Source organism: Lepidochelys olivacea (assembly GCF_965140295.1).
Source record: "Lepidochelys olivacea isolate rLepOli2 genome assembly, chromosome: 3".
Taxonomy (NCBI): domain Eukaryota; kingdom Metazoa; phylum Chordata; order Testudines; family Cheloniidae; genus Lepidochelys; species Lepidochelys olivacea.
Window position 1 is genome coordinate 177,950,862 of NC_140413.1, and position 71,728 is coordinate 178,022,589.

The window sequence follows — 71,728 nt, forward strand, 5'->3', positions numbered from 1 at the left end:
TGCCCATGTTAGTGCCTGTGTAGCCCCCCAATGGCAAGGTCTCATGTACAGTCTCCTGCCAGCAAACTGAAGCCGCCCCTAGATCCAGAACAAGAATCGCAGTTCCTGTGCACGGCCTGAATGGAGGATAGACCATGGGCATGGGGACGGCCAACACTCACATCCAGGTAGATCATCAACGTACTCCACTGTCCCAGGAGCAGGAAGGTCTCTGGTTCTTGCTCTCTTCGGTGGCTGGAGCTGCTTAGTTGGGGGTGCGGGGGGGCAGAGATGGGAACAGGCCAGAGGATTAATCCACTGTCAGGGAGAGAGTCCCACCCTGTGGGAGATGATGTTGCCCCTCTATGGGGAAGTCCTTCCTTGCAGATTCTGTGATTTGGTTCCTGAACTCTGCCAGGAAGCCCAGCTCCCATCCCGAGCAGCTTGGCTGTTCCCTACCTTGCTCGGCACCAGACCCTCTGCAGAGAGCTGCTCTGGGCCAGGAGTGCAGAGCCAGCTGACATCCTGGTAGGTGTAGCCCCAGATTCTATAACCCTGACCCATGGTCTCCCTCCCATGACAGGCTCTGAAGAAGGCCTGCCCAGAGACGTGGATGCCATGTTAAAGAGCCTGCTGACAGCAACCCCCAGCACAGACAAACTCCCGCACATCTTGGAGGTGAGCAGAATGGGCAGGGGCAACAGGAATTTTACCTTAGCCCTGCGGAGACCTGGAAATAAGAGACTGGATGATCCACATTTCCATTGTGTCCTGCTACCTGAGAGTCATTGGGCCACCCGTGGTCAGGGCAGTCAGTTCAGAGCAGTGTTGGGGCCCTTCCTCCTTCAGGGACAGAGGGAAGGCGCTGGTGCTCGACAACAGGGCTCTGCCTGGTTCTGTTGAGCACTAACTCCAAGACCCCAGGCAGGCTTGCGGAGTGAGAGCATCAGAGCCCTGTGAGGTCCAGGAGAAGGTCCTCTAAGAAGAGCACTGGCTCCTTCCGAGGAAGCTGCTGAGATTGGTCTTCACAACATCCTCTGGCAAGGAGTTCCACAGGTTGACTGTGCGTTTGTTTAAAAAAATACTTCCTTTTTTTAGTTTTAAACCTGCTGTCTATTAATTTAATTTGGTGAGCCCATATCAGTGTACAACAGAAATGGTTTCTCAAAGTCATGTTCAATAACATGATTGAATCCTTTTACAAACTCAGTGTAAAAGTTTTTTAGAACAATAGTGGATTGGATTTGCCCTTGCAGCATGGTTCCTGTATGTCTCATGTGATCTTGCCAAGAGCTAATGAAAACAGCTACTTTATCCATAGAAGCTTTGGCATGTGTCTGGAACCCAATTAATATCAAGACAATGTAGATATTAGTGTTGTCCATAGTATAGGAATCTTGGCATTTAGCCTTAAAAGCAATATGGTAGTGTGCCTCGGTTTCCCTTCTCCTACAGCATAACAGGTCGGGAATGTCTTTTCTCCTGTGAAAAGTTTCAAGACTGTTTACAAGTATCAGGGGGTAGCCATGTTAGTCTGTATCCACAAAAACAACAAGGAGTCCGGTGACACCTGAAAGACTAACAGATATATTTGCGCATAAGTTTTCATGGGTAAAAAACACAGATATTTTGTGGGTGAAACATCTGCATCACAAGCTTTTTTAACATAAAATATGTTCTTCTCTATCACTCTTAACATGTTCAAGGGTTTTCTCCAAAGATTAGGCACATTGTACACTTTTACAGTTTTTGGTAATAGCAAAAAAATAGCTAAAACAAATCACCATTAGCAATAACAAGAAATCCATTGGAAGTGTCCATCTACAATCATTTTTGTCATGCCACACCTTTAGCTCAGTACCATTGGGGTTTGGGCCTTGTAGGGTTACCCTGTGGCTTCCCTTTGCAAAATTCAGTTCTCACTTTCCTCCTTGTCCTGAAGTAAAAGAAAAAGGTTCTCCAGATCCCAAAGGACCAAGCCCCAGACCCAGGTCAATAGACAAGTCAGTTCTTACCCACAAATCACGCTGGTGCCAATCCTTTAGGGGCAAAGAGGAACAAGAAGCACCTTACTTCTAAAAGAGCCAAGGAGGAGAGGGACACGGTCCATGAAGAGAGCCTGCTCCAGGGTTCCTGGGGGAAGAGAGGAAGCGCAGGGAGCAGGACCCATTGCTCAGGGGGGGAATGCTGGATATGGGGCCAGCAGGGGGGTTCATCCAGCTCATGTCACAGCACCAGCCCCAGTGCGTGTGCCGGCTGCAGTGTCTGCAGGTGCACAGGTCCATGTACCTGTGACAGTGGAATGGTGTTCCCGGGCCTGGCTCACAATGGTTAGAGGGTGGAGCTTGCGGCAGGGCCTGTGAGCAAAATTGCAGCTGGGGTTTCTGTTCCCAGCAATGACAGTTGTGTGTCTCAGAGAAAGATCCTCGAACCCCTGTCTCCAGGGGACGTACCCGTGTCTCCAAAACCAGTCAAGTGGCAGAGCGCATACTGGTTTATGCCGTAGCCAACAGGTTTTCTGGCCAGCCTTGAACTCTCCAATTCCCTGATGAATGTTCTTCTGACCCTTAATGGCTTTTATATTTTTGCTCTAGCCGTTATTAACACACTCAGCCCATTCCGCCTGGTCTCCTCCCAGCAAGCTGAAGCTGCCCCTGGCTCTGGAGCAGGAATCGCATGTCCAGAGAGCATCCCTTGCATGGTGTCTTGACTGTGGGCATGAGAAAGAACAACACCCATCTGCAGGTTGAACATCAACCTCCACCTCTGTCCCAGCAGCAGGATGGCCTCTGCTCCCTTCTCCCTCAGACAGCTGGAGCTACTGAGAGGTGTGGTTGGCAGAGCATGAGAACAGCCTATGAGGTTAAGAAATGGTGGGGAGAGGCTCTTCCCTCAATGGGACATTACGTTGTCCCTCCGTGGGCAGTCCTTTCTTTCCACAGGCTGGGATTTGGGTCCTGGATTCTGTCCAGAAGCCCAGCTTCCATTCCCAGCAGCTTGGCTGTTCCCTACCCTGCTGTGCACCAGGCCCTCTGCAGAGAGCTGTTCTGGGCAAGGATTGCAGAGCCAGCTGTCATCTGGCAGGTGTAGCCCCAGGTTCCATAACCCTGACCCATGGTCTCTCTCCGCTGGCAGGCTCAGAGCAAGGCCTGCCCGTAGAACATGGATGATGAGCTCTAGATCCTGCTGACAGCAACCCCCAGCACAGACAAATTCCAGCACATCTTGGGGGTGAGCAGAATGGGAAGGGCCAGCACGGGTTTTACCTTGGCCCTGGGGACTCCAAGAAAGAAGAGACTGGAAAATCCATGTTTCTTCTCTTGGATCCTTCCGAGTATGCATTTGTGATGTAAACTCAGTGGGTGACCTTGGGGTTAACTCACTTCCCCCTTCTGGCATCATTCTTCTCCACTATCAAATCTACCCTGGGGAAGAAGGACATAAGCCCCGACAATCACCTTCACCTGTTGGTGTCTGGCCCTGGGACCCTAAACCAACTGGACTATCTGCCCTATCACCTAAACTGCCCTGTCTTTTCCTCCTAGGGCCTTGTCCTAAGTGCTCAGCCTAGTCCCTTCCTGGCTTGTCCCTGACCTTTCAAGGACTCTCCAAGCTCCTCCCACACCTGCTCCCCTTGGGGGTCTCTCTCCTGGCTGAGCACAGGCTGCCCTTCTATCTCTCAGCAGGCCTGGTTCCTAGTCACATGCTGCTGCTTGTCACCTGATCCCCACACTTATTCCCTTCCCTCTGGGGAGCTGCATAACCTTTGCTAGGTGCAGTTGAGCTCCAACCCCTTTCCTGGCCATCTCACCATGGGACAGGTTGAAACCGGAAACCTCTGGGCTAACAGTAGCTGTTTGCTCTCAAAGGTGCTGAAGACACAATGGAAGAGGAAATCCTTTGGTCTGGATTTAAATTATTCCAACTGAAAGTGAATGAGAGAAAATAGGTCCAGAGTTATCTTCCTAGCAGCAGAAAATGTAAAGATTGATAGATGTTCAGGTCAGAAAGGACCATTATGTGTATCTAGTCACGCCTCCTGTATAACTCGGGCCCTAAAATGTTACCAAGTTGTTCCTTCAGCCAACCATAACATGGGACTGAGCCAGAGCACATCTTTTGGAAGGACATTCACATGCATTAGAGCAGGAGTTCTCAAACTGGGGGACGAGCCCCCTCAGGGGATCGTGAGGTTATTATATGGGGGGTCATGAGCTGTCAGCCTCCACCCCCAATCCTGCTTTGCCTCCAGCATTTATAATGGTGTTACATATATAAAAAAGTGTTTTTAATTTATAAGGAGGGGTGACACTCAGTGGCTTTCTCTGTGAAAGTGGTCACCAGTGCTAAAGTTTGAGAACCACTGCATTAGAGCCAGCTGGCTAACAGAAAATCTTTCTTCGGCAGTGACGTGGGGTTAAGGGACATGGAGGAAAAGACGTGGAGGCTGTGATTAAAGTTAGAGGAGAGAGGCCAGGATAAGAGGGGTGAGGTCTCAGGACTGGCTATCAGAAGACCTGCCGTTTTCTATTCCTGGCTTTGGGACCATGAGCGAGTCTCTTCAACGCTGGGTGCCTCGGTTTCCCCACTATCAAATAGACCTAATCACGGTTTTGTTTGTTCTCCCCATTTTACAGGGTGTGAAACCGAGACACAGTTGGGACCTGTCTACACTACAGCTCTCTAGAGCATTTCTAATCTGCTGACCCCCACATGTTGTTCAGAGCCTATGGATAACACAGCTACTAACGGTATGTTTGTTCTGTTCTTATCCCCTATGTCCCAGCAGGACGGCCTTTTCTCACTGTGCTGTGGGGAGCAGGTCCTGGGTACTAAGGGTCTGAAGAAGCTCTCAAGGACTAATTTTTAAAAGTAATTTTTATCAATGAATTGGGAGAAAACCTACAATCCCTGCTGATAAGATTGGTGGGTGACAAAATACTGGCAGAGTGGTAACTACTGATGAGGAAAGGGCAGTGATACAGAGCCATCTGGCTCGTTTGGCAAGATGGGCCCATTCAAAGAAAGCAAGTTTGACCAGAGCCAAATTCAAGGTCCTACACCTAGCAACAAGGCATGCCGGCCACACCTCCAGAAAGGGCAAGTGTATCCAGGAAAGCAGTGACTCTGAAAAGGATTTAGGGGCCATAGTGGAGAAGCCACTCAAAACGAGCTCCCAGCATGATGCTGTGGTGACCAGGGCTCAAGCCATCCTTAAACGTAGAAGCAGAGCCATGAGGAGGCTAGGGAGGTGACACAGCATTAGTGAGACTGCTATTGGAATACTACCTCCAGTTTTGGTGTCCTCATATGAAAAAGATGTTGAGAAATTGGAGCTGGGGCAGCAAAGAGTCACCAAATGTTCTGCAGGCTGGAGATAAATGCCTTCTAGGGAGCGATTGAAAGAGCTCAACCTGTTCAGTGAAGTCACCTTTCAATCTGCTTTTCATCAACTAAAGTGTTGAAATAGCTTAATGGAGAGAAAATACTGGGGATTAAAAGGCTTGTTAATCTAGCAGAGAAAGGCATAACAAGACCCAATGGCTGGAAGGTGAAAAGAGACCAATTCATATTACAAACAAGGCACAAATATTCAACAGTGAGGATGGTTCATCACAGGAACAAGCTACCAAGGAAGTGGTGGATTCTCCATCTCTTGATGTCATTTAATGAAGACTAGATGTCTTTCTGGGATGTGCTTCCCAAACGGTAGCAACTGTGGTATACAGGAGGCCTGTGATATGCAGGGGTCAGATGAGATGCTCTAATGGTCTCTTCTGGCCATCAAGTCGACTCATTTCTGAAAAACTGAGTGTAGCATTGGGAGTAGCCTCTGATGTTTTGCTGTCTAGCCGGCTTGCTTCCTAGAAAAAACACTCCTTGAGTGGGCTGATCCACAGGGAGTAGCTCAAACCTCCAAAGTGTCTGGCCAGCGGTAGGTCATTAGCACTGCAGGGGAGGGGTGGGTAGGCTGACGGGATAGCAAGTGTGAAAAAGGGGACAGGGAGTGGGGTGTGAGAGGAGCCTATATAAGAAAAACCCCCAGATAGCAAGACTGTCTCTATAAAATCGGGACATCTGGTCACCCCAGGGGTGGGTGTGGCAGTGACATCACAAAGGCCTTTTGCAGGACATCAGCCTATTGGTCAAAGGTAGTGGGGAGGTGGTGACCTCACAGAGAGATGCTGACATCAGCCAGGCAGGACAGGGGCGCAGGGCCAGGGAAACCTCGCAGACCCCTGTAGCTTTGCTTCAGCAACTCTCCCTCTCGACGTCCCTCTGTCAGGACTGAGAGAATATTAGGGTTTACGTATGTGAGCACGAGGAGGAACCTCTTTCGAGTTTTCTCCTTTCCTTTTCCTGATTTTACTAGAAAACAGACATCCCTGTTTGAAAGGTAAGAGCCTCTGAGAGGTTTGGAACTTGTTCAGTCTGATCCATTTGGTGCCAGGTGAATTCTAGGCCTGGAAAACGCTAGCTTAAGGTGGCAGAATTTTATTCCCCACCTAGGATTTTGTCCCTTAGAATCACTGGGGACATTAGGGTTTGTCCTTTTGTTTTATCTTTTCCTCCATCCCTCCCTCCTTTCTCTTCTTCTCTTACTTCTTTTGTCCTTTCCCTTTTCCCCTCCCACCACCAGGAGGGGTGTGGGGAGGGAATCACTGGGGGTGCTCTGCAGCTCCCATTGTGGAAGGTCCACCCAAAAATGTGGGGCTGAAATAGTACTCCACCGGTGACCTGGGCCATCCTTTGGGCTCTCTGGTGAGAACCCTCAGCCCCCCGCCCCTCAATGTCAACCCTGATTGCCTGAGCGGGGGGTTACTGACAGGGAGGAGACTCGGGTCCTTGTTGTTCTCTTTTAAGACCAAGTAAATAAGTCATAACCAGTCATATGTTTGACGAATTTTGCTGCTTCTCTGCATTCATTGTCTCTGAGCAGTTCATGATTCTCTCTAACATTCCAGTTCTCCTGAAACACTTGCTGAATAATTACTATGAACTGTTGTTGGTCTGGAGCTCATCTGAGAGCACTTTATTCAGGTCGTTCAACGTATGAAACTCAAGATCCAATGGTTATTTGAAAGTCCGGGCTCTTGGGTCCTATTCCCAACTCTGCCACTGACTGGCTGTGTGACCTCAGACAAGTCAGTTCTCCTTTCTCAGCCTTAGCTTCTCCCTCTTTCAAGTAGGCATAACGATCAGCTCCTACCTACCTCACAGTGGGTGGAGGATGGGGATCCATTGGAGAGTGTCACTGGGAGCAGTGCACAATATGGGGTGCCTTTAACGTTTACTCAGATCAGATTGGTTTCAGAGTAACAGCCGTGTTAGTCTGTATTCGCAAAAAGAAAAAGGAGTACTTGTGGCACCTTAGAGACTAACCAATTTATTTGAGCATGAGCTTTCGTGAGCTACAGCTCACTTCATCGGATGCATACCGTGGAAACTGCAGCAGACTTTATATACATACAGAGAATATGAAACAATACCTCCTCCCACCCCACTGTCCTGCTGGTAATAGCTTATCTAAAGTGATCATCAGATTGGGCCATTTCCAGCACAAATCCAGGTTTTCTCACCCTCCACCCCCCCACACAAATTCACTCTCCTGATGGTGATAGACCATCCAAAGTGACAACTCTCTACACAATGTGCATGATAATCAAGTTGGGCCATTTCCTGCACAAATCCAGGTTCTCTCACCCCCTCACCCCACTCCCAAAAACCACACACACAAACTCACTATCCTGCTGGTAATAGCTCATCCAAAGTGACTACTCTCCCTACAATGTGCATGATAATCAAGGATGGTTAGTGAGAGGCTGTCTTGACCCCATACTCACGCCTGCTCCCCACTCGGTTCCAGGATGGCCGGGCTCCTGAGGATGTTCAGGAAGAAGGCTCTGCAAGTGGCCCCAAAGCCTAAGGGAAGCAGCTGCCATCTTCCCCAGGAGCACAGCGGCCCCTCCGTCCCCACTGGCAGGGAAGGCGCTCCCGGCCAGGCTAGGAGGTGGAAGTGCCCAGCCTTCTGGCAGAAGAAACCCGCTCCCAGCACAGGCGCCGAGGTTGGAGAGGCAGCAGCCAGGCTGAAATGGAGCTGGCCCAGGATGCGGCTGGGCAGGCAGGATCCAGCCCAGGAATAGAGCCTTGCAGGGTGGCTCTGGGTCTTGTTGTGTGGGAAGCACCAGCCCCAGGAGCCCAGCCCTGATTCCCAGCAGGAGGCACCCCCCTGCCCGGTCACTGAGGACCTTCCAGCCTCCCCAGGGCAGGAGGTGGAGGGTCCCTGTCCCAGCACCAGCAGCTCGGCCCACTCCCCATGGGACATAAGCAGCGCCTGGGTTTCGGGCTGCAGTGAGGCCAAGGGGCGCCGCTGCTTTGTTCCAGGTGAGGAGCCAGGCTGGGCTCAGGGAAGGGTGAGGAGGGGGCTGTGAACACCTTAGGCCCAGGCACTCGACCAGTGCTAAGGGGGCAGGTCCCCAGCCCAGGTGTCTGGCCTGAGCCACGTGAACCTCTGACACTAGATGCTGCCACTTTGGTCCTTGGTGCTGTAGCTGGCGGTGGGGCGGGGAGGGGAACATGCCAAAGCTGTGTCCTAAGAACATAAGTCCGTGATGAGGTAATGCTTGTCATTAGCTAGCCTTGCTAAAGAGATTGGTTGGAGCTGCTCTGGGGACAAGCTGGCTCCCTCCTGCTCATGGAGGTGAATTCATCTCCCTTCCCAGTAGCACCTGTTCTCACTCTCATTCCCCATCAGGCTCCTTCCGCCAGGCCAGTGAATGGCCATCAGATGGGAATGAGGCCTGGGCCCCACCCCAATCTCCTGACTCTAATGCAGCTGCTTACCTTGTCCCCCATCAGCTGCTGGGCTTCCACCAGGACGGAGCAGGTGAGGAGTAGCCCAGCCTGGCTGACACGCAACAGGGGGTAGTGTATGGCCAGCACTGCCGTCTGGAGGAAGGATCTTCTCTGCCCCGCCGAAAAGAACTTTCTGAAGACCTAAAACCAACAAGACGTGAGGCATTAGCAGATTGCCCAGAGCGACGCTCCAAATTCTGGGGCTAGAACGGTATCTCTGTCTACTGGTCCTAGGAGGCAGCCACTGCGGGGACCCAGCCACCCCCACTCCCTGACCTGTGTCATGCCCTGGCAGAGTGTCCTTACCTCCCACACCCTGGCTGTGTTCCTGTAGCCCAGGAGCCTGCTGTCCCGGTGCCAGTCCCAACACCACAAGGCTTCAGCCTCATGGATGGTCAGCCCTGGGAAACAGACACACACAAACACACACTTGTCATTCTGGTTGCAGTGCTTGTGTCCTTCCAATCCCGTTGATGGCTGCACAGTGGGCAGAGTCCTCGCTGCGTGCCTGGCCCAACAGAATTGCAAGGGCTGCTGTAGAACAGAGAAAGAGATCGACAGAGACTCAGCCTCCAGCCGGGGTTAGTCTGTGAGAAATTGGTTGGGGTCCCACTCTCCCTCTATCGGGTGCCATTTCCCAGCTGGGTTCCGAACCTCTCCAGTGCAGCAGCAGCCGGTAGAGCCGGTACACTCCCTCCCTGGCCTGCCGGCTGAGGTCCTTGGCTGTTCACTGATGGACAGAGCCAGCTGTGCCACACAGTGACCCATCCTGGGGAATTCTGCTGAGTTCTTATGGAAGGGAGAGGGAGAGGGGACTCCATCAGCATTTTCCTGTCAGCTCCCAGTCCCCACCTGGCCAGGACTCTCCGTCCCGGTAGCCCCTCTACAGGAGATGCTAGAGAATAGGAGCTTGAGCTAGACCCTTAATTTCCTCTGCCCCCAAAAGGAGCCTGGAGCACAGGGATGTGGGCAGGGGCCTCCATGAGGACTTACTTCCCCAGCTGCTCCAGGATGACAAAAAGGCATGAACCTGCAGCATGGTCCCCTTAAAAGCCCAGAGTCACCACTTAACCAGGACAAGAAGAACTTGACTCAAGCCAAGCTCATTGTCTGCTCTGACTCTGTCTCCCCAAGAGGAACACTCCTAACCCCCAGCTCCTGCAGCAGCACATCCTTCAGCCCGTTTGAGCCAGCCCACCAACGCCTGGAGTCAGGAAGCTGGGCTGAGAGGTCACTTACGTCAAACTCAGGGAGGGTGATGGTGGATCTGAGCAGGGCGGTGCTGCTCCTAATGGCCCTGGCTCTCTCTTGTGACACCCTGGACATGATCCAATAGTTAATGTGCGAGGGGGAGAGGAGGCAGCTCAGGATCAATGGGCAGGTGCATGTGTTGTGCTAATGAGACCCTCCCCATCCCCAGGGGGCTGAGACATTGTCCACAGGGTGGAACATCTGATTCACTGATCGCAGAGCTTTAGAAGGGGATTGTTGCCCCAGGACAATGCCTATATCCTGCAGGTCACGACTTCTCATTGTCTCTCTAGATTGGGACAACGTCCAATGTTGGGGCTAGTCCCATACTCCCTGAACTCCTGATTCCTGAACAGCTCACCAAGGAGGAGACAGACCCCTCACCCCTCCTTGGCTCTCAAGTCCTTGGTTGGGTGAAGGGATTGAGTGTGAGCACAATCCGCCCAGGAATCTCAGGGCCCGGAGAGAAGGGCTGATTCTCTGGGATCCTCCTGTTTCTCTTGGAAGGAGCCAGTGACTCTTCTCTGAGGACCATCTTCTGAATCTCACAGGAGGTGTTCAGACTCTCACTCCCTAAGCCAGTCCCCAGGCAAAGCTCTGGCTTGAACTCCCAGCTACTTCCTCTGTCCTTCAAGGAGGAAGGGCCTGACACTGCATTACACTAACTGCCCTGACCAAGGACGCCCCACTGAGGGCCCAGCTAGGAGGACAGACTTGAAAATGGATCTAACAGTTCAGGCAAAATTGCCCCACCCCTCTTATCGGGCTCACCTCCAAGATGTAGTGGAGCCTGTTGGTGTCTGAGGCCTCTGCCAGCAGGTTCCCCAGCAAGGCATCCAGGAGGTCTGGCAGATCCCTATGCAGTTCCTGCAAAGCAAGGGAGAGCCATAGGTCAGAGTTAGGGAAACTGGGGCTACACCTGCCTGTAGATGGGAAGAGGGGTCTCTGGGAAGCACTTGTGAGACCCCCAAACACATATCCTGGACTCACTCATTCACATTCCACTGCAGGCAATTAGCAAGGATTCATGGCAGGATGACAGCTGGCTTTTCAATCCATGACTTAACATGATCTACCTGGACTTGGGTGGTGTCTTTCTATGTGTCCAGGGTGAAGCTGGCATGCAGGGCAGCTCGAAGGAGGTGGCTCTCCCCCTCTGGCTCCAGGGCAGGTGTCATGGTGGTAATACCATGGCTGGTATTAGACTGTGCAGTGTGGGGGTGGGACTGGCACCAACAGGGACGTGAAAATGCAGGGAAATAGGCAGAGGCTGGCGAGAATGAAAACTGAGGCACCGTGCCAGGGAATGACAAGTGCAAGGTTTCCCAGACAGACAGTGGCAGGGCAGGAATAGCGCCTGTTCCCTGGACCCCGCTGCCACTCCTATCTGTTCCTGGGAGTGAGCCTCTCCCCAAAGCCATTGCAATGTTACTGGAGAGAAAAGAACAGCCCAACCCAGAGAGAGTGAACCTTCCCACCACCTCTCGGTACCCGAGGTTGCCCACAGCAATCAGGGAGTTAGCGAGGATGGCGCCAGGCGGAGAGTTATCAGGCAGCTCCTCAATAAGCTCCTGTGAGACCCAAACGAGACAAAGGAGCTTGAGAGATTCGGGCCTCATTGACACTTCCCAGTGAGGCGATTACACAGCCAGCGCCCCACACAGCCAGCAGGATCCCGCCACCTGCCTCAAGCTCCTCTGATTCCTGCCCACTAGTGGCCAATCTCAGAATTTCATCTTTCTCTTCTCCCCAGTCTTCGGTCCCAGTAATCCCTGGCCTAAACTGCCCCTCCAGCATCAGCCATCCCACATCCATTGGCCCGGGAAGACCCTTGCCCCTCCCATGTCTCTGTCCTCCCTCACCACAATCCTCTCCAGCACAGCCACCTTGCAGCAGTGTGGCTCCAATGTGTCCTGCCCTCTCTGCTGTGCAGCGAGACACGGGGGTGGATGGCATGCAGGAACATGAGCTGCTGGTTCTCGTCCTGCACCCACCAGGAGTGGGGTTACAGGAGAGACAGCCAGTTAGCCAGGGACCTCCCTGCCCCACCTACACTGGTTGCAGCACTCAGGACTGAATGGGGGATAGTGGGGACCCGCCCATTGTCCAAATTACCCACGACTCATACTCAGGCAGGGTCTAGATCTGGGACAGTGCCTGTTGGGGGAGGAGACCCCAGCTGGTGTGTGACAAATACCCCTATCTTGGGCGTCCCAGATCAAGGAGGAGAAAGGCCTCCATTAGGGCTGGTGGATCATCAGAGACAAGACCCTCTGCAGGTGGTCAGGGTGCTGGGAAAGGGTGGGAGAATCTCGGTTCCAGCACAGCTGGGGAACGTTTGTACCTTTTCTCAGCCCTGGAGCTGCTCTCGAATGTTCCTGAGAGCAGCCTCCTCTGTGGCAACATTCACCCATTCCTCCTCCTCGGAGTCCTTGGGGTTCCCTGCACCAGGGAGAGAAGGGGACAGGATGATACCTGCTGCCACTTGGGAGAAGGACAGGGGCATGGTGGGGCAATGTGCCCCCTTCGCACCTCCAGGACGCAGGGCAGATCGCTCCCCACATCCCCCGCTCTCAGTGATACCTTCAGCCCCCAATTAATTCAGGAGTCCATAGCAAAGAGAACCTCCCACAAACTGTCCTGGACTCCCTGGGAAGTGTCTGCCCCCCCTCCCTGCACCCACCCTGCCAACCAGAGCACCAAGGACCAAAGTGGCAGCATCTAGTGTCAGAGGTTCACGTGGCTCAGGCCAGACACCTGGGCTGGGGAGTCACCCCCATAGCACTGCTTGAGAGCCTGGGCTCAGGGTGGTCACAGCCCCCTCCTCACCCCTCCCTGAGCCCAGCCTGGCTCCTCACCTGGAACAAAGCAGTGGCGCCCGTTGGCCTCACTACTACCCAAATCCCAGGCACTGCTGCTGTCCCATGGGGAGCGGGCCAAGCTGCTGGTGCTGGGACAGGGATCCTCCACCTCCTGCCCCGGGGAGACTGGATGGTCCTCAGTGACTGGGCAGGGCGATGCCTCCTGCTGGGAATCAGGGCTGGGCTCCTGGGGCCGGTGCTTCCCACACAACAAGCCCCAGAGCCACCCTGCCTGGCTCCTGTCCTGGGCTGGGTCCTGCCTGCCCAGCTGCATCCTGGGCCAGCTCCATTTCAGCCTGGCCGGTGCCTCTCCCACATCAACGCCTGCGCCGGGAGTGGGTTTCCTCTGCCAGAAGTCTGGGCACTTCCACCTCCTGGCCTGGCCAAGAGCTCCTTCCCCACCAGCAGGGACAGAGGGGACGCCCTGCTCCTGGGGAAGATGGCAGCTGCTTCCCTCAGGCTCTGGGGCCACCTGCAGAGCCTTGTTCCTGAACATCCTCAGGAGCCCGGCTATCCTGGAACCGAGCGGGGAGCAAGCGTGAGTCTGGGGTCAAGGCAGCCTCTCACCAAACAGCCTTTTTCATCCTTCCCCATCCCTACCCCAGCCAGAGCAGCTCCTCCTCCCCTCACAGGGGTGCAGGGAGTGCATTCTCCACACACTGGAAGGAGTTTATTGCATGATCTGCTCCTAACGTTTCCCCTCATCATCCCTGGTGCTGCAACACCCGGGGAGGCACTGGAGTCAGTTACAAAGACCATCGGACAAGCAGCTCCCTCCTGCCATCCCTGGCTACCTCACAGGCTAGAAAACAGAACACTACCCAGGAGTCTGGACTTCTCCGGGGAAACCATTCCCCACATCAAAGTCCCTAGGCATAGGAAGCCCAGGGCCCCCACATTTCTCATTGATTTCTGTCAAGGTTCCTTCCCCACTCTGAACCCTAGGGTATAGATGTGGGGACCTGCATGAAAACCTCCTAAGCTTACTTTTACCAGCTTAGGTTAAAACTTCCCCAAGGTACAAACTATTTTACCCTTTGCCCTAGGACTTCCACTGCCAGCAACAAACTTTATCTTGGTTCCTGAAAAAACGGAGTTTGGACACGTCTTTCCCCCCAAAATCCTCCCAACCCTTGCACCCCACTTCCTGGGGAAGGTTTGGTAAAAATCCTCACCAATTTGCATAGGTGACCACAGACCCAAATCCTTGGATCTTAGAACAATGAAAAAGCATTCCATTTTCTTACAAGAAGACCTTTAATAGAAGTAAAGGAATCACCTCTGTAAAATCAGGATGGTAAATACCTGACAGGGTAATTAGATTCAAACCTAGAGAATCCCTCTTGGCAAAACCTTAAGTTATAAAAAAGACACACAACAGGAATAGTCATTCTATTCAGCACAGTTCTTTTCTCAGCCATTTAAAGAAATCATAATCTAACACATACCTAGCTAGATTACTTACTAAATTCTAAGACTCCATTCCTGTTCTGACCCCAGCAAAAGCATCATACAGACAGACACAGACCCTTTTGTTTTCTCCCTCCTCCCAGCTTTTGAAAGTATCTTGTCTCCTCATTGGTCATTTTGGTCAGGTGCCAGCAAGGTTACCTTTAGCTTCTTAATCCTTTACAGGTGAGAGGATTTTTCCTCTGGCCAGGAGGGATTTTAAAGGGGTTTACCCTTCCCTTTATATTTATGACAATCCATGCTCAGCAGCTCACAGGGTCTCGCCCAGCTCAGACACTCTCAGCCTGTCAAACAGTAGCCCACAAGGCAAGGGCTGGGAGCCGCATTGTTGGGACCTTTCCAAACACACTGGAGACGGCTCCATGGATGGCGGATGGAGGAGCGATGGATGGTGGATGTTCAAGGTCATCTGCTGTCCCTCGCTCTCCTCCTCACTCTCCAAGCCCAAGGTAGGCTGGAGAGGGTGGTGACCTGAGGAGTTACCCTGCCCAGACTGCAGGCAGGGTGATGACACTGGGCGATCGACTGCCTGTGAAAAGAGGGGATTGACAGTCAGGACTCCTGGGTTCCATTGCTGGTTTTCCTATTGGGACTTTGGGCAAGTTGCTCCCCGCTCTATGGCTCTGTCCCCAGCAGTCAAATGGGATTTCATACTTTCCCACTCTTGGAAAGTGCTGGGAGAATCCTGCAGCAGAAGCTGCTCTGACAGAGCTAAGCAGCATCTGACCACTAAAGGTCGGCATGCACTGCCCAGGAGGAGGAGTGTTTGGCTCTGGGGTTTCACTTCTGCCCAGTCTATAGAGAGAGGCCCAGCCGTGGACTTTGGCTCAAGAAGACCAAAGTCTCCAAATTGTAAAGGGTGTTTTGAATTCCAGTCCTGTGCTCCAAAGTGCTTGGTGTCATCTGCACAGTTTAGAAGCATACTCTCCACTCCATTTTCCAAATCATTAATGAAAATATGGAATATTACCACACCCAGACTGATCCGTGCCGGACCCACTAGGTACTCCCTTTTAGCTGGACAGCAAAACATGGAGAACGACTCTTGGAGGATGGGTTTTCAACCAGCTGTGTACCCACATTATACTAATTGCATCAAGACCACATTTCCCTAGTTTGCTTGTGAGAATGTCCTATGGGACTGTGTCAAAAGCCTGATTAACACCAAGATAGATCACATCTACTGTCTACCCACCTCCACTAGGCCCGTAACCCTGTCAAAGAAGGAAACAGGATTGGTTTGGAATGATTTGTTCTTGACAAATCCATGCTCACTAGTACTAAGAACCAAATGATCCTGTAGATGCTGACAAACTGATTGTTTAATAATGTGTTCCAGTATCTTCCCAGGTATGGAATGAGGCTCACTAGTCTGTAAGTCCCGGGGTTCTCTTTGTTTCCCTTTTAAAGATAGCTACTGTCTTGTTAACGGATGGGGAGAGGTTCTTTTCGGGGATCTCAGATAAGAACTGGGGCACAGCACCTGGTTTGTTAAGGCCACAAAAATGGAGGCAGGAACCTCTTCTCTCCTGCTGGCAAAGAACCCCAGATACCTAAAAGAGTGGGACTCAAATTCCTGAATGGGCTTTAAAAAAGACAGTGGTTAAAATTTGGCCCCGACCATTTCTTGTTTCCGCAGCCTAGACATTTTAGCAAAGTTTAGAATTCCTTGGTGCTCAACACCGTGAAACTCCCCTTTCTCTTTCACAAAGGGCTTTAACTACGCCCCTTATCTCACTCAGGCTCATGACTGCCCAGAGTTCGCAAACTGTCCCTGTTCCCATGAGGCAGATGGGGAGCCTGAGGTACAGAGAAGGGAAGTGACCTACCCAAGGGCCTGCACAGAAACACGGTGGCAGAGCCAGAAAGAGAAGCCACAAATCCTGACTCCAAACAGACAAGAAACCCCGCAGAGGCAAAGAGAGAGACCAGGAATCGAGATGGTGGGGAAATTTCACTGAAACCATTTCTGTCAGAAAATCCCATTCAGACTAAACCCGTTTGTTTCTTGAAATCATATCAAGTGGGATGAAAATTCATTGCAAAAATATTTTGTTGCAAAACAAAAGCATCTCCTGTTTGTCACGGTGTGTTAAATTGTCTCGTCACGCACAAAGAGGAGACACTTAGATCTCGAAAACTAGAGAAGATGCTTCAGTCTGAGCTAAGGAGTTGCTGCTCTTAACAATTTTAAAATAATCAAAAACAAATAAAATAGAATATTTCAGCTACTCTATTATGTCAAAATCTGATCTGAGTAAACGAGATAGGACCCCTCATATTATGCACTGCACCTCGAGACACTCTCCAATGGATCCCCATCCTCCTCCCACTGTGAGGTAGGTAGGAGCCGATTGTTATGCCTACTTGAAAGAGGGAGAAGCTAAGGCTGAGAAAGGAGGAGAACTGACTTGTCTGAGGTCACACAGCCAGGCAGTGGTAGAGTTGGGAATAGGACCCAAGAGCCCGGACTTTCAAACTAACCATCGGATCTTGAATTTCATACACTGAATGACCTGAATAAAGTCCTCTCACATGAGCTCCAGACCAACAAACAGATCATAGTAATTATTCAGCAAGCGTTTCAGGAGAACTGGAATGTTAGAGAGAATCATGAACTGCTCAGAGACAATGAATGCAGAGAAGCAGCAAAATTTGTCAAACATATAACTGGTTATGACTTATTTACTTGGTCTTAAAAGAGAACAACAAGGACCAGAGTCTCCTCCCTGTCAGTAACCCCCCGCTCAGGCAATCAGAGTAGAGACTGAGGGGCGGGGGGCTGAGGGTTCTCACCAGAGAGCTCAAAGGATGGCCCAGGTCACCGGTGGGGATCACTGTCGGAGCACTATTTCAGCCCAACATTTTTGGGTGGACCTTCCACAATGGGAGCTGCAGAGCACCCCGAGTGACTCCCCCCCACACACGCCTTCTGGTGGCGGGAGGTGAACAGGGGAAAGGACAAAAGAAGTAAGAGAAGAAGAGAAAAGAGGGAGGGATGGAGGAAAAGGTAAAACAAAAAGGACAAACCCTAATGTCCCCAGTGATTCTAAGGGACAAAATCCTAGGTGGGGAATAAAATTCTGCCACATTAAGCTAGCGTTTTCCACGCCTAGAATTCACCTGGCACCAAATGGATCAGACTGAACAGGTTCCAAACCTCTCAGAGGCTCTTACCTTCCAAACAGGGATGTCTGTTTTCTAGTAAGATCAGGAAAAGGAAAGGAGAAAACTCGAAAGAGGTTCCTCCTCGCGCTCACGTACGTAAACCCTAATACTCTCTCAGTCCTGAAAGAGGGACCTCGAGAGGGAGAGTTGCTGAAGCGAAGCTACAGGGGTCTGCGAGGTTTCCCTGGCCCTGCACCCCTGTCCTGCCTGGCTGATGTCAGCATCTCTCTGTGAGGACACCACCTCCCCACTATCTTTGACCAATAGGCTGAGGTCCTGCAAAGGGCCTTTGTGATGTCACTGCCACACAAAACACCCTGGGATGACAAGATGTCCTGCTTTTATAGGGACAGTCCCGCTTTCTGGGGCTTTTTCTTATATAGGTTCCTATTACCCCCCACTCCCTTGCCCCTTTTTCACACTTGCTATCCCGTCAACCTACCCACCCCTCCCCTGCAGTGCTAATGACCTACCGCTGGCCAGACACTTTGGAGGTTTGAGCTACTCCCTGTGGATCAGCCCACTCAAGGAGTGTTCATTCTAGCAAGCCGGCTGGACAGCAAAACATCAGAGGCTGCTCCCAATGCTACACTCAGTTTTTCAGAAATGAGTCGACTTGATGGCCAGAAGAGACCATTAGAGCATCTCATCTGACCCCCTGCATATCACAGGCCTCCTGTATACCACAGTTCCTACCGTTTGGGAAGCACATCCCAGAAAGACATCTAGTCTTCATTAAATGACATCAAGAGATGGAGAATACACCACTTCCTTGGTAGCTTGTTCCTGTGGTGAACCATCCTCACTGTTGAATATTTGTGCCTTGTTTGTAATATGAATTGGTCTCTTTTCACCTTCCAGCCATTGGGTCTTGTTATGCCTTTCTCTGCTAGATTAACGAGCCTTTTAATCCCCAGTATTTTTTCTCCATTAAGGCATTTCAACCCTTCAGTGAAGTCACCTTTCAATCTGCTTTTCATCAGCTAAACAGGTTGAGCTCTTTCAATCGCTCCCTAGAAGGCATTTTTCTCCAGCCCGCAGAACATTTGGTGACTCTTTGCTGCCCCAGCTCAAATTTCTCAACATCTTTTTCAAATGAGGACACCAAAACTGGAGGCAGTATTCCAATAGCAGTCTCACTGATGCTGTGTCACCTCCCTAGCCTCCTCATGGCACTGTTCCTACGTCTAAGGATGGCTTTAACCCTGGTCACCACAGCATCACACTGGGAGCTTGTGTTGAGCAACTTCTCCACTATGGCCCCTAAATCCTTTTCAGAGTCACTGCTTTCCTGGATACACTTCCCCATTCTGGAGGTGTGGCCGGCATGCCTTGTTGCTAGGTGTAGGACCTTGCATTTGGCTCTGGTCAAACTTGCTTTCTTTCAATGGGCCCAGCTTGCCAAATGAACCAGATGGCTCTGTATCACTGCCCTCTCCTCATCAGTAATTACCACTCTGCCAATATTTCGTCATCCACCAATTTTATCAGCAGGGATTATAGGTTTTCTCCCAATTCATTGATAAAACTACTTTTAAGTCCTTGAAAACTTCTTCAGTCTCTTAGTACCCAGGACCTGCTTTCCACAGCACAGTAAGAAAAATCCGCCCAGACCTGCTGGTACGTAGGGGATAAGCACAAAACAAACACACCTTTAGGAGCTGTGTTGTCCACAGGCTCTGAACAACATGGTGGGGTCATCAGCTTAGAAATCCACAAGAGACCTCCAGCATAGACATGTCCCAACTGTGTCTCGGTTTCACACCCTTTAAAATGGGGAGAACAAAAAAAAAACCCCTTGATTAGCGCTATTTGATACTAGAGGAAACTGAGGCACCCAGCGTTGAAGAGACTCGCTCATGGTCCCAAAGCCAGGAATCGGAAACGGCAGGTCTTCTGATAGCCAGTCCTGGGATCTAGCCTCGGTTATCCTGGCCTCGCTACTCTAACTTTATTCACAGCCTCCACGTCTTTTCCTCCATGTCCCTTAATCCCAAGTCACTGCAGAAGAAAGATTTTCTGTGAGCCAGCTGGCTCCAGTGGTTCTCAAACTTTTGAGATGGCCAGGAAATGGGTTGGAGCTCAACTGCACCTAGCCCAGGTTATGCAGCTCCCTAGGGGGAAGGGAATAAGTGTGGGGATCAGGTGACAAGCTGCAGCATGTAACGAGGAACCAGGCCTGCTCAGAGACAGAAGGGCAGCCTGTGCTCAGCCACAAGAGATACCCCAAGTGGAGGAGCTATGGGAGGGGCTTGGAGAGTCCTTGAAAGGTCAGAAACAAGCCAGGAAGAGGCTAGGCAGAGCACTTAGGACAAGGCCCGAGGGGGGAAAGATAGGGCAGTTTAGGTGATGGGACAGATAGTCCAGTTGGTTTAGGGTCCCAGGGCCAGACACCAACAGGTGAAGGTGATTGTCGAGGCTTATGTCCTTCTTCCCCAGGGTAGATCTGACAGTCGAGAAGAATGACGCCGGAAGGGGGAAGTGAGTTAACCCCAAGGGCACCCACAGAGTTGATATCACAAATGCATACTGGGAAGGATCCAAGAGAAGAAACATGGATTTTCCAGTCTCTTCTTTCTTGGAGTCCCCAGGGCCAAGGTAAAACCCCTGCTGCCCCTTCCCATTCTGCTCACCTCCGAGATGTGCTGGAGTTTGTCTGTGCTGGGGGATGCTGTCAGCAGGATCTAGAGCTCGTCATCCATGTTCTATGGGCAGGCCTTGCTCTGAGCCTGCCAGCGGAGAGAGACCATGGGTCAGGGTTATGGAACCTGGGGCTACACCTGCCAGGATGACAGCTGGCTCTGCAGTCCTTGCCCAGAGCAGCTCTCTGCGGAGGGCCTGGTGCACACCAGAGTAGGGAACAGCCAAGCTGCTAGGGATGGAATATGGGCTTCTGGGCAGAATCCAGGACCCAAATCCCAGCCTGTGGAAAGAAAGGACTGCCCACGGAGGGACAGCGTAATGTCCCATACAGGGAAGAGGTTCTCCCCACCATTTCTTAACCTCATAGGCTGTTCTCATGCTCTGCCAACCACACCTCTCAGTAGCTCCAGCTGTCTAAGGGAGCAGGGAGCAGAGGCCATCCTGCTGCTGGGACAGAGGTGGAGGTTGATGTTCAACCTGCAGATGGGTGTTGTCCTTTCTCATGCCCACGGTCAATACACCAGGCAAGGGAAGCTCTCTGGACATGCGATTCCAGCTCCTGAGCCAGGGACAGCTTCAGCTTGCTGGAAGGAGATGGTGCCTGAGACCTTGCAGGCACAAAGATAGGCATGGAAGTTTGGGGAACTGGGGGAGAGGGTAGGGTTGGGAAAGGAGGACAGGGATTTGGGAATCAAGATCCGAGGATCAAACACTGTCTAATTCTCGGTTAGGATTATCCCCACTTCATAGAGGGGAAAGTGAGGCACTACGTGGATGCGGGACCAGGCCGACTCGGCTGAGTGTCTGAACAATCGCGAGAGCAAAAATATAAAAGCCATTAAGGGTCAGAAGAACATTCATTAGGGAACTGGAGTATTCAAGGCTGAGCAGAACACGGGTCGTGTACGGCATAAACCAGTATGCGCTCTGCCACCTGACTGGTTTTGGAGACAAGGGTACGTCTCTTGGAGAGAGGGGTAAGAGGATCTTTTTCTGAGACACACAACTGTCATTACTGGGATCAGAAACCCCATCTGCAATTTTGCTCACAGGCCCTGCTGCAAACTCCACCCTCCAGCCATTGTGAGCCAGGCCCGGGAACACCATTCCACTGTCACAGGTACATGGACCTGTGCACCTGCAGACACTGCAGCCGGCACACGCACTGGGGCTGGTGCTGTGACATGAAGTGGATGAACCACCCTGCTGGCCCCATATCCAGCATTCCCCCCCTGAGCAATCGGTCCTGCTCCCTGCGCTTCCTCTCTTCCCCCAGGAACCCCGGAGCAGGCTCTCTTCATGGACCGTGTCCCTCTCCTCCTTGGCTCTTTTGAAAGGAAGTTTCTCCTTGTTTTTGTGGATACAGACTAACATGGCTACCCCCTGATACTTGTAAACAGGCTTGAAACTTTTCACAGGAGAAAAGACATTCCAGACCTGCTTTGATGTCGGAAAAGGGAAACCGAGGCACACTACCATATTGCTTTCATGGCTAAATGTCAAGATTCCTATACAATGGACAACACTAATATCTACATTGTCTTGATGTTAATTGGGTTCCAGACACATGCCAATGCTTCTATGGATAAAGTAGCTATTTTCATTAGCTCTTCGCAAGATCACATGAGACATACAGGAACCATGCTGCAAGGGCAGATCCAGATCCACCATTGTTCTAAGCAAGTTCTACATTGAGTTTGTAAAAGGATCCAATCATGTTATTGAACATGACTTCGAGAAACCATTTCTGTTGTTCACTGATATGGGCTCACCAAATGAAATTAATAGACAGCAGGTTTAAAACTAAAAAAAGGAAGTATTTTTTTAAACAAACGCACAGTCAATGTGTGGAACTCCTTGCCAGAGAATGTTGTGAAGACCAATCTCAGCAGCTTCCTAGGAAGGAGCCAGTGCTCTTCTTGGAGGACCTTCTCCTGGACCTCACAGGGCTCTGATGCTCTCACTCCACAAGCCTGCCTGGAGTCTTGGAGTTAGTGCTCAACAGATCCAGGCAGAGCCCTGTTATCAAGCACCAGTGCCTTCCCTCTGTCCCTGAAGATGGAAGGGCCCCAATACTGCTCTGTATTGACTGCCCTGACCACGGGTGGCCCAATGGCTCTCAGGTAGCAGGACACAATGGAAACATGGATCATCCAGTCTCTCATTTCCAGACCTCCCCAGGGCTAAGGTAAAATTCCTGCTGGCCCTGCCCATTATGCTCACCTCCAAGGTGTGCGGGAGTTTGTCTGTGCTGGGGGTTGCTGTCAGTAGGGTCTTTAACATGGCATCCATGTCTCTGGGCAGGCCTTCCTCAGAGCCTGTCACGGGAGGGAGAACATGGGTCAGGGTTATGGAACCTGGGGCTACGCCTTCCAGGATGACAGCTGGCTCTGCACTCCTGGCCCAGAGCAGCTCTCTGCAGAGGGTCTAGTGCCGAGCAAGGTAGGGAACAGCCAAGCTGCTCGGGATGGGAGCTGGGCTTCCTGGCAGAGTCCAGGAACCAAAGGACAGAATCTGCAAGGAAGGACTTCCCCACAGAGGGGCAACATCATCTCCCACAGGGTGGGACTCTCCCCCGGACACTGGATTAATCCTCTGGCCTGTTCCCATCTCTGCCCACCGCACCCCCAACTCAGCAGCTCCAGCCACCGAAGAGAGCAAGAACCAGAGACCTTCCTGCTCCTGGGACAGAGGAGTACGTTGATGATCTATCTGGATGTGAGTGTTGGCCGTCCCCATGCCCATGGTCTATCCTCCATTTGGGCCGTGCACGGAAACTGTTATTCCTGTTCTGGATCTAGGGGCGGCTTCAGTTTGCTGGCAGTAGACTGTACATGAGACCTTGCCATTGGGGGGCTACACAGGCACTAACATGGGCATGGAAGCTTGAGGAACAGGGCAGAGGCCTGTGTGGGACAAGGAGGGCAGGGATTTGGGAAGGAAAAACAGAGGATCAAACACTTACTTAAAGTGGGTCAGGATGATCCCCATTTCAAAGATAGAGAAAGTGAGGCATCAGGTGGGAGAGTGACCTGGCCAGGATCTCGTTACCACTCAGTGGCAGGGCTGCAGTCCAACCAGTCCCCTGCTCTCATCACTGGACCCTGTTGCCCCTCCTGTACGACCCCTCCAGCCATCCTCTCCCATAGACCATCCCCACCACTCTCCAAAACCAGGCTGCCCCTTCCTGGCAAGGTCTGGTGTTACAGCTTTCTTGCTGGGCTAGCACCAAAGCCAATAGTTGCTAGGGCCCTCTGGGAGTTCTTTGGCTGGGAACTCAGCCCTTCAGCCAGGAGACCGTCTTTTAGTCCACTCCTTCCTGCGTCGTGCTCATCCCAAACAAAAAGTCCAAAAATGTCTAATAGAAACAAGGTCTTCCGTTCCTTTGGGGGCTCTTCCTCAGCCTGACTTTGGCTCGGCCTGCCCTTGTTGGCCTTGGTAGCCCTTTCTATGACCTTCTACGTCCCCTTCCTTAGAGACCAAGGGAGAACCAGTCCTACCCTGGATTCTAGGTTCTGCCCCAAGGCCCTCTACTGAACAGCTTGGCCTGCTCCTGTACCTTTGCTGCGGTTTTCCCTGGTTTTCCCCTCAGGTGAAGCTCACTCTGTAATCAGTTTTACCTAAATTCAGGCTTTATAGCCCACAGGCCACTCTCTGTTATATTGTCTCCTCCTTCGAGGATCGCCCACCTGGGGGGGCAAGTTTGATTCTTGTCCAAGCTTCATCCCTCATCCTCTCATCGCTGTCACTGACTGCGCGCTTGTACAGCCTGCGCACAGTGTCTCCAGCTCCACTGCCAGCCGCTCACCAGAATTAAGAGGCAATCCTTCTCTTACGCAGTATCCCAGCGCTCTTCCTGCAGCCACTCCTTCTCATTCGCAACTGCTTGCAGAGCCTGTTCCGAAGCCTTTAGCTTCTTCTCTACCCCTTTTTGCTACTGCCGCTGCAAAAGTCAAAACCTTTTCCGTCAGGGTCTGAGAACGCACCATGGACTGCTCCACCATGGTGTTTGTCCCTCCTTCAGTCTGCTTCATCTCTGGGCCAACCATTTAGTTCTTCACCTCCCTGCAGCACCCAACAGGGTGTACTGGTGGAGGCTCTGCAAGGTCCACGGCCATCCCTGCCAACTCCACGTTGCCTGACTCACGTGGGTTTGTGTCAGAGGACACCTTCTACTTTCTTTCTACCTTTGTGGGGCCCTGGCCCCTCTTTTGACACTCAGCAATTTCCTAAGCAGGCCGTGTCTTTTGATATGGCCTGCTTCTCTGCACCCAAAACAAAGAACTCTTGTCCCCATCTTGGCATTCGGCCACGCTTGTAAACTTTCTCATGGCCTGACCTCCTCGGCTAACCTTCTCAGCAAAGCCCAGGAATACTCTCCATATCTGCTCTTTTTGTCCATGGGCACAGCAGACCCTGGGTTGATTTCCCTTTGCAGGATCTCTCACAGGTATTTCTGCTGCCGCGTCCGTACTCCGCCTGCACTTCCTTCTGCCTCTGTTGGTGTTCTAGGAGCTGCGTGAGAAACTCCTAGACCTGCTTTGGCTGCTTAACCAGTCCTGGGAACTGAAGTGAGAAATCCAGTGACCAGCTCAGTCCCTCCAGACACCCGCTTGTCACGACAGACCTTCTCTCAGCACCCAAGGCTTCCCCCTATGATCCATGAGGGCTGATGGAATTCAATCCTCCTGCCCATACCAATTAGAAACGAATCTACTCACCGTTCCGTGCCCCCGTGGCGGCCAGGCATGATCACAGCCCTCTCGCTAGGCTAGCGTCCCCCATCTGTGGTTGCTCCAGCACCATGACAGTTTCTCTGCCTGGTAACTCAACCCTTCGGCCAGGTCGCCACCTTTAGTCCACCCTTCTGGGGCCCAGCTTGTCTCACACTAAAAGTCCAAACACATCTTTCCACAGAAAGAAGTCCTTCTGCCATCACTAGGGTTCTTCCTCATCCTGCAGCCCCCTTGCTGGGCTTGCTAACCCTCTCCAGGTGGGTGTACGCCCCCTTCTTTGGGGCCAGTAGGGGAATCCAGTCCACCCTGACATTGGCAGCAGCCCAGGGTTCTGTACCCAACAGCAAGGTCTACTGCTTTCTCTTTGCTGCAGTTTTCCCTGGGCACTTCCTACCTCTCTTCTCAAGTTTCCCTCTAGGCTTTCCTTGCTGCTCTGAACTTCCTACCTCATTCTCATTCCTGTTGATACCCCAGCTGGGCTGTATCACCACTGAAGTCTGGCTCTGTAGTGGGAGGTACATGGTGCCTCTCAGGTAGGGCTCATTCTTTAATCAGCTTGGCTAAGCCCCAGGCTGTGCAGCCCAGTGGAGAACACCCTGTTACAAGCCTGCTCTGCCGAGTCCTACTGTTCCTGGGCTGGGGTCCTTGCTCCCCATTTCAGACCTGGTTTCCAGTGGGGCTCAGTACACACAGGCCCCACTGCCTGGAACTGGAGTTTACTTGTTCTGGTGACTCTGATATTCAGGCCCTTCATCATTCAGAGGTTGACAGGTGTGGTGAGGGGGCTGGAGAAATCCCACTGCTGAGTGGTAGGAGGCCAAAGAGTTGGGATTCTGGGAGCTGATGGGTTCATTTGCCCTGCTGCGGGAAGTGGAGCTGGAGACCGGAGATGCCATGTGAACGAGACTACCTGATGTCCTCTTCATGCCCGAGGGGCTGGAGCCTCCTGCCGGAAACCCTCTCAGGAGTCCAGCTTAGAGGACATGTCTAGGGAGCCCCTTCCTACGAACAAAACCAGGGTGGTACAATGATCGAGACGTCTCTGTCCCAGAGCTGGGAGCCAGGGACAGGGGAAGCTCCCAGGCAAGCTACACATCGGGTATCCCGTTTCTCTCCCAAGAGACCCACACACCCCAAGGAGTAAATGGCTCTTACCTCAATGGAGAGTGGGATCTTCCATCTAAGCCTCTTTGAGAGCCAGCACTGCTTGCTTTGATGGGACAAGGTGACCCGTCTGCACTGCTCCAGGAGGTGGCTCAGCTGAAGGCTGCACCCATCTGGGAGGCTGTGAGGGCATTTGGGGTGCAGAAGGAAGGACCCTGGTCCACAGAGAGGGGAGAGGGTTTCTGTGAGTGCCAAGGGGTTCCATTTCCCCTATCTCCCCATTTACAGTGAGCCAGAGCAGTACCTGCAGCAGGGAGCGGGAGTTTCTGGTGGCCTCAGAGGCACAACCCTGCAGTGCCTCAGGCACCTGGCGCAAGTGCTGGATGATGCGGACCTGACACAGCACATTGGCCGTGACATCCTCCTTCTGCAAGAGAACGAGAACCTGTCAGAGACTCAGATGCCCCCGAGGAATTGGGGGGGATTAAGGGCACCTGGAAGCAGCAGCACTTCCACCCACCACCTGCCTACTTCTGAGGGATGGATTCACCCTCCTTACCACCAGAATCGAGTCTTCTTGTCCTTTCTAGTGACCTCCAGTGCCAACCCCCATCCTTGTAGGGTCAGCTCCTGATACCTCCCCATCAGGGCCCCTGACAGCTTTTCCACCTCTATTCCACAGCTCAAGTTCTCAGAACCCTCTCCTCCACCCCCACCCAGCTTGGGCAGGGACAGGGCTCTAGCAAGGGAGTGTGGGGGAAGGACGGATTCTGGCAGCAGTGAAGTAGGATGTCGGGAGGTTGAGACCTTTCTGCAAGTCATCCCAGACACTAATGCTGAAGACGCAGGATGGCAGCTCTGGTGAATGGGGCAGATCAGCAGCCCCTGCTAACTGAATCCTCCCATTCTCTCTAGAGTGGGTCCAGCCCTGCCAGCAGCAGTACAAGCTTCCCCCGCCCATGTGCCTCAACCCTGCCTGGTGAATCGCCATCACTCGTCAGTCCGTGGCTTCCCAGGCTGCCAGTGATGGGAGCAACTCTGGGTGGTGACTCGGGAGACACAGACTCTACTCCGCTGGAAACTGGTGCGGCCCTGTGGGACAGAAGAGACTCGCAGAGGGCACTTCCCAAGAGTGATAGCACCGTGTCCTAAGAACATAAGTCTGTGATGAGGTAATTCTTGTCATTAGTTAGCCTTGCTAAAAGGATCGGTTGGAGCTGCTCCAGGGACAAGCTGCTCATGGAGGTGAATTCACCTCCCTTGCCAGTTGCACCTGTTCTCACTCTCATTCCACACCAGGCTTCTTGCTGCCAGGACAGCGAATGGCCATTGGATGGGAATGAGGCCTGGGTCCCACCCCAATCTCCTGACTCTAATGCAGCTGCTTACCTTGTCCCGCATCAGCGCTGGGCTTCCCGCAGGAGGGAGCAGGTGAGGAGCAGCCCAACCTGGCTGACACGCAGCAGAGGGTCGTGGATGGCCAGCACTGCCGTCTGGAGGAAGTATCTTCTCTGCCCCTCCCAGAAGAACTTTCTGAAGACCTAAAACCAACAGGACGTGAGGCATTACCAGATTGCCCAGAATCAGGTTCCAAATTCTGGAGCTAGAACGCTATCTCTGTCTAGTGCCCACAGGAGGCAGCCACTGCAGGGGACCCAGCCACCCCAACTCCCTGACCTGTGTCATGCCCTGGCAGAGTGTCCTTACCTCCCCCACCCTGGTTGTGTTCCTGTTGCCCAGGAGCCTGCTGTCCTGGTGCCAGTCCCAACACCACAGGGCTTCGGCCTCATGGATGGTCAGCCCTGGGAAACAGACACACACACACACACACTTGTCATTGTGGTTGCAGTGCTTGTGTCCTTCCAATCCCACTGGTGGCTGCACAGTGGGCAGAGTCCTCGCTGCGTGCCTGGCCCAACAGAATTGCAGGGGCTGGTGTAGAACAAAGAAAGAGATCGAGAGAGACTCAGCCTCCAGCCGGGGTCAGTCTGAGAGAAATTGGTTGCAGTCCCACTCTCACTCTACTCTCAGTTGCCATTTCCCAGCTGGGTTCCTTACCCCTCTGGTGCAGCAGCAGCTGGTAGAGCCGGTACACTCCCTCCCTGGCCTGCCGGCTCAGGTCCTTGGCTGGGTCACTGATGGACAGAGCCAGCTGTGCCACACGGTGACCCATCCTGGGGAATTCTGCTGAGTTCTTACGGGAGGGAGAGGGGACTCCATTAGCATTTTCCTGTGAGCTCCCAGTCCCCTGCTGGCCAGGACTCTCCATCATCATTATCTAGCGAGGCCTGGCCCAGCTCAGACACTCTCAGCCTGTCAAACAGTATCTCACAAGGCAAGGGCTGGGAGCCGCTTTGCTGGGACCTTTCCAAACACACTGGAGATGACTCTAGAAAAGCCCCTCCCCGATCCGAGAACAAGGGGCTCCTGGAGGCCTTTTGCAAATCCAATCTCCTTTCGAGAGATTCTCTCCCCCTCTTTCTGCCTCTCCCCAGACAGACAGACGACGCCACAGAGGAACCCTAATGCCACTCACTTGCTCTAGGCGATGGAGCGATGGATGGCGGATGTTCAGGGTCGTCTGCTGTCCCTCGCTCTCCTCCTCACTCTCCAAGCCCAAGGTAGGCTGGAGAGGGTGGTGACCTGAGGAGTTACCCTGCCCAGACAGCAGGCAGGGTGATGACACTGGGCGATCGACTGCCTGTGAAAAGAGGGGATTGACAGTCAGGACTCCTGGGTTCCATTGCTGGTTTTCCTATTGGGACTTTGGGAAGTTGCTCCCCGCTCTATGGCTCTGTCCCCAGCAGTCAAATGGGGATTTCATACTTTCCCACTCTTGGAAAGTGCTGGGAGAATCATGCAGCAGAAGCTGCTCTGACAGAGCTAAGCAGCATCTGACCATTAAAGGTCGGCGTGCACTGCCCAGGAGGAGGAGTGTTTGGCTATGGAATTTCACTTCTGCCCAGTCTACAGAGGGGGCCCAGCCGTGGAGTTTGGCTCAAGAAGACCAATTCTCCAATTTGTAAAGGGCGTTTTGAATCATAGAATATCAGGGTTGGAAGGGACCTCAGGAGGTCATCTAGTCCAACCCCCTGCTCAAAGCAGGACCAATCCCCAATTAAATCATCCCAGCTAGGGCTTTGTCAAGCCTGACCTTAAAAACTTCTAAGGAAGGAGATTCTACCACCTCCCTAAGTAACGCATTCCAGTGTTTCACCACCCTCCTAGTGAAAAAGTTTTTCCTAATATCCAACCTAAACCTCCCCCACTGCAACTTGAGACCATTACTCCTTGTCCTGTCCTCTTCTACCAATGGGAATAGTCTAGAACCATCCTGTCTGGAACCACCTCTCAGGTAGTTGAAAGCGGCTATCAAATCCCCCCTCATTCTTCTCTTCTGCAGACTAAACAGTCCCAGTTCCCTCCGCCTCTCCTCATAAGTCATGTGTTCCAGACCCCTAATCATTTTTGTTGCGCTTCGCTGGACTCTCTCCAATTTATCCACATCCTTCTTGTAGTGTGGGGCCCAAAACTGGACACAGTATTCCAGATGAGGCCTCACCAATGTCGAATAGAAGGGGACAATCATGTCCCTTGATCTGTTCGCTATGCCCCTACTTATACATCCCAAAATTCCATTGGTCTTCTTGGCAACAAGGGCACACTGCTGACTCATATCCAGCTTCTCGTCCACTGTCACCCCTAGGTCCTTTTCCGCAGAACTGCTGCCGAGCCATTCGGTCTCTAGTCTGTAGCTGTGCATTGGATTCTTCCGTCCTAAGTGCATGACCCTGCACTTATCCTTATTGAACTTCATCAGATTTCTTTTGGTCCAATCCTCCAATTTGTCTAGGTCCCTCTGTATCCTATCCCTGCCCTCCATCGTATCTACCACTCCTCCTAGTTTAGTATCATCCGCAAATTTGCTGAGAGTGCAATCCACACCATCCTCCAGATCGTTTATGAAGATATTGAACAAAACCGGCCCCAGGACCGACCCCTGGGGCACTCCACTTGACACCGGCTGCCAACTAGACATGGAGCCATTGATCACTACCCGTTGAGCCCGACAATCTAGCCAACTTTCTACCCACCTTATTGTGCATTCATCCAGCCCATACTTCTTTAACTTGCTGACAAGAATACTGTGGGAGACCGTGTCAAAAGCTTTGCTGAAGTCAAGAAACAATACATCCACTGCTTTCCCTTCATCCACAGAACCAGTAATCTCATCATAGAAGACGATTAGATTAGTCAGGTATGACCTTCCTTTGGTGAATCCATGCTGACTGTTCCTGATCACTTTCCTCTCATGTAAGTGCTTCAGGATTGATTCTTTGAGGACCTCCTCCATGATTTTTCCGGGGACTGAGGTGAGGCTGACTGGACTGTAGTTCCCAGGATCCTCCTTCTTCCCTTTTTTAAAGATGGGCACTACATTAGCCTTTTCCCAGTCATCTGGGACTTCCCCCATTCGCCACGAGTTTTCAAAGATAATGGCCAATGGCTCTGCAATCACATCTGCCAATTCCTTTAGCACTCTCGGATGCAATTCGTCCGGCCCCATGGACTTGTGCACGTCCAGCTTTTCTAAATAGTCCCTAACCACCTCTTTCTCCACAGAGGGCTGGCCATCTACTCCCCATGCTCTGATGCCCAGCGCAGCAGTCTGAGAGCTGACCTTGTTAGTGAAGACAGAGGCAAAAAAAGCAATGAGTACATTAGCTTTTTCCACATCCTCTGTCACTAGGTTGCCTCCCTCATTCAGGAAGGGGCCCACGCTTTCCTTGGCTTTCTTCTTGTTGCCAACATACCTGAAGAAACCCTTCTTGGTTACTCTTGACATCTCTTGCTAGCTGCAGCTCCAGGTGCGATTTGGCCCTCCTGATTTCAGTCCTGTGCTCCAAAGTGCTCGGTGTCATCTGCACAGTTTAGAAGCATACTCTCCACTCCATTTTCCAAATCATTAATGAAAATATGGAATAGTACCACACCCCGGACTGATCCGTGCTGGACCCACTAAGTACACCCTTTCAGCTGGACAGCCAAACATGGAGAACGACTCTTGGAGGATGGGTTTTCAACCACATTATACTAATTGCATCAAGATCACATTTCCTTAGTTTGCTTTTGACACAGTCCCATAGGATATTTTCACAAGCCTGATTAACACCAAGATAGATCACATCTACTGTTTATCCACCTCCACTAGGCCCGTAACCCTGTCAAAGAAGGAAACAGGATTGGTTTGGAATGATTTGTTCTTGACAAATCCATGCTGATTAGTACTAAGAACCAAATGATCCTGTAGGTGCTGACAAACTGATTGTTTAATAGTGTGTTCCAGTATCTTTCCAGGTATGGAATAAGGCAGGCTGATCTGTAAGTCCCAAGGTTCTCTTTGTTCCCCTTTTAAAGATAGCTACTGTCTTGTTAACGGACGGCGAGAGTTCTTTTTCAGGGATCTCAGATGAGAACTGGGGCACAGCACCTGGTTTGTTAAGGCCACACAAATGGAGGCAGAAACCTCTTTTCTCCTGCTGGCAAAGAACCGCACGTACCTAAAAGAGTGGGACTCTTTTCCCTGAATGGGCTTTAAAAAAGACGATGGTTAAAATTTGACCCCGACCATTTCTTGTTTCCGCAGCCTAGACATTTTAGCAAAGTTTACAATTCCTCGGTGCTCAACACCGTGAACCTCCCCTTTCTCCTTCACAAAGGGCTTTAACTAAGGCCCTTATCTCACTCAGGCTCACGACTGCCCAGAGTTCGCAAATTGTCCCTGTTCCCATTGGACGGAGGGGGAGCCTTAGGTACAGAAAAGGGAAGTGACCTACCCAAGGGCCTACAAAGCAAGGTAGTGACAGAGCCAGAAAGAGAAGCCATCAATCTTGACTCCTGTTCTAACAGACAACAAGCCCCCCAGAGGCAGGGAGAGAGCCCAGGAATCAAGATGGTGGGGAAATTTCACTGAAACCGTTTTGGTCAGAAAATCTCATTCAGACTAAACCCATTTGTTTCTTGAAATCATAACAAGTGGGATGAAAATTCTTTGCAAAAATATTTTGTTGCAAAACAAAAGCATCTCCTGTTTGTCACTGTATGTTAAATTGTCTTGCCGCACACAAAGATGAGACACTTTGATCTTGAAAATTAGAGAAGATGCTTCAGTCTGAGCTAAGGAGTTGCTGCTCTTAACAATTTTAAGTTGCTGCTCTTAATTTCAAAATAATCAAAAACAAATGAAATAATCAAAAACAAATAAACAAAATAACAAATAAAACAGAATATTTCAGCTATTCCATTATCTGATCTGAGTAAAAGTGATAGGACCCCTCATATTATGCACTGCTCCCAGTGACACTCTCCAATGGATCCCCATCCTCCACCCACTGTGAGGTAGGTAGGAGAGGATTGTTATGCCTACTTGAAAGAGGGAGAAGCTAAGGCTGAGAAAGGAGAATTGACTTGTCTGAGGTCACACAGCCAGGCAGTGGCAGAGTTGGGAATAGGACCCAAGAACCCTGATTTTCAAACTAACCATCAGATCTTGAGTTTCATACATTGAACAATCTGAATAAAGTCCTCTCAAATGAGCTCCAGACCAACAACAGTTCATAGTAATTATTCAGCAAGTGTTTCAGGAGAACTGGAATGCGAGAGAGAATCATGAACTGCTCAGAGACAATGAATGCAGAGAAGCAGCAAAATTCATCAAACATGACTGGTTATGACTTATTGACTTGGTTTTAAAAGAGAGCAACAAGGACCCGAGTCTCCTCCCTGTCAATAACCCCTTGCTCAGCCAATCAGGGTAGAGACTGAGGGGCGGGAGGCTGAGGGTTCTCACCAGAGAGCCCAAAGGATGGCCCAGGTCACCAGTGGGGATCACTGGCCGAGCACTATTTCAGCCCCACATTTTTGGGAGCTGCAGAGCACCCGCAGTGACTCCCCCCCGCACACCCCTCCTGGTGGCGGGAGGGGAACAGGGGAAAGGACAAAAGAAGTAAGAGAAGAAGAGAAATGAGGGAGAGAGGAAATGTAAAACAAAAAGGACAAACCCTAATGTCCCCAGTGAGTCTAAGGGACAAAATCCTAGGTGGGGAATAAAATTCTGCCACCTGAAGCTAGCGTTTTCCAGGCCTAGAATTCAGCTGGCACCAAATGGATCAGACTGAACAGGTTCCAAACCTCTCGGAGGCTCTTACCTTCCAAACAGGGATGTGCGTTTTCTAGTAAAATCAGGAAAAGGAAAGGAGAAAACTCGAAAGAGGTTCCTCCTTGCGCTCACGTACGTAAACCCTAATACTCTCTCAGCCCTCAAAGAGAGACCTCAAGAGGGAGACTTGCTGAAGCAAAGCTACAGGGCTCTGTGAGGTTTCCCTGGCCCTGCGCCCCTGTCCTGCCTGGCTGATGTCAGCATCTCTCTGTAAGGTCACCACCTCCGCACTACCTTTGACAAATAGGCTGAGGTCCTGCAAAAGGCCTTTGTGATGTCACTGCCATACCCACCCCTGGGGTGACCAGATGTCCCGATTTTATAGGGACAGTCCCGCTATCTAGGACTTTTTCTTATATAGGTTCCTATTGCCCCCCACTCCCTGTCCCCTTTTTCACACTTGCTATTCCGTCAACCTACCCACCCCTCCCCTGCAGTGCTAATGTCCTGCCGCTGGCCAGACACTTTGGAGGTTTGAGCTACTCCCTTTGGATCAGCCCACTCAATGAGTGTTCATTCTAGGAAGCAAGCTGGCTAGACAGCAACACATCAGAGGCTACTCCCAATGCTACACTCAGTTTTTCAGAAATGAGTCGACTGGATGGCCAGAAGAGACCATTAGAGCATCTCATCTGACCCCCTGCATATCACAGGCCTCCTGTATACCACAGTCGCTAACGTTTGGCAAGCACATTCCAGAAAGGCATCTAGTCTTCATTAAATGACATCAAGAGATGGAGAATGCACCACTTTCCTTGGTAGCTTGTTCCTGTGGTGAATCATCCTCGCTGTTGAATATTTGTGCTTTATTTGTGATATGAATTGGTCTCTTTTCACCTTCCAGCCATTGGGTCTTGTTTTGCCTTTCTCTGCTAGATTAACGAGCCTTTTAATCCCCAGTATTTTCTCTCCATTAAGGCATTTCAACACTTCAGTGAAGTCACCTTTCAATCTGCTTTTCATCAGCTAAACAGGTTGAGCTCTTTCAATCGCTCCCTAGAAGGCATTTTTCTCCAGCCCGCAGAACATTTGGTGGCTCTTTGCTGCCCCAGCTCCAATTTCTCAACATCTTTTTCAAATGAGGACACCAAAACTGGAGGCAGTATTCCAATAGCAGTCTCACTGATGCTGTGTCACCTCCTGTGACAGTGCTGCCCGTGGGAGCCAGCTGAGGTCACTCAGTCAGGGTGGACTGCAAACAAACGGGGTAAACAAACCCCAAAGGCTGGTGGATATTCCAATACTTAGATTTACCAAGCCAGCACAAAACAGCTTCTTTTGCACCTCCCTGGTTACTCAGAAGTCCAAATAATGCAGTTCCCTTAAAGTACCCAGCCTCAGGAATCCTTCCAGACACACAGGTCAAACATATGATGATAAATTCTGAAAATCTTATTTCATCATATAAAAGAAAAGGTTCTCCTGATCCCAAAGGACCAAGCCCCAGACCCAGGTCAAATGATAACTCAGATCTTTCCCAAAATACACGCTTACAGTCAATCCTTATTAACAAAACTAAAATTTATTAAAAAGGAAAAGGAAGAGCGTGTTGGTTAAAAGATCAATACAGATACAGACTTGAGTTCAACTCTTGAGGTACAGGTACAGAGCAGAGATGAGCTTGTAGTTGCCAAAAGTCCTTTTAGAAATAGTCCATAGGTTATAGTCCAATGTCCATATTCAGGGTGACTCCAGTCAGTGACTGGGGATCTCAGTCCTTATGGCTTCGGGTTTCCCCTTCTTGAAACCCAAAGCAGATCTGAGATGAAGAAGGATTGTGTCCCAGGGTTTTTATACATTTCCAGCAGCCTTTTGGCCTGAGAAAACAATAGGCTTAACTTTCCTTCTCCTAAACATCCTGGCAATTATCACAGGATAATTTATCCATTAAACAGTTTAGATACAGGTTACCACAACCTTCAAAGAGACATATGAACAATAATACTGTTTCACTCAAGTGTCTTCCTAAATGTTAATATTCCTCTTTTGATCTTTGAATCAAAGCTATAGCAATAGACAAGACTCGTTTGCTTATATCACAAGACCTGAGCAAACATCTACCCTTCTATCTCTAACAATGCAGGCTTGCATTTCAAAGCTCTATTCCTTTACATATCTTCCTCACCAGTCTTTAAAGTTCAGCCATGGATCAGGTCAGCCTGTGAGTTAATTAACTCTTTCTGGCCCTGTGACCTATCAATGAGATATTATATTACACTCATAATGTCACACCTCCCTATGCTACTCACGGCTCTGCTCCTACATGTAATGATGGCTTTAGCTCTGTTCACCACAGCATCCCACTGGGAGCTCGTGTTGAGTAGCTTCTCCACTATAGCCCCTAAATCCTTTTCAGAGTCACTGCTTTCCTGGATACACTTCTCCATTCTGGAGGTGTGGCCAGCATGCCTTGTTAGGAGGTATAGGACCTTGCATTTGGCTCTGGTCAAACTTGTTTTCTTTGAATGGGTCCAGCTTGCCAAATGAGCCACATCGCTTTGTATCACTGCTCTCTTCTCATCAGTAATAACAACTCTGCCAGTATTTTGTCACCCACCAAGCTTATCAGCAGGGATTGTATGTTTTCTCCCAATTCATTGATAAAAATTATTTTTAAAAATTAGTCCTTGAGAGCTTCTTCAGACCCTTTGTACTCAGGACCTGCTCCCCACAGCACAGTGAGAAAAGGCCGCCCAGACCTGCTGGTACATAGGGGATAAGAACAGAATAAACACACCCTTAGGAGCGGTGTTGTCCATAGGCTCTGAACAACATGTGGGGGTCAGCAGCTTAGAAATGCTCTAGAGAGCTGTAGTGTAGACAGGTCCCAACTGTGTCTCGGTTTCCCACCCTGTAAAATGGGGAGAACAAACAAAAGCTTGAATAGCTCTATTTGATAGTTGGGGAAACCGAGGCACCCAGCAGTGAAGAGACTTGCTCATGGTCTCAAAGCCAGGAATAGAAAATGGCAGGTCTTCTGCTAGCCAATCCTGCGACCTAGCCCCGGTTATCCTGGTCTCAGTGCTCTAACTTTAATCACAGCCTCCGTGTCTTTTCCTTCATGTCCCTTAACCCCATGTCACTACAGAAGGATTTTCTGTTAGCCTGTTGGCTCCAATGCATGTGGATGTCATTCCAAAAGACGTGCTCTGGCTCAGTCCCATGTTATGGTTGGCTGAAGGAATCACTTGGTGACATTCAAGGGCTCGAGTTGTACAGGAGGTGCGACTAGATACACATAATGGTCCTTTCTGACCTTAACATCTATCAATCTACAGATTTTCTGCTGCTAGGAAGATAACTCTGGACCAATTTTCTCTCATTCACTTTCAGTTGCAATAATTTAAATCCAGACCAAAGGATTTCCTCTTCCATTGTGTCTTCAGCACCTTTGAGAGCAAACAGTTACTGTTAGCCCACAGGTTTCCACTTTCAACCTGTCCCAGGGTGAGATGGCCAGGACAGGGGTTGGAGCTCAACTGTACTTAGCCCAGGTTATGCAGCTCCGTAGGGTGAAAGGAATAAATGTGGGGGTCAGGTGACAAGAAGCAGCATGTGACTAGGACTCAGGCCTGCTGAGAGACAGAAGGGCAGCCTGTGCTCAGCCACGAGAGACACCCCAAGGGGAGCAGGTAGGGGCTAAGCTGAGCCAGGAAGGGGCTAGGTTGAGCACCTAGGACAAGGCCCTAGGAGGAAAAGTCAGGGCAGTTTAGGTGATGGGGCAGGTAGTCCAGTTGGTTTAGGGTCCCAGGGCCAGACACCAACAGGTGAAGGTGACTGTCGGGGCTTATGTCCTTCTTCCCCAGGGTAGATTTGATAGTGGAGAAGACTGATGCCGGAAGGGGGAAGTGAGTTAACCCCAAGGTCACCCACTGAGTTTATATCACAAATGCATACTCGAAGGATCCAAGAGAAGAAACATGGATTTTCCAGTCTCTTCTTTCCAGGAGTCCCCAGGGCCAAGTTAAAACCCCTGCTGCCCCTTCCCATTCTGCTCACCTCCGAGATGTGCTGGAGTTGGTCTGTGCTGGGGTATGCTGTCAGCAGGATCTAGAGCTCGTCATCCATGTTCTCTGGACAGGCCTTTGCTCCGAGCCTGCCAGCGGAGAGAGACCATGGGTCAGGGTTATGGAACCTGGGGCTACACCTGCCAGGATGACAGCTGGCTCTGCAGTCCTTGCCCAGAGCAGCTCAGGAAGTCAGGAGGGGGAATGGGAACAGGGAATGGAGGTGGGGAAACTGGAATCATGTTTTGCTAAGGGGGGGAATGGGAACAGAGAATGGGGGCGGGGAAATTGGAATCATGTTTTGCTAAGGGGGGGAAATGGGAACAGGGACACAGGTAAGGCTCTGGGGTGTCAAAGCTGAGAAGGGGGACACTAAGGAAGGAAACTGGAATCATGATTGCTAGAAGTTCACCCCAATAAACATCGAATTGTTTGCACCTTTGGACTTCGGGTATTGTTGCTCTCTGTTCATGCAAGAAGGACCAGGGAAGTAAGTGGGTGAAGGAATAAGCCCCCTAACAGAGCAGGAAGCAGAGCCATCCTGCTGCTGGGACAGAGGTGGAGGCTGATGTTAGACCTGCATACGGGTGTTGTCCTTTCTCATGCCCACGGTGAATACACTAGGCAAGGAAAGCTCTCAGGACATGCGATTCCAGCTCCAGAGCCAGGGGCAGCTTCAGCTTGCTGGAAGGAGACGGTGTCTGAGACCTTGCATTTGGGGGCGGAGACAGGCACTAAGATAGGCATGGAAGTTTGGGGAAATGGGGGGAGGCTGGTGTTGGGCAAGGAGGGCAGGGATTTGGGAATCAAGATCTGAGGATCAAACACTGTCTAATTGTCAGTTAGGATTATCCCCACTTCAGAGAGGGGGAAAGTGAGGCACCACATGGAAGTGGGACCAGGCTGACTGGGCTGAGCGTCTGAATAATGGCTAGAGCAAAAATAAAAAAGCCATTAAGGGTCAGAAGAACATTCATCAGGGAATTGGAGTGTTCAAGGCTGGCCAGAAAACGTGTCGGCTACGGCATAAACCAGTATGCGCTCTGCCACCTCACTGGTTTTGGAGACAAGGTTACGTCTCTTGGAGAGAGGGGTAAGAGGATCTTTTTCTGAGACACACAACTGTCAATAGTTGGGAACAGAAACCCCAGCTGCAATTTTGCTCACTGGCCCTGCCGCAAACTCCACCCTCCAACCATTGTGAGCCAGGCCCGGGAACACCATTCCACTGTCACAGGTACATGGACCTGTGCACCTGCAGACACTGCAGCCGGCACACGCACTGGGGCTGGTGCTGTGACATGAGCTGGATGAACCACCCTGCTGGCCCCATATCCAGCATTCCCCCCCTGAGCAATCGGTCCTGCTCCCTGCTCTTCCTCTCTCCCTCAGGAACCCCGGAGCAGGCTCTCTTCATGGACCGTGTCCCTCTCCTCCTTGGCTCTTTTGAAAGCAAGTTTCTCCTTGTTCCTCCTTGCTCCTGAAGGATTGGCAACAGCGTTATTTCTGGGTAAGATCTGACTTGTCTATTGACCAATCCACTCTGCTTCAACTCCTTCCCTTGTCCGATTGAAGCGGGGGGGGGCGGTTATCAGGTGACTGGCTTCAGGTGCTCTAATTAATCTATAGCAAACTTTCTTCCTTCTACAGGGGATAAGGCTCCCTTTAAACACTCTCCTGCTGCCCTCTGGCCATACTGTATCACGGTGCCAAATCTTTTGGGAAAACCCTTGAACATGTTAAGAGTGATACAAAAAAACCCACACTATGTTAAAAGACCCTGTGATACAGATGTTTCACCCACCAAAGCTTATGCCCAAATAAATTTCTTAGTCTTTCAGGTACCACTGGACTCCTTGTTGTTTCTGTGGATATAGACTAAGACGGCTACCCCCTGATACTTGTAAACAGTCTTGAAACTTTTCACAGGAGAAAAGACATTCCAGACCTGATATGATGTAGGAAAAGGGAAACCGAGGCATACTACCATATTCCTTTCATGGCTAAATACCAAGATTCCTATACTATGGACAACACTAATATCTACATTGTCTTGATATTAATTGGGTTCCAGACACATGCAAAGCTTCTATGGATAAAGTAGCTATTTTCATTAGCTCTTGGGAAGATCACATGAGACATACAGGAACCATGCTGCAAGAGCAGATCCAAATCCACCATTGTTCTAAGCAAGTTTTACATTGAGTTTGTAAAAGGATCCAATCATGTTATTGAACATGACTTTGAGAAACCATTTCTGTTGTACACTGATATGGGCTCACCAAATGAAATTAATAGACAGCAGGTTTAAAACTAAAAAAAAGGAAGTATTTTTTTAAACAAACGCACAGTCAACGTGTGGAACTCCTTGCCAGAGGATGTTGTGAAGACCCATCTCAGCAGCTTCCTCGGAAGGAGCCAGTGCTCTTCTTAGAGGATCTTCTCCTGGACTTCACAGGGCTCTGATGCTCTCACTCCGCAAGCCTGCCTGGGGTCTTGGAGTTAGTGCTCAACAGAACCAGGCAGAGCCTGGTTGCCGAGCATCAGTGCCTTCCCTCTGTCCCTGAAGGAGGAAGGGCCCCAACACTGCTCTGTATTGACTGCCCTGACCACGGGTGGCCCAATGGCTCTCAGGTAGCAGGACACAATGGAAACATGGATCATCCAGTCTCTCATTTCCAGGCCTCCCCAGGGCTAAGGTAAAATTCCTGCTGCCTTTGCCCATTCTGCTCACCTCCAAGATGTGCGGGAGTTTGTCTGTGTTGGGGGTTGCTGTGAGTAGGCTCTTTAACATGGCATCCACGTCTCTGGGCAGGCCTTCTTCAGAGCCTGTCATGGGAGGGAGACCATGGGTCAGGGTTATGGAACCTGGGGCTACACCTTCCAGGATGAGTGCTGGCTCTGCACTCCTGACCCAGAGCAGCTCTCTGCAGAGGGTCTGGTGCCAAGCAAGATAGGGAACAGCCAAGCTGCTAGGGATGGGAGCTGGGCTTCCTGGCAGAGTCCAGGAACCAAAGCACAGCATCTGCAAGGAAGAACTTCCCCATAGAGGGGCAACATCATCTCCCACGGGTGAGGGGAGGGGGGGAGTCTCCCCCTGACACTGGATTAATCCTATACCTGTTCCCATCTCTGTCCACCGCACCCCCAGATCAGCAGCTCCAGCCATCGAAGAAAGCAAGAATCTGCATGGAAGGACTTCCCCATAGAGGGGCAACATCATCTCCCACAGGGTGGGACTCTCTCCCTGACAGTGGATTAATCCTCTGGCCTGTTCCCATCTCTGCCCCCCAGCCCGCACCCCCAACTCAGCAGCTCCAGGAACCGAAGAGAGCAAGAACCAGAGACCTTCCTGCTCCTGGGACAGAGGAGTACGTTGATGATCTACCTGGATGTGAGTGTTGGCCGTCCCCATGCCCATGGTCTGTCCTCCATTCAGGCCGCGCACAGGAACAGCGATTCCTGTTCTGGATCTAGGGGCGGCTTCAGTTTGCTGCCAGGAGGCTGTACATGAGACCTTGCCATTGGGGGGCTACACAGGCACTAACATGGGCACGGAAGTTTGAGGAACAGGGCAGAGGCCTGTGCGGGGCAAGGACGGCAGAGATTTTGGAAGGAAAAACAGAGGATCAAACACTCACTTAATGTGGGTCAGGATGATCCCCATTTCAAAGATAGAGAAAGTGAGGCATCAGGTAGGAGAGTGACCTGGCCAGGATCTCGTTACCACTCAGGGGCAGGGCTGCAGTCCAACCAGTTCCCTGCTCTCATCACTGGACCCTGTTGCCCCTCCTGTACGACCCCTCCAGCCATCCTCTCCCATAGACCATCCCCACCGCTCTCCAAAACCAGGCTGCCCCTTCCTGGCAAGGCCTGGTGTTACAGCTTTCTTGCTGGGCTAGCACCAAAGCCAATAGTTGCTAGGGCCCTCTGGGAGTTCTTTGGCTGGGAACTCAGCCCTTCAGCCAGGTGACCGTCTTTTAGTCCACTCCTTCCTGGGTCGTGCTCATCCCAAACAAAAAGTCCAAAAATGTCTAATAGAAACAAGGTCTTCCGTTCCTTTGGGGGCTCTTCCTCAGCCTCACTTTGGCTCGGCTTGCCCTTGCTATCCCTTTCTATGGCCTTCTACGTCCCCTTCCTTAGAGACCATGAGAGAACCAGTCCTACCCTGGATTCTAGGTTCTGCCCCAAGGCCTGTACTGAATAGCTAGGCCTGTTCTTGTACCTTTGCTGTGGTTTTCCCTGGTTTTTCCCTGAGGTGAAGCTCACTCTGTAATCAGTTTGGCCTCGGTCCAGGCTTTACAGCCCACAGGCCACTCTCTGTTATATTCCCTCCTCCTTAGAACATTCCCCACCTGGGGGGGCAAGTTCGATTCTTGTCCAAGCTTCATCCCTCATCATCTCATCGCTGTCACCGGCTGCGCACTTGTACAGCCTGCGCAGTGTCCCCAGCTCCATTGCCAGCCGCTCACCAGAATTAAGAGGCAATCCTTCCCTTACGCAGTATCCCAGCGCTCTTCCTGCAGCCACTCCTTCTCATTCGCAACTGCTTGCGGAGCCTGTTCCGAAGCCTTTAGCTTCTTCTCTACCCCTTTTTGCTACTGGCACTGCATTCACCAAAACCTTTTCCGTCAGGGTCTGAGAACCCACCATGGACTTCTCCACCCTGGTGTTTCTCCCTACTTCAGTCTGCTTCATCTCTGGGCCAACCATTTCGTGCTTCACCTCCCTGCAGCACCCAACAGGGCATGGTGGTGGAGGGTCTGCAAGGTCCACGGCCATTCCTTCCACCTCCACGTTGCCCGCCTCATGTGGGTTTGTGTCAGAGGACACCTTCTCCTTTCTTTCTACCTTCTTGGGGCCCTGGCCCCTCGATTTGCCATTCAGCAATTTCCTAAGCAGGCCGTGTCTTTTGATATGGCTTGCTTCTCTGCACTCAAAACAAAGAACTCTTGTCCCCATCTTGGCATTAGGCCACGCTTGTACACTTCCTCATGCCCTGCTCTCCTGGGCTAATCTTCACAGCACAGCCCAGGCGTGCTCTCCTTGTCTGCTCTTGTTGTCCATGGGCATAGCAGACCCTGGGTTGATTTCCCTTGGCAGGATCTCTCACAGGTATTTCTGCTGCCACGTCTGTAGCTCCGTCTGCACTTCCTTCTGCCTCTGTTGGTGTTCTAGGAGCTGCATGAGAAACTCCTAGACCTGCTTTGGCTGCTTAACCAGTCCTGGGAACTGAAGTGAAAAATCCATTGACCAGCTTGGTCCCTTGAGACACCCACTTGGCAGGTCAGACCGTCCTTCAGCACCCAAGACTTCCCCCTGTGATCCATGAGGGCTGATGGAATTCAATCCTCCTGACTGTACCAATAAGAAAATAATCTACTCATCTTTCCGTGCCCCCGTGGCAGCCAGGCATGGCATCACAGCCCTCTCGCTAGGCTAGCGTCCCCCATCTGTGGTTGCTCCAGCACCATGACAATTTCTCTGCCTGGTAACTCAACCCTTCGGCCAGGTCGCCACCGTTAGTCCACCCTTCTGCCAACACTGGGGCTCTTCCTCATCCTGCAGCCCCCTTGCTGGGCTTGGTAACCCTCTCCAGGTGGGTGGACGCCCCCTTCTTTGGGGCCAGTAGGGGAATCGAGTCCCACCCTGACATTGGCAGCAGCCCAGGGTCCTGTACCCAACAGGAAGGTGTACTCCTTTCTCTTTGCTGCAGTTTTCCCTGGGCACTTCCCACCTCTCTTCTCAAGTTTCCCTCTAGACTTTCCTTGCTGCTCTGAACTTCCTAACTCATTCTCATTCCTGTTGATACCCCAGCTGGGCTGTATCACCACTGAAGTCTGGCTCTGTAGGAGGAGGTACATGGTGCCTCTCAGGTAGGGCTCATTCTGTAATCAGCTTGGCTAAGCCCCAGGCTGTGCAGCTCAGTGGAGAACAACCTGTTACAGGCCTGCTCTGCCCACTCCTACTGTTCCTGGGCTGGGGTCCTTGCTCCCCATTTCAGACATGATTTCCAGTGGGGCTCAGTACACACAGGCCCCACTGCCTGCAACTGGAGTTTGCTTGTTCTGGTGACTCTGACATTCAGGCCTTTCATCATTCAGAGGCTGACAGGTGTGGTGAGGGGGCTGGAGAAATCCCACTGCTGAGCGGAAGGAGGCGAAAGAGTTGGGATTCTGGGAGCTGATGGGTTCGTTGGCCCTGCTGCAGGAAGTGGAGCTGGAGACCGGAGATGCCATGTGAACGAGATTACCTGATGTCCTCTTCATGCCTGAGGGGCTGGAGCCTCCTGCCGGAAACCCTCTCAGGAGTCCAGTTTAGAGGACATGTCTAGGGAGCCCCTTCCTATGAACAAAACCAGGGTGGTACAATGATTGAGACGTCTCTGTCCCAGAGCTGGGAGCCAGGGACAGGGGAAGCTCCCAGGCAGGCTATGCATCGGGGATCCCGTTTCTCCCCCAGGAGACCCACACACTCCAAGGAGTAAATGACTCTTACCTCCATGAGGGAGTGGGGTCTTCCATCTAAGCCTCTTTGAGAGCCAGCACTGCTTGGTTTGATGGGACGAGGTGACCTGTCTGCACTGCTCCAGGAGGTGGCTCAGCTGAAGGCTGCGCCCATCTCAGAGGCTGTGAGGGCATTTGGGGCGCAGCAGGAAGGACCCTGCTCCACAGAGAGGGGAGAGGGTTTCTGTGAGTGCCAAGGGGCTCCATTTCCCCTTCCACTATCTCCCCTTTTACAGTGAGCCAGAGCAGTAGCTGCAGCAGGGAGCGGGAGTTGCTGGTGGCCTCAGAGGCACAGCACTGCAGTGCCTCAGGCACCTGGCACAAGTGCCGGATGATGCGGACCTGGCGCATCACATTGGCCATGACGTCCTCCTGCTGCAAGGGAATGAGAACCTGTCAGAGACTCAGACGCCCCCAAGGAATTGGGGGGGATTAAGGGCACCTGGAACCGGCAGCATTTCCTCCCACCACCTGCCTGTCTCTGAGGGCTGGATTCCTCCTGACCCCTAGAATGGAGTCTTGTCCTTTCTAGTGACCTCCAGTGCCAACCCCCCTCCTTGTAGGGTCAGCTCCTGCCACCTCCCCCTCAGTGTCCCTGACAGCTGTTCCACCTCTATTCCACAGCTCAAGTTCTCAGAACCCTCTCCTCCACCCCCAACCAGGTTGGGCAGGGACAGGGCTCTAGCAGGGGAGTGTGGGGGAAGGACGGATTCTGGCACCAGTGAAGGGGGATGTCGGGAGGTTGAGACCTTTCCCCAAGTCATCCCAGACACTAATGCTGAAGATGCAGGATGGCAGCCCTGGTGAATGGGGCAGATCAGCAGCCCCTGCTAACTGAATCCTCCCATTCTCTCTAGAGCGGGTCCAGCCCTGCCAGCAGCAGGACAAGCTTCCCCTGCCCATGTGCATCAGTCCTGCCTGGTGAGTCGCCATCACTCATCAGTCCTTGGCTTCCCAGGCTGCCAGTGATGGGAGCAACTCTGGGTGGTGGCTCGGGTGGCACAGACTCTAGTCCACTGGAAACTGGTGCAGCCCTGTGGGATAGGAGAGACCCGCAAGAGCGAAAGCAACGTGTCCTAAGTCCATGACGAGGTAATGCTTGTCATTACTTAGCCTTGCTAAAAGGATCGGTTGGAGCTGCTCTGGGGACAAGCTGGCTCCCTCCTGCTCATGGAGGTGAATTCACCTCCCTTACCAGTAGCACCTGTTCTCACTCTCATTACACACCAGGCTTCTTGCTGCCAGGCCAGCGAATGGCCATTGGATGGGAATGAGTCCTGGGCCCCACCCCAATCTCCTGACTCTAATGCAGCTGCTTACCTTGTCCCCCATCAGCTGCTGGGCTTCCCCTAGGAGGGAGCAGGTGAGGAACAGCCCAACCTGGCTGACACGCAGTAAGGGTTGTGGATGGCCACCACTGTCGTCCAGATAAGGATCTTCTCTGCCCCTCCCAGAAGAACTTTCCTAAGACCTAAAACCAACAGGACGTGAGGCATTAGCAGATTGACCAGAACCAGGCTCCAAATCCTGGGGCTAGAACGGTAACTCTGTCTAGTGGCCCCAGGAGGCAGCCACTGCAGGGGACCCAGCCACCCCCACTCCCTGAGCTGTGTCATGCCCTGGCAGAGTGTCCTTACCTCCCCAACCCTGGCTGTATTCCTGTAGCCCAGGAGCCTGCTGTCCTGGTGCCAGTCCCAACACCACAGGGCTTCGGCCTCATGGATGGCCAGCCCTGGGAAACAGACACACACACACACTTGTCATTCTGGTTGCAGTGCTTGTGTCCTTCCAATCCCATTGGTGGTTGCACAGTGGGCAGAGTCCTCGCTGCGTGCCTGGCCCAACAGAATTTCAGGGGCTGCTGTAGAACAGAGAAAGAGATCGAGAGAGACTCAGCCTCCAGCCGGGGTCAGTCTGAGAGAAATTGGTTCGGGTCCCACTCTCACTCTATCGGGTGCCATTTCCCAGCTGGGTTCCTTACCCCTCTGGTGCAGCAGCAGCTGGTAGAGCCGGTACACTCCCACCCTGGCCTGCCGGCTCAGATCCTTGGCTGGGTCACTGATGGACAGAGCCAGCTGTGCCACACGGTGACCCATCCTGGGGAATTCTGCTGAGTTCTTACAGAATGGAGAGGGAGAGGGGACTCCATTAGCATTTTCCTGTCAGCTCCCAGTCCCCACCTGAGCCAGGACTCTCCGTCCTGGTAGCCCCTCTACAGGAGATGCTAGAGAATAGGAGCTTGAGCTAGACCCTTAATTTCCTCTGCCCCCAAAAGGAGCCTGGAGCACAGGGATGTGGGCAGGGCCCTCCATGAGGACTTACTTCCCCAGCTGCTCCAGGATGACAAAAAGGCAAGAACCTGGAGTGTGGTCCCCTTAAAAGCCCAGAGTCACCACTTAACCAGGACAAGAAGAACTTGACTCAAGCCAAGCTCATTCTCTGCTCGGTCTCTGTCTCCCCAAGAGGAACACTCCTAACCCCCAGCCCCTGCAGCAGCACATCCTGCAGCTCGTTCGAGCCAGCCCACCGACGCCTGGAGTCAGGAAGCTGGGCTGAGAGGTCACTTACGTCAAACTCAGGGAGGGCAATGGTGGATCTGCGCAGGGCAGTGCTGCTCCAAATGGCCCTGGCTCTCTCTTGCGACACCCTGGGCACGATCCAATAATAAGATCCTCCCCATCCCCAGGGGGCTGAGACATTGTTCACGGGGTGAAATATCTTATTCATTGATTGCACAGCTTTAGAAGGGGATTGTTGCCCCCAGGACAAAGCCTATATCTTCCAGGTCACAAGTTGTCATTGTCTCTCTAGATTGGGACAACGTTCGATGTGGGGGCTGGTCCCATCCACCCTGAACTCCTGATTCCTGAACAGCCCACCAGGAAGGAGACAGACTCCTCACCCCTCCTTGGCTCTCTAGTCCTTGGTTGGGTGAAGGGACTGAGTGTAAGCACAATTCCCCCAGGAATCTCAGGGCCCGTCGGAGAGAAGGGCTGAATCTCTGGGGTCCTCATGTTTCTGTAGGAAGGAGCCTGTGACTCTTCTCTGAGGACCATCTTCTGGATCTCACAGGAGGAGTTCAGACTCTCACTCCCTAAGCCAGTCCCCAGGCAAAGCTCTGGTTTGAAGTCCAAGCTCCTTCCCTGCTCTTCAAGGAGGAAGGGCCTGACACTGCATTGCACTGACTGCCCTGACCAAGAACAGCCCACTGGACAGCTAGAAGGACAGACTTGAAAATGGATCTAAAAGTTAAGGCAAAATTGCTCCATCCCTCTTATCGGGTACACCTCTAAGATGTAATGGAGCCTGTCGGTTTCTGGGGACTCTGCCAGCAGGTTCCCAGCATGGCATAGAATCATAGAATATCAGGGTTGGAAGGGACCTCAGGAGGTCATCTAGTCCAACCCCCTGCTCAAAGCAGGACCAATCCCCAGTTAAATCATCCCAGCCAGGGCTTTGTCAAGCCTGACCTTAAAAACTTCTAAGGAAGGAGATTCCACCACCTCCCTAGGGAACGCTTTCCAGTGTTTCTCCACCCTCCTAGTGAAAAAGTTTTTCCTAATATCCAACCTAAACCTCCCCCACTGCAACTTGAGACCATTATTCCTTGTCCTGTCCTCTCCCATCACTGAGAATAGTCTAGAACCATCCTCTCTGGAACCACCTCTCAGGTAGCTGAAAACAGCTATCAAATCCCCTCTCATTCTTCTCTTCCGCAGACTAAACAATCCCAGTTCCCTCAGCCTCTCCTCATAAGTCATGTGTTCCAGACCCCTAATCATTTTTGTTCCCCTTCGCTGGACTCTCTCCAATTTATCCACATCCTTCTTGTAGTGTGGGGCCCAAAACTGGACACAGTACTCCAGATGAGGCCTCACCAATGTCGAATAGAGGGGGACGATCACGTTCCGTCGATCTGCTCGCTATGCCCCTACTTATACATCCCAAAATGCCATTGGCCTTCTTGGCAACAAGGGCACACTGCTGACTCATATCCAGCTTCTCGTCCACTGTCACCCCTAGATCCTTTTCCGCAGAACTGCTGCCTAGCCATTCGGTCCCTAGTCTGTAGCTGTGCATTGCGTTCTTCCGTCCTAAGTGCAGGACCCTGCACTTGTCCTTATTGAACCTCATCAGATTTCTTTTGGCCCAATCCTCCAATTTGTCTAGGTCCCTCTGGATCCTATCCCTGCCCTCCAGCGTATCAACCACTCCTCCCAGTTTAGTATCATCCGCAAATTTGCTGAGAGTGCAATCCACACCATCCTCCAGATCATTTATGAAGATATTGAACAAAACCGGCCCCAGGACCGACCCCTGGGGCACTCCACTTGATACCGGCTGCCAACGAGACATGGAGCCATTGATCACTACTCGTTGAGCCCGACAATCTAGCCAACTTTCTACCCACCTTATAGTGCATTCATCCAGCCCATACTTCTTTCACTTGCTGACAAGAATACTGTGGGAGACCGTTTCAAAAGCTTTGCTAAAGTCAAGATACAATACATCCACTGCTTTCCCTTCATCCACAGAACCAGTAATCTCATCATAGAAGGTGATTAGATTAGTCAGGCATGACCTTCCCTTGGTGAATCCATGCTTACTGTTCCTGATCACTTTCCTCTCATGTAATTGCTTCAGGATTGATTCTTTGAGGACCTGCTCCATGATTTTTCCAGGGACTGAAGTGAGGCTGACTGGCCTGTAGTTCCCAGGATCCTCCTTCTTCCCCTTTTTAAAGATGGGCACTACTTTAGCCTTTTTCCAGTCATCCGGGACTTCCCCCGTTTGCCATGAGTTTTCAAAGATAATGGCCAATGGCTCTGCAATCACAGCTGCCAGTTCCTTTAGCACTCTCAGATGCAACTCGTCCGGCCCCATGGACTTGTGTACGTCCAGCTTTTCTAAATAGTCTCTAACCACCTCTTTCTCCACAGAGGGTTGGCCATCTACTCCCCATGTTGTGATGCCCAGCGCAGCAGTCTGGGAGCTGACCTTGTTCGTGAAGACAGAGGCAAAAAAAGCATTGAGTACATTAGCTTTTTCCACATCCTCTGTCACTAGGTTGCCTCCCTCATTCATTAAGGGGCCCACACTTTCCTTGGCTTTCTTCTTGTTGCCAACATACCTGAAGAAACCCTTCTTGTTACTCTTAACATCTCTCGCTAGCTGCAGCTCCAGGTGCGATTTGGCCCTCCTAATTTCATTCCTACATGCCCGAGCAATATTTTTATACTCTTCCCTGGTTATATGTCCAATCCACTTCTTGTAAGTTTCTTTTTTATGCTTAAGATCCGCTAGGATTTCACCGTTAAGCCAAGCTGGTCCCCTGCCATATTTACTATTCTTTCGACACATCGGGATGGTTTGTCCCTGTAACCTCAACAGTGATTCCTTGAAATACAGCCAGCTCTCCTGGACTCCTTTCCCCTTCATGTTAGTCCCCCAGGGGATCCTACCCATCTGTTCCCTGAGGGAGTCGAAGTCTACTTTCCTGAAGTCCAGGGTCCGTATCCTGCTGCTTACCTTTCTTCCCTGTGTCAGGATCCTGAACTCAACCAACTCATGGTCACTGCCTCCCAGATTCCCATCCACTTTTGCTTCCCCTACTAATTCTTCCCGGTTTGTGAGCAGCAGGTCAAGAAAAGCTCCCCCCCTAGTTGGCTCCTCTAGCACTTGCACCAGGAAATTGTCCTCTACGCTTTCCAAAAACTTCCTGGATTGTCTATGCACCGCTGTATTGCTCTCCCAGCAGATATCAGGAAAATTAAAGTCACCCAGAACCAGGGCATGCGATCTAGTAGCTTCCGCGAGCTGCCGGAAGAAAGCCTCATCCACCTCATCTCCCTGGTCCAGTGGTCTATAGCAGACTCCCACCACTACATCACTCCTGTTGCTCACACTTCTAAACTTAATCCAGAGACACTCAGGTTTTTCTGCAGTTTCGTACCAGAGCTCTGAGCAATCATACTGCTCCCTTACATACAGTGCTACTCCCCCACCTTTTCTGCCCTGCCTGTCCTTCCTGAACAGTTTATAACCATCCATGACAGTACTCCAGTCATGTGAGTTATCCCACCAAGTCTCTGTTATTCCAATCACGTCATAATTCCTTGACATCACCAGGACCTCCAGTTCTCCCTGCTTGTTTCCAAGGCTTTGTGCATTCGTATATAAGCACTTGAGATAACCTGCTGATCGCCCCTCATTCTCAGTATGAGGCAGGAGCCCTCCCCCCCACAGACATTCCTGCCTGTGCTTCCTCCTAGTATCCCGCTTTCCCACTTACCTCAGGGCTTTGGTCTCCTTCCCCCGGTGAACCTAGTTTAAAGCCCTCCTCACTAGGTTAGCCAGCCTGCTCGCAAAGATGCTCTTCCCTCTCTTCGTAAGGTGGAGCCCATCTCTGCCCAGCACTCCTCCTTCATGGAACACCATCCCATGGTGAAAGAATCCAAAGCCTTCTCTCTGACACCACCTGCGTAGCCATTCGTTGACTTCCACGATTCGACGGTCCCTACCCAGGCCTTTTCCTTCCACGGGGAGGATGGACGAGAACACCACTTGCGCCTCAAACTCCTTTATCCTTCTTCCCAGAGCCACGTAGTCCGCAGTGATCCGCTCAAGGTCATTCTTGGCAGTATCATTGGTGCCCACGTGGAGAAGCAGGAAGGGGTAGCGATCCGAGGGCTTGATGAGTCTCGGCAGTCTCTCCCTCACATCGTGAATCTTAGCCCCCGGCAAGCAGCAGACTTCTCGGTTTTCCCGGTCAGGGCGCCAGATAGATGACTCAGTGCCCCGGAGTAGAGAGTCCCCGACCACCACCACCCGCCTCCTTCTCTTGGGAGTGGTGGTCATGGAACCCCCCATCTCAGGACAGCGCATCTCATGCCTTCCAACCAGCGGAGACTCCTTCTGCTTTCTCCCCCCAGACATATCATCTGGTCCACTCTCCACAATGATACCTGTGGAGAGAACAGGAAAGTGGTTAGTTACCTGTGTCTGTGTTGCTGGAACCCGGACATTCCCCCTTCTTCTTCTGGAGGTCACATGTTGCCAAGCTTCTTCACTGGCCTCTTGGCTCCGCTGTGCAACCTGCTCTAAATCTTTAGAGCTTTGTGCCCGTAGAAGCATCCAGGAGGTCTGGCAAGACTATGCAGTCCCTGCAAAGCAAGGGAGAGCCATAGGTCAGAGTTAGGGAAACTGGGGATACACCTGCCATATGATGGGAAGAGGGGTCTCTGGGAAGCACTTGTGAGACCCCCAAACACATATCCTGGCCTCGCTCATTCACATCCTACTGCAGGCAATTAGCAAGGATTCATGGCAGGATGACAGCTGGCTCTTCAATCCATGACTTTAGCATGATCTACCTAGACTTGGGTGGTGTCCTTCTCCATACCCAGGGTGAAGCCGGCATGCAGGGCAGCTCGAAGGAGGTGGGTCTCCAGCTCTGGCTCCAGGCCAGGTGTCATGGTGCTGGCAAGAGAGAGGAGCCGGTACTAGACTGTGCAGTGCGGGGGTGGGACTGGCACCAACAGGGATGTGAAATTGCAGGGAAATAGGCAGAGGCTGGCGAGAATGGAAACTGAGGCACCGTGCCAGGGAATGACAAGTGCAAGATTTCCCAGACAGACTGTGGCAGGACAGGAATAGTGCCTGTTCCCTGGACCCTGCTGCCCTTGCTGTATCTGTTCCTGGGAGTGAGCCTCTCCCCAAAGCCTTTGCAATGTTACTGGAGTGAAAAGAACAGCCCAACCCAGAGAGAGTGAACCTTCCCACCACCTCTGTCAGAGTAGACACCCTTGGGAGGTGACCTGGTGGTGGGAGGGGCAGTGACTCCCAGCCCTGGGTCTGAGCAGCAGCGGGGTTCGGGGAACCAGGCTGAAGGGTCTCGGTACCCGAGGTTGCCCACAGCAATCAGGGAATTAGGGAGGACGGCGCCCGGTGGAGAGTTACCAGGCAGCTCCTCAATGAGATCCTGTGAGACCCAAAGGAGATAAAGCAAAGTGAGAGATTTGGGCCTCATTGACACTTCCCAGTGAGAAGATTACACAGCCAGTGCCCCACAGAGTCAGCAGTATCCCGCAACCTGCCTCCCGCTCTTCCGATTCCTGCCCACTAGTGGCCAATCTCAGAATTCCTCCTGTCTCTTCTCCCCAATCTTCAGCCCCAGCAATCCCTGGCCTCAGCTGCCCCTCCCTCTGTGAGGTCACCACCTCCCCACTACCTTTGACCAGTAGGCTGAGGTCCTGGAAAAGGCCTTTGTGAGGTCACTGCCACACCCACCCCGTCAGGTGAACAGAAAGCTCCAGATAGCCATCCCCCATCCATTCGCCTGGGGAGACCCCGACCCCTCCCATGTCTCTGTCCTCCCTCCAGCTGCTTGGCACTGTGTCTCGCTCACTACAATCCTCTCCAGGACAACCGCCTTGCAGCAGTGTGGCTCCAATGTGTTCTGCCCTCTCTGCTGTGCAGCGAGACACAGGGGTGGATGGCGTGCAGGAACATAAGGTGTTGGGCCTCATCCTGTACCCACAAGGAGTGGGGTTGGGGGGAGAGAGCCAGTTAGCCAGGGACCTCCCTGCCCCACCCACACCAGCTGCAGGACTCAGGCCTGTCCACGGATAGCGGGGGCCCGCCCATTGTACAAATCACCCACGACTCCTCCATAAGCAGGGTCCAGATCTGGGACAGTGCCTGTGAGGGAAGGAGACCCCGGCTGGTGTATGACAAACACCCCCATCTTGGGCGTCCCAGATCATGGAGGAGAAAGGTCCCCATTAGGGCTGGTGGATTGTCAGAGAAAAGACCCTCGGTTCCAGCACAGCTGGGAAATGTTTGTACCTTTTCTCGGCCCTGGAGCTGCTCCTGGATGTTCTTGAGAACAGCCTCCTCTGTGGCCACACCCACCCGTTCCTCCTCATCATCCTGTGTCCCTGGGGGTCCCTGCACCAGGGAGAGAAGAGGACAGGTTGACACCGGCTGACACTCAGGAGCATGGTGGGGCAATGTGCCCCCTTCCCTCCTCCGGGACCCAGGGCAGACCGGGCCCCACACTCCCCACTCTCAATGATACCTTCAGCCCCCAACTCTTTCAGGAGCCCACAGCAAAGAGACCCTCCACACACACACTGTCCTGGACTCCCAGCGCGGTGCCTGCCCCCCCTCCCCACCCCACCACCAGCTACAGCACCAAGGACCAAAGTGGCAGCATCTAGTGTCAGAGGTTCACGTGGCTCAGGCCAGACACCTGGGCTGGGGACCTGCCCCCTTAGCACTGGTCGAGGGCCTGGGCCTAAGGTGTTCACAGCCCCCTCCTCACCCCTCCCTGAGCCCAGCCTGGCTCCTCACCTGGAACAAAGCAGCGGCGCCCATTGGCCTCACTGCAGCCCGAGTCCCAGGCACTGCTGCTGTCCCATGGGGAGTGGGCCGAGCTGCTGGTGCTGGGAGAGGGATCCTCCACCTCCTGCCCTGGGGAGGCTGGAAGGTCCTGAGTGACCGGGCAGGCTGATGCCTCCTGCTGGGAATCAGGGCTGGGCTCCTGGGGCTGGTGCTTCCCACACAACTAGCCCCAGAGCCACCCTGCCTGGCTCCCTTCCTGGGCTGGGTCCTGCCTGCCCAGCTGCATCCTGGGCCAGCTCCATTTCAGCCTGGCCAGTGCCTCTCCCACCTCGGCACCTGTGCCATGAGCGGGTTTCCTCTGCCAGAAGGCTGGGCACTTCCACCTCCTAGCCTGGCCGGGAGCGCCTTTCCCGCCAGTGGGGACGGAGGGGCCGCCGTGCTCCTGGGGAAGATGGCAGCTGCTTCCCTCAGGCTTTGGGGCCACTTGCAGAGCCTTCTTCCTGAACATCCTCAGGAGCCTGGCCATCCTGGAACCGAGCAGGGCACAGGCGTGAGTTTGGGGTCAAGGCAGCCTCTCACTAAACAGCCTTTTTCATCCCTCCCCATCCCTGACCCAGCCACAGCAGCTCCGCCACCCCCACACACTGGCAGGAGTTCATTGCATGATCTGCTCCCAACGTTCCCCCTCTTCATCTCTCATGCTGCAACACCCGGGGAGGCACAGGGTCAGTCACAAAGACCATCAGTCACTTTGGACAAGCAGCTCCCTTCTGCCGTCACTGGCCACCCCTTCCACCCTGCAGGCTAGAGGAGGAACAGAACCCAGGAGTCCGGACTTCTCCAGGGAAACCATTCCCCACATCAAAGCCCAGGGGCCCCTCATTTCTCATTGATTTCCATGCTCAGCAGCTCACAGGGTCAAGCCCAGCTCAGACACTCTCAGCCTGGGGAACAGTCTGAGCGAAGGAGTTGCTGCTGTTAACAATTTCAAAATAATCAAATACAAATAAAGTAGAATATTTCAGCTATTCTATTATGTCATAATCAGATTGAGTAAATGTGATAGGACACCTCATATTATGCACTGCTCCAGTGACAGTCTCCAGTGGATCCCCATCCTCCACCCACTGTTAGATTGGTAGGAGAGGATTGTTATGCCTACTTGAAAGAGGGAGAAGCTAAGGCTGAGAAAGGAAAACTGACTTGTTTGAAGTGACACAGCCAGTCAGTGGCAGAGTTGGGAATAGGACCCAAGAGCCCTGACTTGCAAACTAACCATCGAATCTTGAATTTCATACACTGAATGACCTGAATAAAGTCCTCTCACATGAGCTCCAGACCAACAACAGTTCACAGTAATTATTCAGCAAGTGTTTCAGGAGAACTGGAATGTTAGAGAGAATCATGAACTGCTCAGAGACAATGAATGCAGAGAAGCAGCAAAATTCATCGAACATATGACCGGTTATGACTTATTTACTTGGTCTTAAAAGAGAACAACAAGGACCCGAGTCTCCTCCCTGTCAATAAGCCCCTGCTCAGCCAATCAGGGTAGAGACTGAGGGGCGGGAGGCTGAGGGTTCTCACCAGAGAGCCCAAACGATGGCCCAGGTCACTGGCGGGGATCACTGTCCAAGCACTATTTCAGCCCAACATTTTTGGGTGCACCTTCCACAATGGGAGCTGCAGAGCGCTCACAGTGACTCCCCCCCGCCCCACGCCTTCTCGTGGCGGGAGGGGAACAGGGGAAAGGACAAAAGAAGTAAGAGAAGAAGAGAAAGGAGGGAGGGATGAAGGAAAAAGGTAAAACAAAAAGGACAAACCCTAATGTCCCCAATGAGTCTAAGGGAAAAATCCTAGGTGGGGAATAAAATTCTGCCACCTGAACCTAGCGTTTTCCAGGCCTAGAATTCACCTGGCACCAAATGGATCAGATTGAACAGGTTCCAAACCTCTCGGAGGCTCTTACCTTCCAAACAGGGACGTCTGTTTTCTAGTAAAATCAGGAAAAGGAAAGGAGAAAACTCGAAAGAGGTTCCTCCTTGCGCTCACGTACGTAAATCCTAATACTCTCTCAGTCCTCAAAGAGGGACATCGAGAAGGGGACTTGCTAACGCAGAGCTACAGGGGTCTGCGAGGTTTCCCTGGCCCTGCACCCGTGTCCTGCCTGGCTGATGTCAGCATCTCTCTGTGAGGTCACCACCTCCCCACTACCTTTGACCAATAGGCTGCGGTCCTCAAAAAGGCCTTTGTGATGTCACTGCCACACCCACCCCCTCCGGTCAACAGATAGCCCTAGATAGCGGGACTGTCCCTCTAAAATCGGGACAGTCCCGCTATCTGGGGCTTTTTCTTATATAGGCTCCTCTCACCCCCCACTCCCTGTCCCCTTTTTCACACTTACTATCCCGTCAGCCTACCCACCCCTCCCCTGCAGTGCTAATGTCCTGCCGCTGGCCAGACGCTTTGGAGGTTTGAGCTGCTCCCTGTGGATCAGCCCACTCAAGGAGTGTTCATTCTAGGAAGCAAGCCGGCTAGACAGCAAAACATCAGAGGCTGCTCCCAATGCTACACTCAGTTTTTCAGAAATGAGTCGACTTGATGGCCAGAAGAGACCATTAGAGCATCTCATCTGACCCCCTGCATATCACAGGCCTCCTGTATACCACAGTTGCTACCGTTTGGCAAGCACATTCCAGAAAGACATCTAGTCTTCATTAAATGACATCAGCAGATAGAGAATCCACCACTTCTTTGGTAGCTTGTTCCTGTGGTGAATCATCCTCGCTGTTGAATATTTCTGCCTTGTTTGTGATATGAATTTGTCGCTTTTCACCTTCCAGCCATTGGGTCTTGTTATGCCTTTCTCTGCTAGATTAACGAGCCTTTTAATCCCCAGTATTTTCTCTCCATTAAGGCATTACAACACTTCAGTGAAGTCACCTTTCAATCTGCTTTTCATCAGCTAAACAGGTTGAGCTCTTTCAATCGCTCCCTAGAAGGCATTTTTCTCCAGCCCGCAGAACATTTGGTGGCTCTTTGCTGCCCCAGCTCCAATTTCTCAACATCTTTTCCAAATGAGGACACCAAAACTGTAGACAGTATTCCAATAGCAGTCTCACTGATACTGTGTCACCTCCCTAGCCTCCTCACTGCTCTGCTCCTACGTCTAAGGATGGCTTTAGCCCTGGTCACCACACATCACGCTGGGAGCTTGTCTTGAGTGACTTCTCCACGATGGCCCCTAAATCCTTTTCAGAGTCATTCCTTTCCTGGATACACTTCCCCATTCTGGAGGTGTGGCCGGCATGCCTTGTTGCTAGGTGTAGGACCTTGCATTTGGCTCTGGTCAAACTTGCTTTCTCTGAATGGGCCCAGCTTGCCAAATGAGCCAGATGGCTCTGTATCACTGCCCTCTCCTCATCAGTAATTACCACTCTGCCAATATTTCGTCATCCATCAATCTTATGAGCAGGGATTATAGGTTTTCTCCCAATTCATTGATAAAACTGCTTTTAAGTCCTTGAAAACTTCTTCAGTCTCTTAGGACCCTGGACATCCTTTCCACAGCACAGTGAGAAAAGTCCACCCAGACCTGCTGGTACATAGGGGATAAGCACAAAACAAACACACCTTTAGGAGCTGTGTTGTCCACAGGCTCTAAACAACATGGGGGGATCACCAGCTTAGAAATGCACAAGAGACCTTCAGCGTAGACAGGTCCCAACTGTGTCTCGGTTTCCCACCCTGTAAAATGGGGAGAACAAAAAAAAACCCCTTGATTAGCGCTATTTGATACTTGAGGAAACTGAGGCACCCAGGGTTGAAGAGACTCGCTCATGGTCCCAAAGCCAGGAATCGGAAACGGCAGGTCTTCTGATAGCCAGTCCTGGGATCTAGCCCCGGTTATCCTGGCCTCGCTACTCTAACTTTATTCACAGCCTCCACGTCTTTTCCTCCATGTCCCTTAATTCCAAGTCACTGCAGAAGAAAGATTTTTTTGTTAGCCAGCTGGCTCCAGTGGTTCTCAAACTTTTGAAATGGGCAGGAAATGGGTTGGAGCTCAACTGCACCTAGCTCAGGTTATGCAGCTCCCTAGGGTGAAGGGAATAAGTGTGGGGATCAGGTGACAAGCAGCAGCATGTGACTAGGACCCAGGCCTGTTGAGAGGCAGAAGGGCAGCCTGTGCTCAGCCATGAGACAGCCCAAGGGGAGCAGGTGTGGGAGGGACTTGGAGAGTCCTTGAAAGGTCAGGGACAAGCCAGGAAGGGGCTAGGCAGAGCACTTAGGACAAGGCCCGAGGGGGGAAAGAAAGACAGGGCAGTTTAGGTGATGGGGCAGATAGTCCAGTTGGTTTAGGGTCCCAGGGCCAGACACCCACAGGGGAAGGTGATTGTCGGGGCTTATGTCCTTCTTCCCCAGGGTAGATCTGAGAGTGGAGAAGACTGATGCCAAAAGGGGGAAGTGAGTTAACCCCAAGGGCACCCACAGAGTTGATATCACAAATGCATACTCGGAAGGATCCAAGAGAAGAAACATGGATTTTCCAGTCTCTTCTTTCTTGGAGTCCCCAGGGCCAAGGTAAAACCCCTGCTGCCTTCCCATTCTGCTCACCTCCGAGATGTGCTGGAGTTTGTCTGTGCTAGGGGATGCTGTCAGCAGGATCTAGAGCTCGTCATCCATGTTCTATGGGCAGGCCTTGCTCTGAGCCTGCCAGCGGAGAGAGACCATGGGTCAGGGTTATGGAACCTGGGGCTACACCTGCCAGGATGACAGCTGGCTCTGCAGGGACCAGAGGCCATCCTGCTGCTGGGACAGAGGTGGAGGTTGATGTTCAACCTGCATATAGGTGGTGTCCTTTCTCATGCCCACGGTGAATACACCAGGCAAGGGAAGTTCTCTGGACATGCGATTCCTGCTCCAGAGCCAGGGGCAGCTTCAGCTCGCCGGGAGAGACTGTGTCTGAGACCTTGCAGTTGCGGGAGGAGACAGGCACTAAGATAGGCATGGAAGTTTGGGGAAACACTGGATCAAACACTGTCTAATTGTCAGTTAGGATTATCCCCACTTCAGAGAGGGGGAAAGTGAGGCACCACATGGAAGTGGGACTAGGCTGACTGGGCTGAGCGTCTGAATAATGGCTAGAGCAAAAATAAAAAAGCCATTAAGGGTCAGAAGAACATTCATCAGGGAATTGGAGCATTCAAGGCTGGCCCGAAAACGTGTCGTCTACAGCATAAACCAGTTTGCGCTCTGCCACCTGACTGGTTTTGGAGACAAGGGTACGTCTCTTGGAGAGAGGGGTTAGAGGATCTTTCTCTGAGACACACAACTGTCATTGTTGGCATCAGAAACCCCATCTGTAATTTTGGTCACAGGCCCTGCCGCAAACTCCACCCTCCAACCATTGTGAGCCAGGCCCGGGAACACCATTCCACTGTCACAGGTACATGGACCTGTGCACCTGCAGACACTGCAGCCGGCACACGCACTGGGGCTGGTGCTGTGACATGAGCTGGATGAACCCCCCTGCTGGCCCCATATCCAGCATTCCCCCCCTGAGCAATCGGTCCTGCTCCCTGCTCTTCCTCTCTTCCCCCAGGAACCCCGGAGCAGGCTCTCTTCATGGACCGTGTCCCTCTCCTCCTTGGCTCTTTTAGAATCAAGGTGCTCCTTGTTCCTCCTTCCCCCTAAAGGATTTGCGTGATTTGTGGGCAAGATCTGACTTGTCTATTGACCTGGGTCTGGGGCTTGGTCCTTTGGGATCGGGAGAACCTTTTTCTTTTACTTCAGGACAAGGAGGAAAGTGAGAACTGAATTTTGCAAAGGGAAGCCACAGGATAACCCTACAAGGCCAGAACCCCAATGGTATTGAGCCAAAGGTGTGGCATGACAAAAATGATTGTCGATGGACACTTCCAATGGATTTCTTGTTATTGTTAATGCTGATTTTTTTTATCTATTTTTTTGCTACTACCGAAAACTGTAAAGGTGTGCAATGTGCCTAATCTTTGGAGAAAACCCTTGAACATGTTAAGAGTGATAGAGAAGAATATACTTTATGTTAAAAAAAACCTTGTGATGCAGATGTTTCACCCACGAAATATCTGTGTTTTTTACCCATGAAAGCTTATGCGCAAATAAATCTGTCAGTCTTTCAGGTGTCACCGGACTCCTTGTTGTTTTTGTGGATACAGACTAACATGGCTACCCCCTGATACTTGTAAACAGTCTTGAAACTTTTCTCAGGAGAAAAGACATTCCCGACCTGTTATGCTGTAGTAAAAGGGAAAACGAGGCACACTACCATATTGCTTTCATGGCTAAATAGCAAGATTTCTATACTATGGACAACACTAATGTCATAAATATAAAGGGAAGGGTAAACCCCTTTGAAATCCCTCCTGGCCAGAGGAAAAATCCTCTTACCTGTAAAAGGTTAAGAAGCTAAAGGTAACCTCACTGGCACCTGACCAAAATGACCAATGAGGAGACAAGTTACTTTCAAAAGCTGGGAAGAGGGAGAAAAACAAAGGGTCTGTGTCTGTCTGCATGATGCTTTTGCCAGGGACAGAACAGGACTGGAGTCTTAGAACTTAGTAAATAATCTCGCTAGGTATGCATTAGATTATGATTTCTTTAAAATGGCTGAGAAGGACTGTGCTGAATAGAATGACTATTCCTGTCTGTGTGTCTTTTTTGTAACTTAAGGTTTTGCCAAGAGGGATTCTGTATGTTTTGAATCTAATTACACTGTAAGGTATCTCCCATCCTGATTTTACAGAGGTGATTCCTTTACTTCTATTAAAAGTCTTCTTGTAAGAAAACTGAATGCTTTTTCATTGTTCTAAGATCCAAGGGTTTGGGTCTGTGGTCACCTATGCAAATTGGTGAGGATTTTTACCAAACCTTTCCTGGGAAGGGGGGTGCAAGGGTTGGGAAGATTTTTGCGGGAAAGATGTGTCCAAACTACGTTTCCCAGTAAACCCAGTTAAAATTGGTGGTGGCAGTGGAAATTCCGACGGCAAAGGGTAAAATTAATTTGTACCTTGGGGAAATTATAACTTAAGCTGGTGAAAGTAAGCTTAGGAGGTTTTCATGCAGGTCCCCACATCTGTACCCTAGAGCTGACAACTAAAATCTTCATTGTCTTGATATTAATTGGGTTCCAGACATATGCCAAAGCTTCTTTGGATAAAGTAGCTATTTTCATTAGCTCTTGGCAAGATCACATGAGACATACAGGAATCATGCTGCAAGGGCAAATCCAGTCCACTATTGTTCTAAGAAACTTTTACATTGAGTTTATAAAAGGATTCAATCATGTTATTGAACATGACTTTGAGAAACCATTTCTGTTGTACACAGATATGGGGTCACCAAATAAAATTAATAGACAGCAGCTTTAAAACTAAAAAAAGGAAGTATTTTTTTTTTTACACAATGCAAAGTCAACGTGTGGAACTCCTTGCCAGAGGATGTTGTGAAGACCAATCTCAGCAGCTTCCTTGGAAGAAGCCAGTGCTCTTCTCGGAGGAACTCCTCCTGGACCTCACAGGGCTCTGATGCTCTCACTCCGCAAGCCTGTCTGAGGTCTTGGAGTTAGTGCTCAACAGAACCAGGCAGAGCCCTGTTGTTGAGCACCAGTGCCTTCCCTCTGCTCCTGAAGGAGGAAGGGCCCCACCACTGCTCTGCACTGACTGCCCTGACCACGGGTGGCCCAATGGCTCTCAGGTAGCAGGACACAATGGAGACGTGGATCATCCTGTCTCTCATTTCCAGGCCTCCCCAGGGCTAAGATAAAATTCCTGCTGCCCCTGCCCCTTCTGCTCACCTCCAAGATGTGCGGGAGTTTATCTGTGTTGGGGGTTGCTGTCAGTAGGCTCTTTAACTTGGCATCCACGTCCCTGGGATGACAGGCCTGGGATGACAGGCCTTCTTCAGAGCCTGTCAGGGGAGGGAGACCATGGGTCAGGGTTATGGAACCTGGGGCTACACCTGCCAGGATGACAGCTGGCTCTGCAGTCCTGGCCCAGTGCAGCTCTCTGCAGAGGGTCTGGTGCCGAGCAAGGTAGGGAACAGCCAAGCTGCTCGGGATGGGAGCTGGGCTTCCTGGCAGAGTCCAGGAACAAAAAGCACAGCATCTGCAAGGAAGAACTTCCCCATAGAGGGACATCATCATCTCCCACAAGGGGGAGGACTCTCCCCCGACACTGGATTAATCCTCTGGCCGGTCCCCATCTCTGCCCACCGCACCTCCATGCTCTCCTGGGCTAACCTTCTCAGTACAGCCCAGGCCTGTTCTCCTTGTCTGCTCTTTTTGTCCATGGGCATAGCAGACCCTGGGTTGATTTCCCCTTGCAGGATCTCTCACAGGTATTTCTGCTGCTGCGTCCGTAGCTCCGCCTGCACTTCCTTCTGCCTCTGTTGGTGTTCTAGGAGCTGCGTGAGAAACTCCTAGACCTGCTTTAACCAGTCCCTGGAACTGAACTGAGAAATCCAGTGACCAGCTCGGTCCCTTGAGACACCCGCTTGGGAGGACAGACCAAGACTTCAGTCAGCCCTCACGGACAACAGGGGGTATTCAATCCTCCTGACGATGCCAATTAGCAACCAATTTACACATTGTTACATGCACCCATGGCGGCCAGACAAGACATCACAGCCTTCTCGCTGGGCTAGCCTCCACCATCCGTGGTCGCTCCACCACCATGACAGTTTCTCTGCCTGGTAATTCAACCCTCCGGTCAGGACACCACCTTTAGGCCACCCTTCTGGGGCCCAGCTTGTCTCACACTAAAAGTCCAAACAGGTTTTTTCACAGAAAGAAGCTCTTCTGCCATCACTGGGGCTCTTCCTCATCCTGCAGCCCCCTTGCTGGGCTTGGTAACCCTCTCCAGGTGCGTGTATGCCTCCTTCTTTGGGGCCAGTAGGGGAATCCAGTCCCACCCTGACATTGCAGGAGCCCAGGCTCCTGTACCGAACAGCAAGGTCTACTGCTTTCTCTTTGCTGCAGTTTTCCCTGGGCACTTCCTACCTCTCTTCTCAAATTTCCCTCTAGTCTTTCCTTGCTGCTCTGAACTTCCTACCTCGTTCTCATTCCTGTTGACACCCCAGCTGGGCCGTATCACCACTGAAGTCTGGCTCTGTAGGGAGAAGTACATGGTGCCTCTCAGGTAGGGCTCATTCTGTAATCAGCTTGGCGAAGCCCTATGCAGTGCAGGTTAGAGGACATCTCTGTGGAGCTCCTTCCTAGGAACAAAACCAGGGTGGTCTGATTATGGAGACATCTCTGTCCCAGAGCTGGGAGCCAAGGACAGGGGAAGCTCCCAGCCAGGCTATGCATCGGGGATCCCATTTCTCCCCCAAGAGACCCAGACGCCCCAAGGAGTAAATGGCTCTTACCTCCATGAGGGATAGTGAGGTCTTAAATCTCAGCCTCTTTGAGAGCCAGCACTGCTTGCTTTGATGGGACGAAGTGACCTGTTCCCACTGCTCCCGGAGGTGGCTCAGCTGCAGACTGCGCTCGTCTGGGAGACTGTGCTGGAATTTGGGGGGCAGAGGGAAGGACCCTGCTCCACAGAGAGAGGAGAGAGTTTCTGTGAGTGACGGGGGCTCCATTTCCCCTTCCACTAGCTCCCCATTTACAGTGAGCCAGAGCAGTACCTGCAGCAGGGAGTGGGAGTTGCTGGTGGCCTCAGAGCCACAGCCCTGCAGTGCCTCAGGCACCTGGCGCAAGTGCTGGATGATGCGGACCTGGCCCATCACATTGGCCGTGACGTCCTCCTGCTGCAAGGGAACGAGAACCTGTTGTTAGGGGGCTTATTCCTTCACGCACTTCCTTCCCTGGCCCTTCTCGCATGAACAGAGAACAACAATACCCCAAGTCCAAAGGTGCAAACAATTCAATGTTTATTGGGGTGAACTTCCAGCAAGCATGATTCCAGTTTCCTTCCTTAGTATCCTCCTTCCCAGCTTTGACACCACAGAGCCTTACACCTGTGTCCCTGTTCCCATTCCTGCCCTTAGCAAAACATGATTCCAACTTCCCCAGCCCCATTCCCTGTTCCCATTTCCCCCTTTAGCAAAACACGATTCCAATTTCCCCACTCCCAGTTCCCATCTCCCACACCCACTCCCTTCCTCATTGACTACAGATTATATAGTAAAACTTGAGTTCTGCTTAGCTATACCTTAACCAATCATTTTCCTGAAATTTAACTAACAAATCCTAACATATTGTAACATGATTATGTAACCAATTATATCCCACCACCTTAATGAGTTTACACCCAGCAAAATTAATTACACAGCAGACAGGAACAATCACCGAACCAGACAGAGATTATACAGACAAACAATAGCAAAGTGGGAACTATAATGACAAAACAATACAGAAGTGAGGATTTCACATCCCAGCTATTGATAAGTGAGTTCTTGCCAGACAGGATGTTGTCAAACTAAGTTTCCTTTTACATTTTCTAGGCACTTCCCTTTCTCTGGAGGTGATAGGCACTATCAGGACAGGATTGTATTCCTAACAGCCCATTAGCACCTTATTTCAATGTGACTAGTTTGGAATGTGGGGATGTGACCATTCGCTTCCTAGCTTATGGCTGCGTCTGCTGCTTAGACAAAGGCCTTAGCCTAAGAACAGGGCCTCAAACTGTCACAGTAAGAGAAGGCCCTTACACTGGCAGACAGTGATTTTGATTCTTTCTTTTATACCTCTAGAACTAGCTAAGTGATAAGAATACATCTAAATTCTTAAAGTACAGGCCTTTGCAGACAGGCCTGAATATCTTTATCCTAACACCTGTCAGAGACTCAGACACCTCCAAGGTATCAAGGGGGATTAAGGGCACCTGGAACCAGCAGCATTTCTCCCCAGCACCTGCCTACCTCTAAAGGATGGATTCACCTCCTGACCCCCAGAATGTAGTCTTGTCCTTTCTAGTGACCTCCAGTGCCAACCCCCGTCCTTGTAGGGTCAGCTCCTGCCACCTCCCCCTCAGTGTCCCTGACAGCTGTTCCACCTCTAATCCACAGCTCAAGTTCTCAGAACCCTCTCCTCCACCGGCACCCAGGTAGGGTAGGGACGGGGCTCCAGCGGAGGTTGGGGAGGCGGGCAGGAGAGATTCTGACACCAGTGAACTGGGATGTGGGGAGGTTGAGACCTTTCCCCAAGTCATCCCAGACACTAATCCTGAAGATGCAGGATGGCAGCCATGGGGAATAGGGCAGATCAGCAGCCCCTGCTAACTGAATCCTCCCGTTCTCTCTAGAGCAGGTCCAGTCCTGCCAGCAGCAGGACAAGCTTCCCCCGCCTATGTGCCTCAGCCCTGCCTGGTGAATCCCCATCACTAGTCAGTCCTTGGCCTCCCAGGCTGCCAGTGATGGGAGCAACTCTGGGTAGTGGCTTGGGTGACACAGACACTAGGCTACTGGGAATTTGTGCTGCCCTGTGGGACAGGAGAGACTTGCAGAGGACACCGTGTCCTAAGAACATAAGTCCGTGATGAGGTAATGCTTGTCATTAATTAGCCTTGCTAAACAGCTCGGTTGGAAGTGGCTGGGGATAAGCTGGCTCCCTCCTGCTCATGGAGGTGAATTCATCTCCCTTCCCAGTAGCACCTGTTCTCACTCTCATTCCCCATCAGGCTCCTTCCTGCCAGGCCAGTGAATGGCCATCAGATGGGAATGAGGCCTGGGCCCCACCCCAATCTCCTGACTCAAATGCAGACGCTTACCTTGTCCCCCCATCAGCTGCTGGGCTTCCCCTAGGAGGGAGCAGGTGAGGAGTAGCCCAGCCTGGCTGACACGCAACAGGGGGTCGTGGATGGCCAGCACTGCCATCCAGAGGAAGGATCTTCTCTGCCCCTACCAGAAGAACTTTCCAAAGACCTAAACCTAACAGGACATAAGGCATTACCAGATTGCCCAGAGCAAGGCTCCAAATTCTGGAGCTAGAACGGTATCTCTGTCTAGTGCCCCCAGGAGGCAGCCACTGCAGGGGACCCAGCCACCCCCACTCCCTGACCTGTATCATGCCCTGGCAGAGTGTCCTTACCTCTCGCACCCTGGCTGTGTTCCTGTTGCCCAGGAGCCTGCTGTCCTGGTGCCAGTTCGGTCTCATGGATGGTCAGCTCTGGAAAAGAGAGAGACACACACACACACTTGTCATTCTGGTTGCAGTGCTTGTGTCCTTCCAATCCCATTGGTGGCTGCACAGTGGGCAGAGTCCTCGCTGCGTGCCTGGCCCAACAGAATTCCAGAGGCTGGTATAGAACAGAGAAAGAGATCGAGAGAGACTCAGCCTCCAGCCAGAGTCAGTCTGAGAGAAATTGGTTGGAGTCCCATTCTCAGTCTCCTATCGGGGGCCATTTCCCAGCTGGGTTCCTTACCCCTCTGGTGCAGCAGCAGCTGGTAGAGCCGGTACACTCCCTCCCTGGCCTGCCGGCTCAGGTCCTTGGCTGGGTCACTGATGGACAGAGCCAGCTGTGCCACACGGTGACCCATCCTGGGGAATTCTGCTGAGTTCTAATGGAAGGGAGAGGGGACTCCATCAGCATTTTCTTGTCAGTTACCAGTCCTCCCCTGGGCCCAGGAATCTCCTTCCCCTCAGCAGGAGATGCTAGAGGATAGGAGGTAGAGCTTAGACCCTTAATTTCCTCTGCCCCCAAAGGGAGCCTGGAGCACAGGGATGTGGGCAGGGCCTTCCATGAGGACTTACTTCCCCAGCTGCTCCAGGATGATAGGAAGGCATGAACCTGGAGCATGGTCCCCTTAAAAGTCCAGAGTCACCACTTAACCAGGACAAGAGAACTTGACTCAAGCCAAGTTCATTTTCTGCTCTGACTGCCTCCCCAAGAGGAACACGCCTAACCCCCAGCCCCTGCAGCAGCACATCCTACAGCCCATTCGAGCCAGCTCACCGACGCCTGGAGTCAGGAAGCTGGGCTGAGAGGTCACTTACGTCAAACTCAGGGAGGGTGATGGTGGATCTGAGCAGGGCAGTGCTGCTCTTAATGGCCCTGGCTCTCTCTTGCAACACCCTGGGCACGGTCCAATAGTTAATGTGCTAGGGGGAAAGGAGGCAGCTCAGGATCAATGGGCCGGTGCATGTGTTGTGCTAATGAGACCCTCCCCATCCCCAGGGGGCTGAGACATTGTGCACGGGGTGGAACATCTGATTCATTTATCGCAGACCTTTAGAAGGGTATTGTTGTGCAACAGAACCAGGCAGAGCTCAGGCTAGAAGTCCCAGCTCCTTCCTCTGTCCTTCAAGGAGAAAGGGCCTGACACTGCATTGCACTGACTGCCCTGAGCAAAGACGGCCCACTGGGGGCCCAGCTAGGATGACAAACTTGAAAATGGGTCTAAGAGTAAAGATAAAATTGCCCCCGCCCCTCTCATCGGGCTCACCTTCAAGATGTAGTGGAGCCTGTTGGTGTCTGAGAACTCTGCCAGCAGGCTCCCCAGCATGGCATCCAGGAGGTCTGGTAGGACCCTTTGCAGATCCTGCAAAGCAAGGGAGAGCCATGGGTCAGTGTTTGGAAAACTGGGGCTACACCTGTCACAACATGGGAAGAGGGGTCTCTGGGAAGCACTTGTGAGACCCCTAAAGCCATATCCTGGCCTCACTCATTCACATCCCACTGCCCGCAATTAGCAAGGATTCATGGCAGGATGACACCTGGCTCTTCAATCCATGACTTTAGCATGATCTACCTAGACTTGGGTGGTGTCTTTCTACGTGCCCAGGGTGAAGATGGCATGCAGGGCAGGTCGAAGGAGGTGGCTATCCACCTCTGGCTCCAGGCCAGGTGTCATGGTGCTGGCAAGAGAGAGGAGCCGGCATTAGACTGTGCAGTGCGGGGGTGGGACTGGCACCAAGAGTGGCAGGGCAGGAATAGCGCCTGTTCCCTGGACCCTGCTGCCCCTGCTGTATCTGTTCCTGGGAGTGAGCCTCTCCCCACAGCCATTGCAATGTTACTGGAGAGAAAAGAACAGCCCAACCCAGAGAGAGTGAACCTTCCCACCACCTCTGCCAGAGGAGACAACTTTGGGAGGTGACCTGGTGGTGGGAGGGGCAGTGACTTCCAGCCCTGGGCCTCAACAGCACCGGGGTTAGGGGAACAGAGCTGGAGGGTCTCGGTACCCGAGGTTGCCCACAGCAATCAGGGAGTTAGCAAGGACAGCACCTGGTGGAGAGTTATCAGGCAGCTCCTCAATGAGCTCCTGCGAGACCCAAAGGAGACAAAGGAGCGTGAGAGATTCGTGCCTCATTGAAACTTCGCAGTGAGGAGATTACACAGCCAGCACCCCACACAACCAGCAGGATCCCCCCACCTGCCTCCAGCTCCTCCGATTCCTGCCCACCAGTAGCGAATCTCAGATGATACCTGCTGCCACTTGGGAGAAGGACAAGGGCACCTCCACCTCCGGGACCCAGAGCAGATTGCTCCCCACATCCCCCGCTCTCAGTGATACCTTCAGCCCCCAAGTAATTCAGGAGTCCATAGCAAAGCGAACCCCCTCACACACTGTCCTGGACTCCGTGGGAGGTGCCTGCCCCCCCTTCCCACACCCATTCCGCCAACCAGAGCACCAGGGACCAAAGTGGCAGCATCTAGTGTCAGAGGTTCACGTGGCTCAGGCCAGACATCTGGGCTGGGGACCAGCCCCCACAGCACTGCTTGAGGGCCTGAGCTCAGGGTGGTCACAGCCCCCTCCTCACCCCTCCCTGAGCCCAGCCTGGCTCCTCACCTGGAACAAAGCAGCGGCACCCATTGACCTCACAGCTACCCTAATCCCAGGCACTGTTGGTGTCCCATGGGGAGCGGGCTGAGCTGCTGGTGCTGGGACAGGGATCCTCCGCCTCCTGCCCCAGGGAGATTGGAGGGTCCTCAGTGATTGCGCAGGACGATGCCTCCTGCTGGGAATCAGGGCTGGGCTCCTGGGGCCGGTGCTTCCCACACAACAAGCCCCAGAGCCACCCTGCCCGGCTCCCTTCCTGGGCTGGGTCCTGCCTGCCCAGCTGCATCCTGAGCCAGCTCCATTTCAGCCTGGCCAGTGCCTCTCCCACCTTGGCGCCTGTGCCGAGAGTTGGTTTCCTCTGCCAGAAGGCTGGGCACTTCCACCTTCTGGTCCATCCGGGAGCTCCTTCCCTGCCAGTGGGGACAGAGGGGTCGCTCTGCTCCTGAGGAAGATGGGAGCTGCTTCCCTCAGGCTCTGAGGCCACTCCATTTTCCAAATCGTTAATGAAAATATGGAATAGTACCACACCCCAGACTGATCCCTGCCGAACCCAGTAGGTTCACCCTCTTAGCTGGGCAGCCAAACATGGAGAACGACTCTCGGAGGATGGGTTTTCAACCAGCTGTGTACCCACATTATACTAATTGAATCTGGACCACATTTCCCTAGTTTGCTTGTGAGAATGTCCTATGGGACTGTGTCAAAAGCCTGATTAACACCAAGATAGATCACATCTACTGTTTATCCACCTCCACTAGGCCTGTAACCCTGTCAAAGAAGGAAACAGGATTGGTTTGGAATGATTTGTTCTTGACAAATCCATGCTCACTAGTACTAAAACCAAATGATCCTGTAGGTTCTCACAAACTGATTGTTGACTAATGTGTTCCAGTATCTTCCCAGGTATGGAATGAGGATGGCTAATCTGTAAGTCCCAGGGTTCTCTTTGTTCCCCTTTTAAAGATAGCTGCTGTCTTGTTAATGGATGGGGAGAGGTTCTTTTCGGGGATCTCAGATGAGAACTGGGGCACAGCACCTGGTTTGTTAAGGCCATAAAAATGGAGGCAGGAACCTCTTCTTTCCTCCTGGCAAAGAACCGCAGATACCTAAAAGAGTGGGACTCACATCCCTGAATGGGCTTTAAAAAAGACAATGGTTAAAATTTGGCCCCGACCATTTCTTGTTTCCGCAGCCTAGACATTTTAGCAAAGTTTACAATTCCTCGGTGCTCAACACCGTGAACCTCCCCTTTCTCCTTCACAAAGGGCTTTAACTAAGCCCCTTATCTCACTCAGGCTCACAACTGCCCAGAGTTCGCAAATTGTCCCTGTTCCCATTGGACAGAGGGGGAGCCTGAGGTACAGAAAAGGGAAGTGACCTACACAAAGGCCTACACAGCAATGCAGTGGCAGAGCCAGAAAAAGATGCCACCAATCCTGACTCCTGTTCTAACAGACAACAAACCCCCCAGAGGCAGGGCGAGAGCCCAGGAATCAAGATGGTGGGGAAATTTCATTGAAACCGTTTTGGTCAGAAAATCCCATTCAGACTAAATTGGTTTGTTTGTTGAAATCATAACAAGTGGGATGAAAATTCTTTGCAAAAATATTTTGTTGCAAAACAAAAGCATGTCCTGTTTGTCACAGTTTGTTAAATTGTCTCATCGCACACAAAGAGGAGACACTTGGATCTCAAAAATTAGAGAAGATGCTTCAGTCTGAGCTAAGGAGTTGCTTCTCTTAACAATCTCAAAATAATCAAAAACAAATAAAATACAATATTTCAGCTATTCTATTGTGTCATAATCTGATCTGAGTAAAAGTGATAGGACACCTCATATTATTCACTGCTCCCAGTGACACTCCCCAATGGATCCCCATTCTCCACCCGCCGTGAAGTACGTAGGAGCGGATTGTTATGCCTACTTGAAAAGGGGAGAAGATAAGGCTGAGAAAGGAGAATTGACTTCTCTGAGGTCACACAGCCAGGCCGTGGCAGAGTTAGGAATAGGACCCAAGAGCCCTGACTTGCAAACTAACCATCGGATCTTGAGTTTCATACATTGAATGATCTGAATAAAGTCCTCTCAAATGAGCTCCAGACCAACAACAGTTCATAGTAATTATTCAGCAAGTGTTTCAGGAGAACTGCAATGTTAGAGAGAATCATGAACTGCTCAGAGACAATGAATGCAGAGAGGCAGCAAAATTAGTCAAACATGACTGGCTATGACTTATTTACTTGGTCTTAAAAGAGAACAACAAGGACCCGAGTCTCCTCCCGGTAAATAACCCCCTGCTCAGCTAATCAGGGTAGAGATTGAGGGGCAGGAGGCTGAGGATTCTCACCAGAGAGCCCAAAGGATGGCCCAGGTCACCGGTGGGGATCACTGCCCGAGCACTATTTCAGCCCCGCATTTTTGGGTGGACCTTCCACAATGGGAGCTGCAGAGCACCCCCAGTGACTCCCGCCACATACCTCTCCTGGTGGCGGGAGGGGAACAGGGGAAAGGACAAAAGAAGTAAGAGAAGAAGAGAAAGGAGGGAGGGATGGAGGAAAAGATAAAAAAAAAGGACAAACCCTAATGTCCCCAGTGATTCTAAGGGACAAAATCCGAGGTGGGGAATAAAATTCTGCCACCTGAAGCTAGCGTTTTCCAGGCCTAGAATTCACCTGGCACCAAATGGATCAGACTGAACAGGTTCCAAACCTCTCAGAGGCTCTTACCTTCCAAACAGGGATGTCTGTTTTCTAGTAAAATCAGGAAAAGGAAAGGAGAAAACTCGAAAGAGGTTCCTCCACGTGCTCACGTACTTAAATCCTGATACTCTCTCAGTCCTCAAACAGGGACCTCGAGAAGGGGTCTGCGAGGTTTCCCTTGCCCTGCACCCCTGTCCTGCCTGGCTGATGTCACCATCTCTCTGTGAGGTCACCACCTCCCCACTACCTTTGACCAATAGGCTGAGGTCCTACAAAAGGCCTTTGTGTTGTCACTGCCACACCCACCCCTGGGGTGACCAGATGTCCCGATTTTATAGGGACAGTCCCGCTATCTGGGGCTTTTACTTCTATCGGTTCCTATTACCCCCCCCCCCCCGTCTCCTTTTTCACACTTGCTGTCCCTTCAGCCTACCCACCTCTCCCCTGCAGTGCTAATGTCCTGTCGCTGGCCAGACACTTTGGAGGTTTGAGCTGCTCCCTGTGGATTACCTCACTCAATGAGTGTTCATTCTAGGAAGGAAGCCGGCTAGACAGCAAAACATCAGAGGCTACTCCCGATGCTACGCTCAGTTTTTCAGAAATGAGTCGACTGGATGGCCAGAAGAGACCATTAGAGCATCTAATCTGACTCCATGCATATCACAGGCCTCCTGTATACCACAGTCGCTACCGTTTGGCAAACATTCCAGAAAGGCATCTAGTCTTCATTAAATGACATCAAGAGCTGGAGAATCCACCACTTTCCTTGGTAGCTTGTTCCTGTGGTGAATCTTCCTCGCTGTTGAATATTTGTGCTTTATTTGTGATATGAATTGGTCTCTTTTCACCTTCCAGCCATTGGGTCTTGTTTTGCCTTTCTCTGCTAGATTAACGAGCCTTTTAATCCCCAGTATTTTCTCTCCATTAAGGCATTTCAACACTTCAGTGAAGTCACCTTTCAATCTGTTTTTCATCAGCTAAACAGGTTGAGCTCTTTCAATCGTTCCCTAGAAGGCATTTTTCTCCAGCCCGCAGAACATTTGGTGGCTCTTTACTGCCCCAGCTCCAATTTCTCAACATCTTTTTCAAATGAGGACAACAAAACTGGAGGCAGTATTCCAAT